Raw genomic sequence first — 72,089 nt, forward strand, 5'->3', positions numbered from 1 at the left:
TGATTAGGGAGTCTCTAATCCTCAAAAAGTTCAACCCCTAATAATGAGCTTTGGGCCTCCTTGTATAGGCAAAGGGGTCACCAACAGTGTGCTCACGGGATGCAGAGTGAACAGTGTTCACCGGTCTACTTCTTCGGCAGTGTTAGTGGCAGTAAATGCCTTGTCTGACCCCTGACCTACCACAAGATGGTTGCGACACGTACCCAGGTAAATCGACACCTGGGCCTTGCGACGGCACACGAGGGATGTGCTGGAGCGGTCGGATTGTGCTAGAAACTGGTGGGGACACTTGGCGAGCGAACATGGACCTGTTGGCCTTGTGTCTCCATCGGGTGACTTGGTCACCTTCCCGGCAAGGAAGGCTTGCGGGGGGGCTTCAATACTTTCCCCGCAAGGAGGGCTTGCTGGAGGCCTCGCCAGTCTGTGCGAGCCTTCCCGGGAAGGGAAACTTGTCGGGGTCTTGGTATTCTTCGGGTCGTCTTCCCGGCCAAGCGGGCTTGCTGGGGCCTTGGGAATCTTCCCGGCAAGGGGGGGCTTGCCGGGGCCTTGCGTCTGGAGCCTTTGTATTCCAAGCCCCTGGAGAAGGGGAAGGACGTCGTCTTGCACTGCCTTGGATTTCTTTCCAGCTGCTCTTCCCGACACACTGCAGTCGGGGGTGTTGCCGATGCCCGTGCACAATTTTGGGGCACAAGGGACCCTAGTCTCTAGTGCACCGACAGGAGCCCCCGGACCTGGGCCACGCACGCGCACGGGGCGTTGTTGGGCCAGGACCAAAGTAGTGCACGGGCATCCTTAGCAGGGAACTATGTAGCCTTGGAGCCGTTGCAGGCGGCCCTTCCCCACGTCGTGCATCAAACGCGCGAGATGGAGAAGTGTGCGCACAGTAGCCTCCCGACCTCCCGACTCGTTACTGCCACGCGTGAAGCATGCGTAGTAAAGGTAAGGCAAGTGGCATTCGTGGCCATAATGGCCGCAGTCATGGCAGGACCCGCCCCCGCATGCATTGGTGCAGCAGGGCGGTTCCCTGTTCGCCTGTGATCATGAGTGATTGGGCGAAAGGAGTGTCCGTTTTTGGAGTGACGGGAGCTAGCCCCCCTGTGCCTCGCCCTATAAATGAAGGAGTTTGCGAGGGGGTTTTTCTCATCCATAAGCTCCTGGAACATCCACCACCCCTAGCTTGCATCTGTAGAATCCTTTCTAGCTCCAGGTGGCACTCGCCCCTAACCATGGCTAGGGGACGAGGGAGGCCACCATCGGCCGCCAGGGCGGCAAGGGGATCCCACTCTGCTCATGCCACAGCTTCAGGGGGTGCAGCTGTGGAGGGCGGCAGGAGCGTCTGCGGTGGCGGAGGGGCGAGAGGCCGCAGTTGCCGTGGAGGCCCTGGCCGGGGGAGGCGGAGTGCTACTCTAGTACCTCCGTCTTCTCCCGTGCTTGGCGGGCACTCGGACAGGACGGCGCTGGAGTTCGTGGTCGAGCTGTACGGCATCCCCCGGGGCCATTTGCATCTCCCTCGCGCTTTTGCTAGAGCGATGGAGGTCTTTAAGCCCCATGTCTTGTGTTTGCGGGCGTACGGTTGCTCCCGCGGCGCTATGCAAGTGCACGTGGAGTACCCGAAGCGTCGCTCCATGTTGCTCACGAGGGGCTGGAAAGCCTTCACCCGGGCCCACAGTCTCGAGGATGGGCATATCCTACGCTTCAAGCTAGCGGAGGATAATATGTTGTCCGTCAAGTTTTGTGGGCGCTCAGGTATGCGTCTCGGCTGCTGCGAAGAGAGCTCGAGCGGCGCCGAATGTCCCTCCTCAAGCGATAGCGACAAGGATGACAACGACGGCAGTGGCGCTCTTGGCAGGTCAGGATCTCGGAGGGTCAGGTCGGAGTACGACTCCCCGAGCTCCCACTGACTGCTAGCCCTGTTGTCGAGGCCCGCTCATGCCTCTCCCCCGCCCGACGGGGTTATCATGTCGGAGCTGGCGTCGGTGCTTCATGTTCGAGGAGGAGGCACCTCTGCAACCACTAACTTCTCCAGCCCCCCTGCTTCGGCCACCTCACTGGAGCGGGTGAGGAGGCGCGCTCGCGGGCTCCTGATCCTTCGCCCCTTCCTATGCCCTACCCTCTGGTATCAAGCAAGAAAGGGTCGGGCGGTGCTTTCCGGGGCTAGTCCGGTTCTCGTCGGCACAGTGCTGGTCCCGGGTGAGCCATCCCTGACCAAGCTCCGTCTTTTTGTCTTCTTGAACATCTGTCTCGCAAGCATTTCCCTTGCCAAAAGACAGTGCAACAGGTTAGAGTAGAAAAAAATCATTCATGTAATATGTGTGAGTTTGTTTCACACAAATGAATGAAATGTTGTTTCCCTTGCGTCAGATCCTTCTCCTTGAATGATACGCCTTTTGCATTTTTCGGAAGCTTGCCGGTGCGACTGGTCCTGCTGCTAGTGCTTTGAGGAACGGGTCCTTAGCAGTTCGCTTGAGGGGTCGTTACCGGCAAGGCTCCTTGCCGCACTCAGTGCAACCATTAGATTGTCGATCGTGGCTCGAGGCGAAATAAGGTGCTATGTAGCCACTTAGACTGTTGAATAGGTTCGAAACAGTGGGAAGGTGCTCTATGGCCGTTCAGGTCGTGGAACTAGTTCGAAACAGAACTAAGACGCACTGATCCTAACAAGGTTCCATCTACGCGCAGGTTTCTCAAACAAGGTTTGGGATATTCCAAAAAGGGAACAACCTATCTACTCTGAAATCTCATCTGGAATATTTATCACTAATCTGTCATGCCGCGGCACTTCTCCTTGCGGAGCTTGGGTCCTTTGCCGGGGCTTCAGATCCTAGGCAAGCAGGAGACTGTACTCTTCCGGCAACTTCCCCTCCGGCAAGGTATTTGCCCACAGTTCTCGACTGTCGTATAGAAGGGGGGTTGACGGAGTATATCTCATTTTCCTGTTTTGCCTGGCCGTGTTGACGGAGCCCCCGAGCGCACCTTTGGCGAAGACATGATGCTTCCGAGGGGGAAGCGTTCGGCTGGAGTGCGTGGCTGGGTTCCGGGGCCCGTAGGCGCATTCCGACAGCTATGCACCTCTCCGTGGAGGTGCGTCGGCCGGAGTATGCGCCGGAGGTCTCGCCGAAGCCCCCAGGCACACTCTCGGCAACAGCGCACTATCCCGGAGCGGTGAGTTAGCCTGTTGCCTTTGAGCTCGAGGTCTCCACCCCCCTAGCTTGCGCTCGCGCAGGCGTCAGGGGGGCGTGGCGAAGTAGAGCGACCACCGTTGCGCCATGCTTCGAGGGTCCCAAGTGGTGCGCTCAACCTCCCAAGATGTGACGCGGAACTTGCTTGAATCCACGAAGAAGCTCTCCACCATCGCTCCCCCTACCTGGCGCGCCAAACATGTCGGGGAAAACCAACAAATATAGGAAACTCGAGGAGTCCCTTGATCATTTGGAGGGGAGAGAGAGGTATGGCGTCGAGAGTGGAACTAGCGACCAACACCGGCAAGGTCCTCTTTACCCAGGTTCAGGCCGCTTGGCGCGTAAAACCCTATGCCTGCTTAGTTTGTATTGTGGGCTTACTTTAGGATGGTTTTGCTATAGTAAGTTAGTAGGTGATTAGGGACTCTGTGATCCCCAAAAAGTCCAACCCCTAAGAATGAGATTTGGGCCTTCTTTTATAGGCAAAGGGGTCACCAACAGTGTGTTCACGGGATGCACAGCGAACAGTGTTCACCGCTCTACTTCTTCGGTGGTGTCAGGGACAGTAAATGCCTTGTCGGAGGGCTTGCCGGAGGCATTGCCAGTCTGTGTGAGCCTTCCCGGCAAGGGAAACTTTTCGGGGTCTTGCTATTCTTCGGGTCGTCTTCCCGGCGAAGCAGGCTTGCCGGGGCCTTGGGAATCTTCCCGACAAGGGGGGCTTGCCAGGGCCTTGCGTCTGGAGCCTTTGTATTCCACACCCCTGGAGAAGAAGGAAGGGTGTGGTCTTGGACTGCCTTGGATTGCTTTCCTGCTGCTCTTCCCGGCACACTAATGTCGGGGGCGTTGCCGATGCCCGTGCACAAGTCTAGGGCACAAGGGACCCCAGTCTCTAGTGCACCGACAGCGAGGCTAAAGATTGGTTTCTTTCTATTGCTCCTGGTTGTGTGCATGGCCCTCAGGATATGCTTCATTACTTCTCTGGAAAAAAAAATGCTCACAAGAAACAAGCTCCTTTACAGGAAATATTTCACTTTGTGCAAACTAAAGAAGAGAATCTCCCTCAAGCTTGGGGGAGGCTTGTCCAGTTACTTAGAGCTTGTCCTGATCATCATCTTAAGAAAAACGAAATACGTGATATATTTTATAATGGACTAACTGATGCTTCTTGGGATTTCCTAGATAGTTGTGCTTGTTGTGTTTTCAGGGAAAGAACTGTTGGGCAAGCTGAAGAATTGTTGAATAACATATTGCGAAATGCTCATAATTGGACACTTCCGTGAAACGCCACCGGAACACATTCCAAAGAAGAGAGGTATTCTATTCCTCAGCCATGAAGATATGCAAGAAGCTAAGAAATCCATGAAGGAGAAAGGTATTAAAACTAAAGATGTCCAGAAATTACCACCTATTGAAGAAATACATGGACTTGACACCCCGACACAGGTAGTCAAGGTAAACTATCTTCGTACCTTTAATAAAAGTGATATACCTTATACTAAGACTCCTAGTCAATGCATGCATGAATTTGATAATTATGTTGTTAAGCAAGAGCATTTCAATAATTATGTCCAAGATCATTTAAGACATAATGCTATGATGATAGATCGCTTGAGTGACTTGATGTTTAGAATTGCTAATGATGTTAAGGTCTAGGTAAACATGCTTCTATGGTTCACACACAATTAGACCAGGTTGCTAAGTCACAAAATGATTTTCTTGCTAAAATAAACAACAATATGAATGATCATGGTGTTAGAGTAATTACTAGGGGAGGACAAACGACTCTTGAACCTCTCTTTCCTGAAGGTCATCCTAAGAGAATTGAACAAGACTCTCAAATAATTAATAACGATGCACCTAGTCCACCTAATAAGAAAAAGAAGAAGAAAAAGAATAGGACTTTGCATGCTTCTGATGAACCTGTCACTGAAAAACCCGCTGAAAAACAAAATGATGTTTCTATTTCTGACGCTAAGACACAGTCTAGTAGTGATCATGAACCTAGTGATAATGAAAATGATGATAATTATAAGGAGGATACTCATGTAGATGCTCAACTAGACAATATAGAACAAGATAACGATGTGGAAATATAACCTGCTGAAGATCTTCATAACCCACATCCTAAAAATAAGCATTATGTAAAGAAAGACTTTGCTGCTAGGAAACATGGCAAGGAAAGAGAACCATGGGTTTAGAAACGCATGTCATTCCCTTGTAAGCCTTCCAAGAGTAAGGACGAGGAGGATTTTGAGCACTTTGATGATATGATTAGGCCTGTCACTTTGCGCACTCGCTTGATTGATATTGAAAATTCCTCTATATGCTAAGTATATGAAGGATATTATTACCAACAAAAGAAATATACCTGAAACTGAAATTGCTACTATGCTTGCTAATTATTCTTTTGATGGAGGAGTGCCTCATAAATTGGGAGATCCGGTATACCCACAATACCTTGCTCCATTAAACGAAACTATGTTAAAATTGCTTTATGTGATTTAGGAACTGGTGTTAGTGTTATGTCTTTCTCCCTATATAAAAGACTCGAATTGAACAAGCTTACACCTACTGAGATATCTTTGCAAATGGCTGATAATTCCACTGCTTTACCTATTGGAATTTCTGAGGATGTTCCTGTTGTGGTTGAAAATGTTACTATCCTAACAAACTTTGTTATTCTTGGTATGCCTGAGGGTGACAACATGTCAATTATCCTTGGTAGACCCTTTTTAAACACTACAGGGGCTGTTGCTGATTGCAACAAAAGCAAAGTCACATTTCGTGTGGAAAACAACATACCGTGCATTTCTCGAGGAAGCAAATTATGGTTAATAATGTTAATGTCATTGAGCCTAGTGCTATGGTTATCATTGGAAGCTTTGCATTACCTCTTCCTATTGTCATGCAAAATTATTATAATCTTATTGTTGGGGAGATGCAAATCCCCATTGAGGTAACTTAGTGTGATACATGAATTCTTTGTTTTCATGTCAATCGAAAACGGTTATTAATAAGGCTTGATCAACCTTATTAACAAATCCTTTTTGAAAGACATGAGGATGATGAATTTAGTAAGCACCTTTCTGTGTATAATTAGTTTACTTTCTTTTTTCTTAGTACAATAAAATAAAATACCATGATTATCCTATTTTCTCATTTTACCGCGCATTAGAAAATAGCCCAAAAATAAAAAGTCCCAGAACGCCACAAAATTTTAACATTATTTTTTCTCGAATATTTGAGAATTTTTGGCATAACAATTATAGCACGCAGGTGCACCTGTGGGCCACAAGCCAACAGGGCACGACCTAGGCCCAAGCTGCGCCCTGATGGCTTGTGGGGCCCACAGGGCCCCCCTGCCTTATCTCTTTAGCCCACTTCGTCTTTTACCTCCAGCAAAAATTCCCTAGCTCTTTGTTTCCCATGTTCTTCCGCGAGAAACTAAAATTTCCGATCTCTTTGCTTGAAACTCCGTTTCTGAAACTGTTTTGAGGAATTGTTCCTTGGTATGTAACTCCTCCACTCCTCCAATTAGTTTTTGTTTTATTGGTTTATATTATGCATATTTTGTTGCACTTGGTGCTACATAAAATGATCTTGCGTGTTGAATTCTTTGAGTTCCAAGTAGTATGAATGCTTGATATGCACTCTAGGCATCCCTAAGAGTAGTTGCTATCAATCTTACAAAGTTTCATTGACATAAAGTTTTGGCTCCAAAAAAATTCAGAAAATTTTTCTTAGGAAAATGAACTTTCTGAGGAATGGTTTTTCAACCCGGAGTCCTAAGGGAGTTGCTAGGAGGACTCGGGATAACGACGTCAACCTCCCTCGCAACACTGAGTTATCAAGCCAGGAGTGGATTCAGGATAATGCCAGAGGATATCACTACTTATCGGAACGAGCTGGCTGCTGTGGAGGCCGAGGCCCAGGCATGGGACGCTTGAGTACCCCAGTAGAAACATTTTCCCAGACCAGACGACTACTACCAGTGGTGATTACCAAGCTAGGAAAAAGCCTAAGCATGGGGGAGTACATATTTCTCATCGACATTACATTCATGTTTGCACCTTTCACATCAATTGTCAGTGTTCATCCTGTTTCATTGTATATCCATGCTAGTTTTATTTTTCTACTTTCTTCTTGCGTGTTTGAAAAACTTTGAAAACTCCAAAAATATTACTCACTTCTTTTCAGTTTTTCTTTCCCGTTTGATTAACTACAATATTAATAGAAAAACCAAAAAGATTTCCTTTGCATGTTGGGAGCTTTCCCGTGTAAATAGTTTTTCTCGTTTTTGTTTTTCCTTTGTTTCTTTATTCCCTTCTGGAAAAATCAATAACTCCAAAAGTATTTTAGTGTGTTTCTCTGAACTTCTTTTCTTTTCCTTGAGTCGTTGAAGGAACAAGACCAATGAAAATGTTGAGTGGCTCTCTTATGCATAAATGTGAATCTAACAAAAAGAGCCATAATTACCTTGTCTTCTCCTTTGTTTAAATTGTCTCGCAGATTCCAGCTTAGTCCACGATGCACTATCACTATTATTATTATCATATCATTCGATCGTGCAAGTGAAAGGCAATAATGATGATATTTGATGAAGTGGTCGTGGCAAAGGAAGCTGGTATGGACTTTTCTTGTTTCTCGTTTTTGTAAATATGTTTAGCTCATTCGATCTTGATTCAGTATATTATGAGTGAACATGTTTATGATGACAATTAGAGATTATAGATTCTAATGCCATGCTTAAATAGCTAGGAGTGGATACGGATTTATCTTATGAGTCAACATGCATTAAAATGGTTATGATGTGGTATGGTGATATGGCATTTCCCTCTAAGTAATTCGAGCAGCTTGACTTGGATCATGTGCAAACATGTCCTTGATTCAAAACCAATGCATCCTTCATGATGTCTAAATTCAGAGTGTTCATATCTTACCCATACTAATGTCCAATGTTAATTATTCACAATGCATGATTATGACCATTTTCACTCTCTAGCTGGTCGCTTCTCAATCTATTGCTAGCATTCACATGTACCAAGCGGGAATTCTGCTTGTGCATCCAAACTCCTAAAATCAAGTTGTTCCACATGAGTCCACCATACCTACCCATATGAGTTATTACCCTGTCGTTCCAAGTAAATTTGCATGTGCCATCTCTAATATTCAAATAAATATATGTTTTGTATGCTCGTACCGCTCATGGAGCGATGGGGCGGTCATTATCTTCCATGCTAAGCGGGTTATTATCAAAGATGAGTGTTTATTTACTTGTCATTACACGAAAGAGGCTGGTAAAAGGATGCCCAGTCCTGCATAATACAAAAATAAGTAAACAAGAACTTCCCCTAGAAAGTTGACTGTTTGGATGGTATCCGTGGATTCAGCTAGCCATGGAGTATGTTTGAACGGTGGAGGGGGAGTAAAATTTCATTTTTGTTTGGGAACCGCCAATAATGTGATTAGCATGGAAGATATTGAAAAATCCATCGTAACGTTGACACGAAATGCACACCACCCCAAAAATACAATTCCATCCCTGTTTTGAACCTTGAGCTCTGGCACCTCTGCAGATCAATGCTTCCCTTTGTGAAGGGCCTATCCATTTACTTTTATGCTGATTCATCACCTTCTTACTTACCACACCAGACCGGAGAGCACTATTGTCATTCTTATGCATTGAGTCTAGTTAATTTTCCATTTGAGCATGACTAGATCTTTCCTACTCTGAATTATAATATTTAGTCGACGCTTGAACCTCGGAGGTGCTCTGTATTTACGTTTTGCGGTCTCAGAAAGGGCTAGCGAAATACCATGTCACCATATTATATCATGATTGTTTTGATAAATTGTTGGCATATGAGATATCTTATTATTGCTCACTAGTTGATTATGTATTGCCATGTGAGCATATGATGTTTAATTGTTATCATGAATATGGTTACTTATGATTTATGTTGAAAACTTGAACACTAGCTAAGCATATATACAACAACAAGAACAAAAGAGTTTGTAAAAGCTTTCTTTATCACTTTCAGTTTATCAACTAAATTGCTTGAGGACAAGCAATGAGTTAAGCTTGGGGGAGTTGATACTTCTCCAAGGTATCTACTTTTCCAAACACTTTTTCTCTTATTTTGGACTCTAATTTGCATGATTTGAATGAAACTAACCTGGACTGACGTTGTTTTCAGCACAACTACTTTGGTGTTATTTTGTGCAGAAATAAAAGTTCTCGGAATTGGACAAAACTTTTTGTGAATTTTTTCTAGGAATTATAATGAATTATGGAGCGAAGACCTGCTGGAGGGGGTGTGCAAGGGGGCACAATCCAGCAGGGCGCGACCCAGGCCCTGGTCGCGCCATGATGGCTTGTGGGGCCCCCGTGGCTCCTCCGACCCTATTTCCACTCCTATAAATTCCTATTCGCAGAGAAAAAAAGAGAGAACATTTCATCGTGTTTCACGAGACGGTTCAGCCGCCATTTCCTATTCTTCCTTCGGAGGGCTGATTTGGAGTCCGCTTTGGGCTCCGGAGAGGGGGATTCATCGTCGTCGTCATCACCAACCCTTCTGCATCAACACTACCATGATGCTCACCACCGGGAGTGAGTAATTCCTTTGTAGGCTTGTTGGACGGTGGTGAGATTAGATGAGATTTATCATGTAATCGAGTTAAGTTTGATAAGGCTTGATCCCTAGTGTCCACTATGTTCGGAGATTGATGTTGCTATGACTTTGCTATGCTTAATGCTTGTCACTAGGGCCCGAGTGCCATGATTTAAGATCTGAACCTATTATGTTTTCATGAATATAAGAGTGTTTTGAATCCTTTCTTGCAAGTCGTAGTCACCTATTACGTGTCATGATCCGCATCCCCCAAGGTGACAGAAATTGGGACTCTTTCCGGTGATTGTCGTAGTTTGAGGAGTTCCTGTATTCACCATGTGTTAATGTTTTGTTCCGGTTCTCTATTAAAAGGAGGCCTTAATATCCCTTAGTTTCCAATAGGACCCCGCTGCCATGCGAGGGTAGGACAAAAGATGTCATGCAAGTTCTTATCGCGAGCACATATGACTATATACGGAACACATGCCTACATTATATTTATGAACTGGAGCTAGTTTTGTGTTGCCCTAGTGTGTAACTGTTACATGGCCAATGTCATCTAAATCATTATCCATCACTGATCCACGTGCCTATGTTTTTCTTATACTGAATCTTGCTAAGTTACTACTGTTACTGCTACTGTCACACTTGCTACTAAATTGCTAGTGTTACTTTTGCTACTAAACTGCTAGTGTCACTACTACTATTTGCCTTGCTACTAAATCATTGCTACAGAGAGATATCCGAGGTGCGGTCGAGTTGACCACTCAACTGTCAAGGCCAATAAATACTCTTTGGCTCCCCTTGTGTCGAACCAATAAATTAGGGTAAAATACTACCTGTGACAACATTCGCGATCCCCTACACTTCTGGGTTATCAACAACCCATTAAAGCACACAAGTTTTGCATAGTATCCTCTCAAGTATTGATTTCCACCATAGTAGATTTAGCATAGTTGACTTTGGGTCCAGTGTATGCAACATAATGCAGTAGAAGGTTTTTCGCATGCATCAACTGTGATGGATCAGTAGGCAGGACCATGATTGTATCATCAGCATACTGAATAATAGGAAAGTCCATGCAATTGGCATGTTGAATTGGGGACTAAATCAGATTATTATGCATAGCTTCATCCATCATGGTTTGAAGAAGATCTGCTGCCAGAACAAATATGAGAGGTGACAAAGGATCACTTTGTATCACACCTTGCTTGCATGAGAATTGCTTTCTTGGGACAACATTTAACAGGACACCAAAGTATCCAGTCTTGTAAATTTACTTGATCGTGATTAAGCATGTCAAAGGCTTTCTCAAAATCAACTTTTAAGAGCACAATATCTTTTCTCGAGTGATGACATTGGTGGAGATATTCATAGGACCATGCAAGGCAATCTTGTATGCATCTTTTATTGAGCAATCCATATTGATTCTTATGAATGATCTTGAGGATTATTTTTTGGTGTGTGTTGGCTAGCAGTTTAGTGGTAATCTTGAGGGTGCAGCTGAGAAGAGAAATGGGTCTGAAATCACGAGGGTATAGAGCTGCATATTTCTTTGGAATCAATGTAATGAAGGAGTAGTTGATACTATGAAGGTTTACCTTGCCATCATAGAAATCCTCAATCAGTTTATAAAAGGCTCGAGCCACAATATCCCAACAAGATTTTAAGAAATCATCATTAAAACCATCTTGGCCTGGAGTTTTGTCATAGGGTAGTTGTTTGACCACCTCATCAATTTCCTCCTTGGAAAAAGGAACTTCCAGATCAAGAAGGAACTTATTATTATGAAGAAGGGGATGCAGTAATAGAGGATTCTCATTAGGTTGTGATTGACCCATTCTTTGTTTGAATGCTCTGAGTAAGATAGTTGTTTGACCCAGTCTAACTTTTCCAGTAAACGAGCTTATTGCATGTTACTCCATGTGAAATTTCTTCCTTTAAGAGGGATCTCCACTAGTGCCAGTTTACTAATTGCTTCATTAAATAGAAACATGTCTAGGATATTACCACCTTCTCTATTTCTGTTGTTTGGATGTCTCACATAATTGAAATCACCAAGTACTAACCAGTTATCTGCATCATCCATTAGTAAGTTCTCAACCAGTTAAGGAAAATGATCCTCTTATATGTTTGACACGGGCCATAAATGTTGGTTAAAATCCACTGCTCTCATGTGTGCTTAGAGGTGAATTCAGTGGTGATGGAGAAATCATTCTTGGTGGTTGTTCTGCCAGTGAAAAGCTGATCATTCCAAACAGTGAGTATCCCTCCTGATGCCCCGATGGAGGGGAGGTAGTCAAATATGTTAAGTTTTCAAGTACAAAAATTCTTTAAGTAGGAGCTGTCAAAAATTTCTCTTTTGGTCTCTTGCAGCGTGAGAATCACACAATCAGATTCAACAATTTTATTAGATAGGGCAAGCCATTTTCTATAATCATTCAATCCTCTAGTATTCCAATTCAGAATGTTCCAGGAGCAATTCATTTAGTAGGAAAGGCAATACATCCAGTTCTTTTAAGTATAGAAACAGAATCCAGAATATGATCGAATACCAACCAGAGTGAAGGGATGGAATTGTTCCACATCATTACATAGGAGGTGGTAAAAGTAGTGTTAAAGAGTTGTGCCATTGGCTGTAACTAGTACTCTTGGCTTTGCTTCTAGCAGTGGGAGCTATGACAGAGCTCCTCTCCTTCTTGTTGCCACTTTTAGGATGTGTTGGCCTTTCATCCTGGTTGAAAACCTTTCAAAAGTAAGAATTCAGATTCTTAATGATTTTTTCAGTTATAGCTCCTGGAATAGGATGACAAGATACACAATTTCTGTCTAGGCACATTTTTTTCCTATATCCTTTCTGAATAGCTTGAAGTCCGCAACTCCTGCTTACCTTAGTTTCTACTAAAGGAGTTTTCTCTTTTCTCTTTTTGTTGCCTTGAGGTGCTGAGGTGGAGGAGGCAGAGTGATCCTCTCTAATACCATTGGATCCTCCTGAGCCCTCGTTTGGTTAAGGGGGATTGGGGAGGTTTTGAGAGGAAAATCCCCGGAAGGGCCAGAAACCCCACAGATCCTCGGGCGCCCATTTGGTAGGAGGGGTTTGCTTAGCCCAATCCCCTCCATTCCCCTTCAATCCCTTCCTATCCATGTGTTTCAAAACCCTCCTCGGGGGACTAGTGGAAGCAAAACTCCCGGGATTTGAGAGGATTGGGTGGAACAAAGGGATTCACCCAATCCCCTGAAATCCCTCCCTCTCAAAACCTCCCCAATCCCCCTTAACCAAACGAGGCCTGAAGGGGTGGCACACCTGTTCTCCTGATCATGGGCTGGTAGATTGGCCTGGCAAATGAATATTGGATCTGAGAGACAGACTTCAGGAATAGAAAAAAGTTTAGTTCTATTAGGAATTGTCGAGCCAAAGAATGTCCAATCCATCTATCATCCTAGAACAGAAAACAATGATCAATTACAACAGTGCAAGTCGCCACCTCCTTATAGGGTAGGATTAATTTCAAATGGGATTTCCACCAGAATGAGCCTGCAAGTTTTCAATGAGGTGTGGCAGTAGGATAGTGAGTTTCTCAAAAAAGGGCTTTAGCGTATTTTGACAAAAAAGACTGTAATGCTTTGTTTCATTAACACAATACTCTCACCGGTCCTTTTTACTCTGCATATAAGAACCATCTGAAATCAAACTTCATAAAATTTGACCATACTTGCATGAAAAAATATCAACATATGTAATACTAAAATTTAAAAATATGAAAACTAAATTTAATGATGTTTATTTCATATTGTGAAGGTTGGTATTTTTTTTCTCTCCGTAAAGTTGGTCAAACTTTATGGGACTTCACACAAATCTTATATGTGAAGTATAAAGGATCGGAAGGAGTACAAGTTGTTGATTCTTGAAGAAAAAAAACATTCTCAATCGATGGTTGTGCAAAGTTTGTGAATCAAAATTTAGGGTTTAAGGAATTCTGTTGTGTTCTACATTTGTTGAGGGTTGCAGTTGTTGTGTGTTGGGAGAGTCGTATGTGCGGTTAAGGAATTTCGTGCTTTGTGGGTAGATCAGTTATGTGTTGTTTGTATCTTTTTTGCTTGGTTTTCCCTAAATTAACTACCAACTCTTTTTTTAATTAATTAGTGAGAAAAATGTTTTTCTTTCGTTTCAAAAAAAATTGCGGTCCGAAGATGTTTGACTTCCATAACTTGTACTACTCTTTTCTATCGTCGGAGATGATTTCTTTTCTGAACACAGTATATATGCAAACGTCCATATATGTTAGAGTTGTGTCGAATATTGTGTACAAGTTAGGTTACAGTTGGACTTGTAGTTGTATTATGTTTAGATAGGATATGGAGTCGTGTCCAAGCACGACACTTGTATCCTAGGCCTTTCATATATAGCGGGGCTAGACACACGATGTAACATATGCTAACATAATAGCACGGGCACGCAAGGGAGCCGGCGGCGTGTGCCGGTGCCCAAGACGGTCAGGGTGCGGTATTGTGATGGTGTCACGGGGAGGAGCGCCCGTAGTCATGCCCCGGGAATGTAGCCATATCGGTGAACCTCGTTAACAAATCTCGGTGTCGTGCTCGTGTGATTGCATGGTCCTCGGATGATCGACGGTGTGTCTCGGATTTATTTTAACAATATACACACGCATACACTTATCCCTATGAACGCACACACCCACATCATACCCATGTGAGCACATTCGAAAGACTGATCCGACGTATCATCTTGAAATAAATCCAGAAATAATGTAAGCACCAGGACTTAAATCCTGATGAGATGGGGATGCCACTATCTTTATAATCATTCAATCATAGCTTGGTTTGCATCGTCATAGATGATCAATATGTATTGTACTACACTTGTACTGCTCTTTTCTATCGTTGAAGATGATTTCTTTTCTGAACACAGTATAGATGCAAGCGCTCATATACACACGCATACACTTATCTCTATAAACGCACACATGCACATCTTCACTTATCCTTATAAACGCACATACGCACATCCTACCCATGTGAGCACATTCGAGAGACTGATCCGACGTATCATCTTGAAATAAATCCAGAAATAATGTAAGCACCAGGACTTGAATCTTGATGAGATGGGGATGCCACTATCTTTATAATCATCCAATCACAGCTTGGTTTGCATCGTCGGAGATGATTGATATGCATTGTACTACACTTTCTGTTTCTAAGTATAAGACGTCTTACATTTTAAAAACAGAGGTAACGCTTGCTACGTAGCAAGTCGGTATACACATTCTCATCTGATGGATGTACAAAGTTTGTGAATCAAAATTATGAGCCAGCACTGCAAACATGTCAAGCATGCGAGAAACTACATACACAAGGTAATGTATTTTTAACCTCAAAAAGAACGTGGACATTCATAATGCCCCTCTCCTCTTGTAATTAATTAAGCTCACTCTCTATCTGAAACAGAGCTAATATACAGACAACCCTGTGTGTGTGTGCGCGCGCGCCCAATGCTAGCTTTCCGCCGTTCTCCACGATCCCGCGTCAACCGTGGGTGAGCTGACCCTTTCCTGCCCGTGCGAGCTGCTGTCGCTAACAGGGACGGTGGCGCGTGCCTGGTCGTAGGCGATGCCGAGGTTTCTGAGCCGGTTGAGCTCCGGCAGTACGACGGTGCCGAGGTCCGGTCGGTCCCTCCGCCGCATCTCCGTGCACTTGAGCGAGAGCTTGGCGAACCCCAGCGCGTCCTCGACGGGCCAGTCCTTGATGGTGACGTCGAGCATCTGTGCGAAGGTTCCGGACTCGATGGCCTTCTCGACATGATGCGTCAGCCCCATGGGCGGCCGCGCGGTGATCACCTGCAGCAGCAGCACGCCGAGAGAATAGATGTCCGACTTGACGCCTAGCTTGCCCGTTTGCTGGTACTCCGGGTCAATGTAGCAGAAGGTGCCCGCCGTCGCCGTGAGCCGGTACTGCGTCACGCTGTCCGCCACCGCCGGTGGCACGAGGCGCGCCAGCCCGACGTCGCTGATCTTGCTCACGTAGTTGCGGTCCAGCAGGATGTTGGCCGGCTTGAGGTCTCGGTGCACCAGCGGCTCCGGCTTGGTCTGGTGAAGGAAGAGCAGAGCCGTCGCGATCTCAGCCGAGATCCTGAACCGCTGACTCCAGGGGAGCGTCGGCGTGCCGCCACGACGGAACAGGCGGTCCTCGAGGCTGCCATTCTCCATGTACTCGTAGACGAGGCAGCCGTACTCGGGACAGGCACCGAGGAGTAAGACCATGTTGGGGTGGCGGATGCAGCTGAGCACCTCCACCTCCTGCTGGAACTGCTTACGCCCTTGCTGGGCGTCCGGGCGGAGCACCTTGATGGCAACCGGAGTGTGGTCGAGGCTGGCGCTGTAGACGGGGCCGTAGCCGCCCTCCCCGATCTTGAGACTCTCGGAGAAGCGTTCGGTGGCGATCTCGATCTCGTCGATGTTGTACTTACGGTAGCGGAAGTCGTGGTTGGCGATGGCGTCCAGGGCGCGCACCTTCTCGTCGGCCTCCCGGCGCGCGCGCACCTCAGCGTTGCGGCGTCGCTGTGCCTCCAGGTCGGCCAGGCGCTGCGCGGCCTCGGCAGCCTCCATGGCGGCCCGGCACTTGACCTTCTCCATCTCGGCCAGCGCCAATGCGGCTTCCTCCGCCTGACGGGCCTCCTCTAGGCGCCGCGCCTCCTCCATCTTGAGCAGGTGCATCTCCTTGGCCCTCTGCTTGGCGCTGATGGCCTCTTTGCATGCTGCGTTGTACATGTCCATGGTCTGCTTCAGCTCCAGCTTGAGCCGCCTCATCTCCGCCTCCACCTCGCGCTGGGCCTTGTACATGTACATGACCAGTACCACCGCCGCGCGCGTAAGCAGGCAAGGCATCGATCGGAAGTACTCCTACGTAGTTAAACAGCAAGCAGGACGGGGACGGGGGGAACTCACGGCGGAGAGAGGCGAGCCGGATTCCCGGGGGCTGAGGGAGAGCGCGTCGAGGTTCTCGCCAAAGTCCATGGAGGAGAAATGAATGGCCTGTGCGAAGTCGGGGTCGAGGTTGGACGGGTCGTGGGAGTTGGTCCGCAGCGTGGAGCGGTAGGAGCCGTCGGTGCTGTCCATCCTTCCGGACAGAAGGAGGGGCTTGGTGGTCGCAGACGCCGCCAGGGGGCGCTCGCGGAACGGCGGGCGCGTGGTGAGCTCGGGCCTGTCGATGGAGCGCCTGCTGCAGGAGATCATAGACTCCGGCATGACCGGCGGCAGCTGGCTCCTGGAGCTCCTCCTGGAGTAGGTGGCGAGGACGAAGTCGCTGTCGTCGGCCGGCACGCCGCACTTGGCGAGCCTGACGTTGACGGGCTTGCCCTTGGCAACGACGTAGATGTTGCAGTAGTCGGGCGCGCCCTTCATGAGGCTGGAGGGCACGTCGGGGTTCTTCCACTTCTTGGTGAAGGCGTTCCTGTTGGATGCGCCGAGCGCGATGCTCTGAATCTTGTTAGCACTGATGTAGTCTATGATGGCCTTGGAGATGTCTGCCTCTTCCAGTATCACCTCGGATTCTAGCACCTGCAGTGAGTCTCTGTTTGGATTATTCTTTCCGCATAAACCTGTAAAAAATACTTCCTCCATATCACAATACTTACTTGTTGTTGAACCTAGTTCCCGTCAACAACAACAGAGGGGAGTGCAGTGACTACGTGCATGCATGCCATGACTACGTCTACGTGCTTGATCAGTGAGACTGCAGGATGCATGCATGGCTTACCCCATTCCTAGAACAGAATCCTCTGAAGGGGACAAAGATCTCCTTCATTTCAGCCTCCAGCGCGTCCTGCGTCGTCTCAGCCATGGCAAATCCATCTACGCAACATCATTTGGGTACGTTGTTGCACTAGCTTTATGGGAGAAAATTAACAAGAGCCGATGTGGCCAAAGTTTTTTTTTCTTTTTTTTCTTTTTGAGGGGGCCAAAGTTAGGACGTACGGTTGGCTGCAGGATGGTGGGCCGCCACGTGGAGGAGGATGATATGGGAGGCGCCGGAGAGGAGGTGGTCGACCACCCATTTCATGGCCAGTTGGCTGTTCCGGTCCCGGTCGATGGCAACGACGATGGTCGACGCCGGCTGGTGCAGGCTCGGCGGCGAGGTCAGCCGGTGCTCCTCGGGGCTCAGGGGGCTTCCTTGCATCATCGTACTCTGGCCGGCCGGTTCCACAGGGAATGGATGCCGGCAATCAGTTGGATGGATGGATGGATGTCAATCAAATGTTACAATAGCAAGGAGAGGCAGAGAGGTTGAGGGAGCGACGGAAGCTCCTCTTCCTCCTGCTCCCTTCCTTGCCTACAAAGATCCTCCCCGTGCATGCCGCCGTTAAATTACCTAGGGGGGAGGGGGTACCAGATTAGACTAGCACCTTTGGCTATTCTTGCACGCCCCCCACTTTTGGCTCCCAGAGCAAGCCTAAAGTTAAACCAGGGGAGAGTAAAAAAAATGGCCACTTCAACTATACAAGATCCACACTTTACTCCACTACTAGGCATAGGCAGGCAACACATGGCAGGCCAACATCTCTAACTATGTTATGTACAACTACAAAACTGTACACTCTCTAGATTTCGCGCAGACTAGTAAAATGAATGGTTTTACAAGGTCAGGTAGGTCCTGATCATTGCTGAACCAGTGGGGTCCGAGAGGAGGTGTCTGACGAGGTTCATTCGCAAATTGTTTGGCGCAATTGCAAACATGTAGAGTGCAAACAGCATGAGATCCACTGACGACAGCGTCGAACCAAGGAATCCTCGCCACATCCTGTTCAAAAGATCGATCCATCAAATGTCACGCGAAAGGAAATACGTACTACTTGGTCAAAATTATATTTTACCAATGGAAAGATACACGTCCTTGCCCTTGCGTACTCACGAAAAAGGAAATACAGTACTATTTAGTCCGGGACCTGAAAACAAGCAATACATGCGTAGAGCGGGTATAATTACCATTTGGGTAACCGGAAAAAGGTTTCGAAGAACGTTTGGATGCCTTCGTTATCCAGTTGAATTATCAAGGCCAATCCAAAGAGGAAGAATGAGCGTTGACGTTTCCGTTCTTGAGGCCATAGTGTTCCCCATGCTGAAATATCAGACAGTGGTTAGCAGCAGACACTTGTCCTCATTTCTCCTATTCCGCACAACATCTTGAAGTGATTTTATTCTATCTGTTGAACACAGTAAACAAGGGAAGAAATCTGTACCAAGCATTGATGGACTGGACATTTCAGAACTTCCAGGCAAATATTGTCCAGAATAGACACGATTTCCTAAGATATCAGATATCACAGAAGCATATCTTGGAGCTTCAGACAAAGATCTGACCACCGAGTATCCTACGAATTTTCTACAATATTGTGAATATGCATGTCAAATAATAAGGAATGACGAGTTTAAATTGAGGATTTGTACGTACCAGTTGCAGGGTGGACCATACTCGCTGCAGCACCAAATGCAAGATTTTTCTGGTCTGTGTTAGGTAAGGATCCTCCAACAGGAATATAAGACCACTCCTGAAATCAAGACTCAACCGAAATTCAGCACACCTGTGCAAGATAAACCAGTATGGATATCAACTTCAAATTCGTTACCTCCTCGTATACTTTTAGGATACGGACTCCCATCGCATCCAACCGAGACATCAACCTCTTCTTAAGGAGATCAAAGGGCATTGCATCTTTTGAAGCTAAGCATGTTTCCTGTGGCAAATTACCTTGGTCAGTGACCTGTCGTTGTGGAAACGTGTCCATTACAGAAATACAGTGCTAAAAAAATCGATATAGACCTCAAAGAAAACTCGTGTGGATGACATGGCCATGGCATAAAGAAATGTTGGATTGGCTTCCTCAGGGTGTGAGAACTTCTCTTTGAAACAATCTCTGTAGTCCATGAAGACCATTAAGCTGGGATCATACGGATATCTTTCAACCTGAAAATTTGAGATCATTCTGAAAAATTGAACTGGGGCACAAACAACGTATGAATTTCTCAGTTCGAATGGCATGAATGAAGTGAAATATGCTAATCATGAAGCAAACCACGAATCACAAGGAGCACTTTGTGCAGGGTTGCTGTGTACCTCGACTTCTACACCGTACGCAGTCTGCACACAAACACGTGGTCCTCCAACCTCATACTCTAGAAGCTTACCAGATGCTGCTCCAGATGCAACAATGGCAAGCCTGCAAAGTATCTTGCGGTCCCTTCCACAATATACTACTCGATGTCCATCTGGAGATTCTATTATCTGTTCAACCTTTGAGTTGAGGTATGTAACACCAACTTCATGGCATCTGCCAATAATTTAATTATCGTCACTAGGAATAATCATATATATCATGCTGCCTGATGTGACCAAATTTCAAGATCATTATGATAGAATGTACCTTCTCAGCAACTCCTCGTGCAGCAAGTCTCGGTCCACCCGGCCATATGCTCGGCCAATCATTATCGGCTTGTTACGGTCTAGGTATACGACAGTATCCTTCCAGACATGCTCAATGCAGCTCTCCAGGCCGAGATCTGAGAAATAAAAAGATAAAAACGTCTTATTTTAAAATAATGCTGGTAAAGATGTTATCCAAGCATGCCGCTGCATTTCACAGAAGCAAATAATGTTCTACCATTGAATTCGTCCTCCCATACACCGTAATTGTTTGTGAATGGAAGATCAGGGCCAATGAGACCAACAGTGAGTCCTTTCTTTGCAGATTCTGCAGCCAGAGATAGGCCGGCTGGACCACAGCCAATAATAACCAAATCAAGTACTGAAGTTTCATCAGCTATAGGCAACAGCTGCAAGGAAAGATTCAGAAGACATAATCAACTATTTGAGGGATGGTACAAGACACAAACTGTTTACACAATGATGATGAACTTTGAAACTTCACTAATTAACCTTGAAGAAAAAGAACTGAACAGAATATCAGTAAAAGAAGGACTGAAACATTCTTAGTAAAAATGAAAGAATGGTAAAGTAACTGGTCCCACCAAAATTTTGCATTGGTCCCATTGTTATGTGTAATTTCCCGTAATTTTATTTTTGTCACTCCTCGTAACTCCTATTTTTTCACCGTCGGATTAGTGTGGATAGACGGCATGTAAACTCGCGAATCACCGTAACACTTGTAACACGGTGTATTTATTTTTCAGTCATTTTTTTAGAACCAGGCTGAGAGCTTTGTTTCCTCGTAATAAACACAGGCAACAAATTCAAACCACCATATAGGTAAAATTAGGACATTAAGCCACTAAGATCCAGGTCTTGCTACGTAGGAATTATCGAATTATATATTAGTGAAAGGGCAATTTACCTTCACCAACAAGCATATCAAATTTGTTTGGTAATTGGTTGGGAGGTATTAACCATAATCTGATGGGTCAAATCCGCGTGGGAATTTGTGCCATTCTTTGGGCAATTTGGAATTGCCAGAATGATTGTGCTTTTAACCGATCATCTATTCCAAAAAAATTGCAGGTTATCTTCAGAGCTATGGCGCCAATCCATATGTGGTCATCACTGCAACATGTGGACGTGCAGGGGCCTATGGCCTTTCGGTGCTGCCGTCTGGAAACGGTTGCACGGGCTTTGTTCAACCAACTTGGTTGCCATGCCAGTAGCGATTATGTGTATTGAGTATATTTCGCATGTATCTTGTATACCTAGCCAACCTCCTACTTCCTTGTATAGTTGAGGTTGTGGCCCATCTTATACATATATACGTGCGTTTGCACCCGATCAATACATCGAGAGCTGCATCCTATTCCTCTACATGGTATCAGCCTAAAGCCGATCCTACCCTAGCCGCCGTCGCGCCTACCCTAGCCGCCGCCTTGCCGCGCCTCCTCGCAGCCGCCGCTACTCCCCGCGTTGCCACCCCCACCGGCGGCTTCGCGTCTCTTCCCACCCGCGTAGCCGCCACCTCTCGGTCGTGCCGCTCTAAACCCTAACCCTACCCGCGCCGCCGCTCCACCCTAGCCACCGCCGCCATGTCTTCCTCCGGTCGCAGCAACAATCCCTTCGGCTCCTCCTTCTCCTCTGACTCCGAGGTTCCCAACGCCACCCACATCCGCAACGTTCCTCTCTCCGATCACGTTCCCGTCAAGCTCTCCTACAAGGAGGCTAACTACTACGCCTGGAAGACCTACTTCAACCTCCTCTTCCGGGAGTACAACCTCGGTGATCACATCGACGGCACCGCCAACCTCCTCGCTATGGGCCGCGACGCCAACTGGATGGCCATTGACGCCGCCCTCATCCGGTGGTTCTTCCTCACCGTCTCGCCGGACATCTTCCACACCGTAGTTCGCGATGGGGACCGACAGGGACGATGCCTACACGGTGTGGACCAAGATCAACGGCCTCTTCACCGACAACAAGTTGCAACGTGTTCTGTTCTTATAGCAGGAGTTCTTTGGGTGTCATCAAAACGACCTCTCCATCGACGCCTATTGTCTTCGGCTCAAGATCCTCTCCGATGAACTCAACGACATCGACTTTAAGATTGGAGATGAGGCGCTCCTCTCCACTCTTACCGCCGGTCTCAACGAGGACTTCGACAACGCCGCCTCCAACCTCACCCTCGTGGTGGATCCCACCTTCGAGCGCGCTATGGCCTATCTCCGACTTGAGGAATGGCAGATGAAGCACACGTGCACCCGCACCGTCCACACCGCCCTCACCGTCGGCCTCTCCCGCGGTAGACCCACGCCCCCCGCGCCGGTTCCGCAGCCGCGCCCTCCGGCCCCGCGGCCAGCTCCTCCGGCCCAGTTCCCGTCGTTCCCACCATAGCCGCTGCAGCTGCAACAGCAGCAGCAGTGCACGGGCGGCAACGGTGGCAATGGCAACCATCGTCGGGCCCGCGGCAGCAACCACAACGGTGGCGGTTTGGGCAATGGCGGTGGCGGCGGCTAGCCGCGCTTCTCCAACACGAGGGCTCCGCCGCCTTGGGGTGGTGGCTATAACCCCTGGACTGGGTCGTGCACGCCCACACCCGGCTCATCAGGTCATGCTTGCCATGCCGCAGTCCGGCTACGGTGCACCTGCGCCGCTCGGCCATGCCGGCCTCCTGGGTCCACCGCCCGCCACCCCCTATGGTTCTTACGGTGGTCCTCACGGGTATCCTGCGATGGACCCATCGCTCCTTGCTGCTCTTCAGCAGCCTCCCGTCACGCCCTACACCGGCGAGGGTGATTGGTTCATCGACACCGGGGCTTCCGCCCACATGGCAGCACATCCGGGTAATCTCTCCATTGCCTTTCCCACGACTACTTCTACCCGCATCATCGTCAGGAATGGTGTTGGCCTCCCCATCTCCCATGTTGGTTCCACTAGTTTCCGCTCATCATCTATGCCACTGTCTCTTCAAGATGTCATTGTTTCTCCTGAGCTTATTCACAACCTAGTTTGTGTTCGTAAACTTTCCAATGATAATTCTGTAACTGTAGAATTTGACGAAGTTGGTTTTTCTGTTAAGGACGCCCGCACCAGGATGGTTCTGCACCGATGTGACAGTCCTGGTGACCTCTATCCAGTTCAGCCGCCATCCTCCACATCCGCCGCTCCCCGAGCTCTTTCCGTTGGTGTTGATCTCTGGCACGCGCGTCTTGGACACCCTAACTCCGCTTCGCTTCGTAAAATAATGAGGAGTTTTTCTTTTACATGTAATAAAACGGATGCTCACTCCTGTGAAGCATGTCGTCTCGACGAACATGTTCGCCTTCCTTTTAGTTCCTCCTCCACAGTTGGGTCTTTTCCATTTGAGCGACTACATTGCGTTGTATGGACATCTCCTGTTTCTAGTCACACTGGTTTCCTTTATTATCTTGTTATTCTAGATGATTACTCTCACTTTGTGTGGACATTTCCTCTTCGTAGGTAGGAAATCTGACGTTCCCGCTACGCTCCGCACCTTCTACTCCTACGTCTCCACACAATTTGGCCGCTCCATACTCGCTCTTCAAACTGACAATGGAAAAGAGTTTCACAATCTCACTGTTCGCACTCTTCTCTCAACACACGACACCATCTTCCGCCGCCTCACTTGCCCTTACACATCCCAACAAAATGGCCGCGTTGAACGCATTCTTTGCACTCTTAACGAGTGTGTTCACACTCTTCTTTTTCATGCCTACATACCTCCACGGTTCTGGCCTGATGCCCTCTCCACCGCCACACTTCTCGTTAACCTTCACCCATGTCGCTCGCGTTGGCATTACTCCCCTCATCATCTTCTTTATGGCACTCCACCCTCCTACGACAGTCTTCGTATTTTCGGTTGTCTTTGCTATCCTACCATTGCGTCTACGACTCCTTACAAACTTGCTCCCCACTCCGTTCCTTGTGTCTTCCTCGATTACCCGGCTAACACCAAAGGTTACCGCTGCTATGACCTTGTGTCCCATCGCGTCATCACCTTCCGGCACGCGTCATCACCTACTTTACACAAACACATGTGGAATCATCTCCGGTGATGGGTGCCCCGCGTCGCCGCCTCGCGCCCGCGCCCTCGGCTGCTGCGTTGTCGGCTGCCTCGTCGCTGGCTACTATGTCGCCGGCTGCCCCGTCTTCATCGGCTAATGCATTGCCGGCTGCTGCGTCAACGGCTGCTACGTCGACGACTGCACTGTCTTCGCCGGCTGCAGGTCCTTCATCACCGCCACCCACAGCCACTCCGGCGCTGACTCCTGTTGGCCCCATTACCCGTGCTCATGCGGGGGTCTTTCGTCCAAGCACTCGTTATGCTTCGGACGAGTATGCATGCACGGCTTCTACCTCGGCGTTGTCACCTCTACCGACATCCGCCCGTGCGGCGCTCCGTGACCCTCTCTGGCTTGCCGCAATGCGGGAGGAGTTCGATGCCTTGCAACGGAACCGGACCTAGCAGCTTGTTCCCCATCCTCGGCACGCTAACGTGATCACCATGAAGTTGGTCTTCAAGCACAAGTTGCGCCCGGATGGCACTCTGGATAGCTACATGGCGTGTTGGGTTGTCCGTGGTTTTCGATAACGTGCTGGCATCGACTTCACCGATACCTTCGCCCCGGTTGTCAAACCCGGGACGGTCCGAACTGCTCTCCAGCTTGCGGTCTCTCGTGCATGGCCAGTGCATCAAATGGATGTCTCCAACGCCTTCCTTCATGGTCATCTTGACGAGCAGGTCTTCTGTCAGCAGCCCACGGGATTCTTAGATCCAAACCTCCCGGATCATGTGTGTCTTCTTTCGCGCTCATTATATGGGCTCAAGCAAGCTCCCCGTGCTTGGTACCAGCGCATTGTGATGTTTCTTCATCGACTTGGCTTTCGCTTCACACGCTCCGATGCTTCGTTGTTCGTGTACCACGAGGGCACTGACACGGCATATCTGCTCCTCTATGTCTACGACATCATCCTGATAGCCTGCACGCTTGGCCTCCTTCGTCGGCTCACTGATCATCTTCGCGCTGAGTTTGCCATCCTGGACCTCGGTCCTTTGCACTACTTCCTTAATGTTGAGCTGGTGCGCCGCGGCGATGGCTTCTTTCTTCATTAGCGGAAGTATGCCCATGAGCTCCTCGACCGCACCGGCATGCTTAATTGCAAACCTGCGCCTACGCCGGTCGATACAAAGGTCAAGCTCTCTGCAACTGACGGTCCGCCTGCTCCCGATGTACCTCTTTACCGGTCCATTGTTGGTGCTCTTCAGTACCTTACTCTCACTCGCCCATTGCTGCAATATGCAGTCCAGCAGGTGTGCCTTCATATGCATGCTCCCCGGGATGCTCACTGGACTGTAGTGAAGCGAATTCTTCGGTACATTCGGGGGTCTATGGACCTTGGCATCACGTTGCATGCCTCCACCGCCACCGACATCACTGCTTACTCAAATGCCGACTGGGCTGGCTGCCCGGACACTCGCCGCTCCACCTCGGGTTATTGTGTCTTCCTTGGACCATCACTCATCTATTGATCGTCCAAGCGATAGCCTACAGTCTCCCATTCCAGTACGAAGGTTGAGTATCGCGTTGTGGCCAACGTCGTCGCCGAGTATTTGTGGCTTCGCTAGTTACTTCTTGAGCTATCATGTCATGTTGATAAGGCCACGATGGTCTAGTGCGGCAACGTGTCGGCCGTCTACCTCTCCGCCAACCTCGTTCACCATCGTCGGACCAAGCATATTGAGCTGGATATTCATTTTGTTCGGGAACAGGCGGCTCTTGGCCATGTCCGTGTCTTACATGTACCTACTTCCCAACAGTTTGCAGATATCATGACCAAGGGCTTGCCCACGACGTCGTTTGAAGACTTCCGGTCCAGTCTTTGCGTCAGCACTGGTGACGCTTCGACTGCGGGGGTGTTTAGTATATTTCGCATATATCTTGTATATCTGGGCCACCTCCTACTTCCTTGTGTAGCTGAGGTTGTGGCCCACCTTGTACATCATATATACGTGCGCTTGCACCTGATCAATACGTCGAGAGTTGCATCATATTCCTCTACAATGTGGATGAGCTATGTATCTTGTTTCTGACTGAGACGGTCGTGTTTTGGTGTAAACCTTTTGGTACTCGATCACTTCGATGTAATTTATGTTTAATAAAATGGTTGTGTGCATCATATGATGCAGATGTACGCCAGAGTTATCCCCTTTTTGAAAAAATATTAGTGAAAGGGTGTTTCCGAAGAAAGCAAGTAAAAGGCATGACACCGGGGTAATAGAATGGGCACCCGAATCAACAAATTCAACATCACGGACCATATACATGTTACTTCCTCCGTCATAGTTTAGAAGGTACAGTTAAATTTACGTGTGTTTTTACAATAGAAAATGTTTAGGCCTGTGCCAATGCAAGTCTCTTAGCGCGGTTTCATAGGCATTTTGCTTATGTGGCACTGTATTTAATGAAGAAAGACAGTGAGGTTGTATCTTAACTAACATACAACCTTGGCATGTGACCATAGGCAAAAAAGAGGTGCTAACCCAATCACATGCATGCACGAGCCACAAATTATTAAATTTAGGTACAATGCATTGTACTAGTTGTTTCTTATGTTTTTATTAAGCATATGCTTACATGCTAAGAGACGATTCATTCACACAGATCTTAGGACGCATTGCATTTACTCCTAGTAGCTAATTAGTACTATTATATACTACTCCCTCCGTCTCAAAATAAGTGTCTCAAGCTTAATACAATTTTATACTAGAGCTAATACAAAGTTGAGACACTTATTCACACAGATCTTAGGACGCATTGCATTTACTCCTAGTAGCTAATTAGTACTATTATATACTACTCCCTCCGTTCCAAAATAAGTGTCCCAAGCTTAATACAATTTTATACTAGAGCTAATACAAAGTTGAGACACTTATTTTGGGACGGAGGGAGTACTTCTATATACATGCGTAGTGTGAATGCTCCGTTGTTCATGCGCCCAAAAGAAAATAGAGCCAATCATGAACCACCTTGGTCCCAGCGCTATGTAAAATACCCCTGTAAACTACTATGGAGGGAGTATCATTTTCCTAAGGTGTAATTAATCAACCGCACGACCCAAGGCATTTCCCGAAGGAGCAATTAATTAACGCAAGACCAAATACATTGTGTACTACTCTTCTCCTGCCAGGAAGGAAGGAATGACAAGCATGGGCAACCCAAGACTATTCGTGCTTTGATTTGTCAAAAATCAGCAACGCCGTGGTAGTACTAGTAGACGTGCATTTGAATGCCACCTGCGTTCTACAGTATAGTATGCAGAAGAGACGCTGCAATAGTGAGATTGATTGCTTTGGCATATTATAGATTTATTTAAAGAACGAACTTTAGTACCATGACTGATTTTTGCGGCTGGTGTTTATGGGAACCCTTTCATTACATCTTTCTAACAGTACAATGTTACATCGCAAGAAAGAAACAGACTAACGTTAGAGATTTTGTTCGCGCTAATTGGGGAAAGAATCTCTCAAGTAGTACTAGTAGTAGTATATTCAAGATCATCAAAGCATGCATAGAAATCAGCAAATAAATAAGGGAAGAAAACAAAGAACAAGATACTACTGGTAGTAGCAGTAGCAGTACATAAAAGGATAGTGGGAGAGACTGAGAGAGTACCTTGGAGGCGATTTTGGACTGGCTTTCCATGGCCTTGGTGGCCTGCATTTGCACGTAGAGCAGCTCACCGCCGCCGCCCTTGACGTAGTCCTCCTCGTCGGCGAAGTCCACCCCCAGCCCCGGCGCCGCCTTCTCGTCGGGTTTCTCCGTGGCCACGCAGCTCGCCTTCAAGCTCCTCCACTGCTCCGCCCCGGGGCCTGGACTCACCCGCCTTCTCCTGGCATCGGCCGCCCGGAGAGGCCGCTGCCCGGCCCAGCGCAACGCGCGGCAGCCGAACGGCGCCGAGATGGCGGCGCCGGTGGACTCCATTGCCCCCGCGGCAGCGCCGGTTGCGGGAATTGCGAGCTGGCTGGCCGGAAGGGGAGGGAGGCGGAGAGGCTAGCGGCCTAGGGAAGAGCGGAGGAGGAGGAGGCTGCTGCTGCTGCTGCTGCTGCTGCGTTCTGGAGCGAGAGGTTTTGGAGAGGGTATCCGGGATATGGCACGTGGCAGACGGCGATTAGGGGCGGCCACATGGAACACGGATATGGTTTCGCTTTGCTTTTGGGAGGGAGGTGCCGAGGGCGTGAGAGGCGAGAGCCTCGCCTCCGTGCCTGCCTCCTCGTCTCACACACTCACACTGTGTGTGTGTAGGCCAGATGCTTCTGGGCTGGGCTGGGCTGGGCCGGGCTGCGGAAGAAATGAGCTTTTTGATCTTTGGCCGAAAAGTTGATCTCGATATGTCTTGCCGTGCATTCTGTTTGGAGCATTCCGAGCAATACGAACGGCACCTCCACCTCTCAAAGCGTCCCCGATATATATGCTCCAAATGCCGGTCTGTAACCAAGTACGTAGTAGATCCATCGCAAAAAAAAAAAAAGTACGTAGTAGATCAGCGCCACGTAACTGAGCAGTTGTCCGCAAGACACTCACGGCAGGCGCAATATACACGCAGTGAAACATTCAGCTTTACAAATAAAGCTCACAACTGTCCAACAGTTCAAACACCGGTTATCACGGCACCGTCCAGCAAACTGTTCGTAAATCGTTCGGACCACAAACAAAACTGACCACGGTTTTAGTGAGTCTCGATAGCCGTAACGTAAGACTCTAATACATTGGACCCACATAAATCCTTTTTTCGAGTCGTTTTCTTCAACTCCGTCTCTACCTTACTTACTTTGTATATGTATCCATAAAAAGGTTGCCGCTGCTACACTATTTTGGTTGTCGTTTAGTTCTTGATGGACCAACACTGTTCCACCAGCCACCTTGTGCTAGAATTTGATCTATATATGGATCAGCCCAATATCATTTTTAGAATTTCTAATAACTTCTAGAGACCCACTTAACTCATCCATGAAAAGGCAATAGCTGAAATAAAAGTTTGATTCCATATTGCTAGTTTGGTAGGAGTTGGACCTTCTTATAAGGGAGGTTATTTCCTTCGCATGTATGAGTATGAGAAAAAAAAATATTTACGCGCGTTCCTCCTTGGTCGGTCGCTTTGGGATTCCGGGATTAAGGGCGTCTTCGGACCACTTATGTGACGTCCTCGATTTGATCGTACGCTAATCATATACACAAATACGTACGACCAAGCTTAAGGACTCACGGGAAGATATCACAACACAACTCTAGACACAAATAAAAACATACGAATTTCATATTACAAGCCAGGGGCCTCGAGGGCTAGAATACAAAAGCTCGATAAACACATGAGTCAGCGGAAGCAACAAATATCTGAGTACATACATGAAACATGAGGTGCCTTAGAAATGGCTAGCACAAAGATACATCGATTGAACGAGGCGAGGGCTCCTGCCTGGGAACCTCCTAACTACTCCTGGTGGTATAGGCGAGGGTCCCGATCTTTCGATGAGATGGTGGCTATCGATTTGGTGGAGATGACTTTGACGATCCGACTACAAACGTGCACGATGTTGCAATCGCTAAACCAACTTCAAGAGGTTATTGACCACGCCGGAGCACGATCATCCTGACTACGAAGGTCTATTCCTGCAAGCAATCGAAGAACAAGCAAGAATATGATATTGCAATATGAATATTGCGAATATAGATGAAGTATTGATAATGGTGGGGATCCGAAAGCGGTCTTAGTTTGGTCGTTGGACACAAACGAAGTACACGAAGTTGCAATGGCTAACTTCTAACTAAACAAATCCCAAGCAAAAAGCTACTAGGTTGATCTACTTATATATGAGCAAAGGGTGGCGGCCAAGGAGGTGGGAGGACATCCCAAGGCACCCTAAAAGTAACCCTATGCCGTACAAGTCATATGGGCCCAAGTGGAGGTGATGCAACACCTATGGACTTGTTGTTTGACTTGGATTCTGGTGCAACATCATATTGTTTGGTTGATATCTCCATGCTCCGTACGAATTTGAAGGTGACTCCAATTGGGCTGGAAAGCACATAAAATCTACTTTGCGGCCCAAAAAGAATCACCCAATTCATAGTCCGGATGTAAAAGTTGTTGGCATTTTGGTACCGGTTATCACGCCATCGTCCAGCAAACTGTCCGTAAATCGTTAGGACCACAAACAAAACTGACCATGGTTTTAGGGAGTCTCGGTAGTCGTCATGTAAGACTCTAACACATTCGACCCACATAAAACACTTTTTCCGAGTCACTTTTCTTCCACTCCGTCTCTGCCTTACTTACTTTGTATATGTATCCATAAAAAATGTTGCCGCTGCTACACTATTTTGGTTGTCATTTAGTTCTTGATGAACCAACACTACTCCACCCAGGCACCTTGTGCTAGAATTTGATCTATATATGGATCAGCCCAATATCATTTTTAGAATTTCTAATAACATCTAGAGACCCATTTAACTCATTCATGAAAGGCAAGAGGTGAGACAAAAGTTTGATCCCATATTGCTAGTTTGGTAGGAGTTGAAACTTCTTATAAGGGCGGTTGTTTCCTCCACATGTATGAGCATGAGAACAAAAGAAACATCCACGCACGCTCCTCCTTGGTCGCTCGCTGGGGGAGTCCAGGATTAAAGGCGTCTTCGGACCACTTATTTGTTCTTGTCGGTCGAACTCCTGGGTCGTCCAACCGTCATTGAAGACACTAAGATCAAGGTGGACTCTTGCGAAGACTTGGCATTCAATCCAAGACAACGTATTAATCTACATATTTATTTACTTAATGTAACCATCGTTGTGTAAATCATAGCGCCCCCTGGTATCTATATAAACCAGAGGTTGTAGTTCATATGGGACTTATGCTCATTACGATTAGGGTTTTAGACCACAACACCCGATCTCGAGATAGATCAACTATGTACTCTACACTACTTCATTTTAATACAACAAGAGTAGGGTTTAGGGTTTTACCTCCATCAAGAGGGCCTGAACCTGGGTAAAACAACATCTCCTTCGTCCCTTGTTACCCATCGATCCAAGATCCATAGTTCGGACCCCCTACTTGAGATCAGCCGGTTTTGACACCAACATTGGTGCTTTCATTGAGAGCCCGATGTGGAACTATTGAAGGATCAACATCCCATCTCATTATCAGCGATGACATCCGCGTTGAGGACATTTTTGTCCCTAGACAAATCTTCGGGTTCGGCAACATTGTGCTACATGTCAATCCAACCGGTCGCTTAGACCGGATCGGAAGCCTTGCCCCCGATCACGAGATCAAGTTTGGGAACTTAGAGTTCGTCGGCGATTCCCGGGGAGACCTTATTTTTACAACACCTTTCACCCTCGATGACTCGACATCGGAGGGGGCGGATCTCGTCCTCGAGGTGACTCTCGACCATGCTCCGACCTCGAGGCCCGAGCCCGATACCTTATGCAGATCACCTTCGGGTGAACGCTGCTCTCGCACGACTCCTAATGTTCGGATGACAACGCCACCTCGGGTTAGCCCCGCGGACTCACATAACATGGAGGCCATGAGTGTTACAGAATAAAACAAGCCACTCGGTCGAATTCAGGCCATGGGAGTATCCCACCACCAACCATCGATCTACGACGAGATCGGGATCAGACCCGATGACAGGAGAATTCACTTCCCACCTATCACTCACTTGATTGCCACCATTGAGAAACCGATGGAAGGTTCTCCCTCCCGATCATCAGAACTCAGAACTGTTTATATCCTGGTATCTAATAACACGAATTCTCCAGGTGGTCCGGCAATCGAGTTACGCCCCAAACTCAATTCGGGGCGCGAGCAGTCATGTCCGGTCGATCATCCGGGCTCTGAACCCGGCGCTCCAGACTCCTCAATAGTGTCGGTCACAATTGGCGACACCAAAGACGTGTGTTCCATTGAAATGCCAAAACAATTCCCGCCCACCTCCCAATCTAGGCGCCATTTGAGCATCAAAGAAAAGCCTAGCATGCGGGACCTCCACCGCGTCCGGCAAAAGACAGGGGAAACAGTCCAACACTTTTGGGCTAGATTTCTACCGACCACAAACCAGATACCGAACGGTAGCATCCACGATATTATAGACATATTCCGACATAACTGCCACGAGGAGGGTATCCTAAATGCCCTGGTGCGCCGCCGCATACAAAGCCTTACCGAGCTTTCTACATTGATACGTAAATAATTTGCCATGGAAAGCACCTGGCAGTCTAATGAACTGCAAGTGGAATCAATCCATATAGAGCGGCCAGAGAAGCTCGAAGGAACCGCGTGCCCCAATAACGACTGATCGATTGCGTGCCTTCGGGGAAGAAGAACAAACCCCTTGACGGATCCCAAACCGTACTTGATAAACTATTATACATCCCATGTCCTATACATTCCGCATTACTCAACACTGGCTCGACTTGCATGCTTCGAGCTTGTTGGGTCGCGAGGGACGTGGCCAAAAGTGGAGAGGCTATCCTCGGGACCCAACCACTTCAAGGGCATTCATCCAAGATGCCACATAACAGTGCCAATGTACTCACAATTTATGAGACTTTCTCCTCAAATAATCAATGGAAAAGAGCTCTTCGAGAAACCGACCAAGTATTCCTCGTGGCAGCAACAAATTCTTGGACAAACATGCCTATAATCTTCATGGAGGAAGACCGCCATGGAATATGTTCTAACCGAACACCTACCGCACTAGTCCTCAATCCCATTATAGATGGTTTTAAACTATCCAAAGTACTAATGGATGGCAGCACTGGCTTAAACCTCATTTATGAGGATACCTTGAACAAAATGCAGTTCGACAGATGCCGCGTCGTACGGAGCAACACAACCTTTCGAGGAATTATCCCTGAAAGAGAAGCGCGATGCACATGCCGAGTCTCCCTCGATGTAGTATTCGGCACCTACGAGAATTATAGGTCTGAAGAACTCATCTTTCATATCATACCCTTCAAAAGCGGCTGTCACGCTCTTTTGCGACAAGAGGCCTTCACCAGATTTCAGGCCAAAGCGCATTATGGGTACATGAAACTCAAAATGCTCGAGCCTAACGGTGTCATTACCCTCACAAGCGACCCTGATAGGGCTCTGCGGTCTGAGAATTAAACCAGAACGCTCACCCTCAAGGCACTTTCAGAGGCCCCTGCGGCCGAAGAACTCACCAAACTTAGATCAATGGTTGACAGGGATGATGCAACTCTTAGCAAGAGACCCAAGTCTACATCCTTCAAGCCCGCTGACGAAATAGTCAAATTTCAAGTGCACCCGACATACCCCAATAAAACAGCATCAACCGGAGCACAACTTGACCCTGCGGTCGATGAAGCAGTGCGCACATTCTTGCGAGAAAATTGGGATATATTCATGTAGCACCCTTCAGGCATGCCAGGAATCCGACGAAGACTAGACGAGCATCGCTTGAACATAATCGACGGCTTCAAACCCGTCAAACACATGTTACGTCACTTGTCTGATCCCAAGCATCAAGCCATGAGTACCGAGCTAGCAAAATTGCTCGAAGCCGGATTTATTAAAGACATCAAACACATCGAGTGGTTGGCATATTTGGTCATGGTCCCAAAGAAGGAAATATCCTCGCGGCTATGCGTCGATTTAAAATACCTCAATAAAGCCTTCCCTAAGGATCCATCTCCTTTTCCTCGCATAGATAAAATCATCAATGCCACCGCCGGCCATGACTCAATATGTGACAGCCCGAGACCAACGCTCCAGAAGATTTCCATTTTATTCCGTTGCCGTCGTGTGATTTATTTGGTAGTTGCACTCATCATAGCATCACGTGCATTGCATCGGCACTTCGTTGCCGCCAATTTTCAAAGATGCATCCGTTATTAGTTGTCGATTCTCTCCGTGTTCGTCGTTGTCCGTTTTGAGACCAACCACATACGCACGCGCCCGCGGTATCGATAATATATTGTTTTTAAAAGTGTCCAAAAAATATTCTCAGATTGGGTTGAAACTTGGTGTGCGGTCTTATTTTAATGTAGGTAGGCCGCCTGACAATTTTCGCCGCAATCGCAGTCCGTTTGATACCCGAACGGTTAACCATAGCGGCACCGTCATCGGTTATCGTCACACGTTTTCGGTGTTATAAAAACTCGTGTCACAGGCCGCTAACATTCCCTCTCTTCCCCACCTAGACTCTCTAGCATGGCCCGACTAGCCCATCTAAGCTAACCCTAACCCACCTCTCCGATCGGACAGTCCGATCGCGATCGGATGGTCGAAAAAAACCCAAAACCCCCAAACCCTAGATCCCTGCTGAAAGTGCGTTATATCGACTAGAGGGGCGTGAATAGGAGATTTTTGTAATTTCATCACTGAGGAAATTCCTAGTGAGGAAAGTCCTCAATCATGAACTGAGTGCAGCAGAAATAGTACAGGATCAGGTGTGCAAAAATGTTTTGAGCAAAGTACTCGATGAGATATCAGGGATTCGGTTTGCACAGTTTGCAAGTACAGAGTAAGTGTGAAGATTAAATCAATTGAAGAATTTGAGGTTGAGGAAATTCTGCGGAAGTCTTCAGATAAATTCTTCAAACAACACAGATGAAAGTCTTCAACATACAATTGATGAAATGAGAAGGTTGAAGAAATAGAACCCGTAGCTTGATGAAGACAGTTGTTGATGACCCAGTTCCAACTGATGTGACAGTTGTACATCTGGTTCGGAGTGGCTTGGTATTGAAACCAAAGGGCACATAGTCCAGGGACACACGGTCCCTACCGTATTCTCATTGAGCTAAGGACACACAGTCCTTGCCCAACACTCGTGGTAAGTCTTCAGGGCAGACTTCCAAACCCTCACAAACTCGGTCACCTTGCGATCCACAATTGGCTGCTCGATGCTATAGACCATGATGCCTAACCGTCTGGAGGATACATAGTCCTCAAAGGTAACAAATGTCAGTTCCACACAGGAACAACGTCTTTTGTGATGCTCAATCACTTGGGTTTTTGGTTTGGGTTTGGTGTTTGGGGTATTTCCTCACTTGATGATTTTCTCTCAAAGACTCTAAAGAATTTGGAATGCTCTAAATGACAAGTGTCAGTTTCTCTCGGAGCAGCCAACCAGCTAGTGGTTGTGGGGGCAGCTATTTATATCCTGGGAGCATCCCGACATGATTTGACACAAATGTTGGGTGGATAAGATCAGTGAGGTGGCACGTGGCGTGGCAATGGTCAGAACTTTCAACTATGAAAGTCCTCATGTCTCTCATATTCCTCACTTTGAGGCTTTGGTAGATTTAGGCTTGGGTTGAGCATCATAGTTTTACCTCGACCCCCTTTAACAGTACGGTGCTCCTATGACTCAAGTGTAAAGAAAATGAAACAGAAAGAGTAAATCTTCACACTTCAAAGTCTTTAGAGTGTTTTCGTTAGGACACACCGAATTCCTCATCTTCAATATCTTCATGAGGAATATCAACTTCATCGCAATTTCTTCATGATCAAAGTCTTCACCAGAAGACATACATTTTAGGGGTCGATATTCATCGGATAACTCAAACTCCTCAGTGACTTATAGAGCCTGTGTTCACTCACTAACATATTAGTCTCTTAACCTATAAGTCCTCAAACCACCAAAATCACTAAGGGGCACTAGATGCACTTACAGTCTCCCCCTTTTTGGTGGTTGATGACAATTAGGTTAAGTTTTCAACGGGGATAATAATATGGAATGTAAGTACAAAGTTTGAGGAATTTGAATTCAAGATACAGAGAAACTCCCCGTGAAGATGTGCATATTTTGAGGAATTAGCTTTGTACTGCATATGCACATTGATGATTTATATCATGGAGATCTCCCCATGTATCTTGCAAATTATGCATGCATTTGACATATAGTATGAGGAAATAAATGCATGATGAAAAATGTTGTATGGCGAATTTCAGCATGCCTGCATTAATAAACTGTGAGGAATAAGCATGCGATGAAAAATGTTCAAAAGAGTTAGAACACCATCGGGCTTAAGTTACAACTCGTTGCATCAAAAAACTTCAGAAGAACCAAGAGTTTGTAACTTAATAAAATATATAAGCCCATAAAGAATCCTGCTTGAAGACTAACCCTCAGATTTCTCCTCCTTTGTCATCAAGTAAACGAAAAGGGACAAAACTGAGGACTAACGCCCTTGAAGAATTTCACTTCTGTGTTGATGTAGAGGCATGAGCATCCTTGGAGGCAGACTTCTTTCTTGGTTCAGTTGCAGTTCCTCTGGTTCTTCATCTGATTCTGCGGTGCGAAATGAAGAAAATGAACTGCCCTCCAAGTCAGGAACTGGAATAGGCTTGAATTTCTTCATTGGAGGCCACGACCAGTCAAAGTCTTGAGTAAATTCCATTTCTTCAAGTTCCTCGGGAGTCTTCGGATGAGCCAATGTGTCCCAAGTGCGATGAAATACCTCATGAAGATAATAGTGATTTTTCTTCACTACATTTTGAGTTTCGTTGAGGGTTTTCACAATGGCGCCAAACTGGCGTTTCACCCACTTGTGATTGCGATCGACTTTCTGGTGAAGACTGAGGAGAAGCTCTCTGTTAGTCATCACCCTTGGGGCAGTTGGGCTTGAAGGGTTTTGAGTGGCAGTGTCATCATATGAGGAATAAGAGTCAGCATTGCAAAATTGACCATCGAGAGGCCGATTTCCTTCATCAATCACAGACTTGCCTTTGCCTTCAACTCGCTCAAATGATTCTTTGATGACTTTGATAGGCGGCAGATAGCCGAGGTGATTCTGAAAGTCAGCTTGGTAGTTGATGCCAGATCTGTTCTTGATAAATCTCATGATCCAAGATGCATAAATCTTCAGCTCATATGGTGACAAAGCATTGTCAGCCAAAGTCCTCAAGAAGAAATCATGAAGGTTCATAGGGATGCCATGAATGACGTTGAACAAGATATTCTTCATGATGCCTACGACATCTTGTTCATTGTAATGCCCTTTGATAAGTGCGAAGGAATATGACAATATCCTATAGACAGTTCTGGGCTCATACTTCAGATCCTTCACCAGGAATCTAGTCCTTGGAGGTTGGCCCTGAGCCAAAGGCTTCATGAGGACTTCCATGAGCTTGTTTGGCAGTTCTCTTTCATCATACATTCTGACTGCATCTTCTGAAGGAATTAATATTGGAAGAGCTCGAAGCAATTCTGTGGTTGGAGCTTTATAATGAGTGTGCTGAGTCATCCAGTCCAAGACCCATGTGTTGACGTCTCCGGGCTCTCCTGAGATATGTAGTGTGGCATAGAATTGAAGAATTATGTCAGTATTCCAGTGACCAATATCTGTACAGAATGGCAGTAGCCCTGCTTCGTGAAGAACATTGAGGACTAGGGTGAAGCAAGGTATTTCCTCCATGTCACAATGAGGAATGTGAGTGTGATGAAATATCTTCTTTCTTCCACAGAGCACAGAAGCATAGTAGTTGAGTCGAGTTCTGGTCCAGAACTTTCTATGCCTGATGTGAAGCCTATCATAGGGATTTTCTCCTGTGAAGTAATGACGTTCATCATAGAATGCTTCCTTATGAAACTTCGGCCTCTTGGAGAAGGGATGATGAGGTTTTGGTTGAAGATTATGCTCTTGAGGAGTTGTGGCCACCACAATTGCAGTTTCAGCGTTTTGGGCAGAAACATTTTCTTCAGCTTGAGGAATTTGTTGATCCGAGGAAGCAGTTGCAGTTTTTGGTGCTGCATTTTCTTCAGCTGATGCAGTTGATTCTCGGTCTTGTGCTAATTACTCATGTGAGCTCTTTTCATCAGAGCCAGTCAAAATCGACACGGCTGCAAGAGTTTGAGGAATTGGGGCTGTTCTTGGTGAGTTTTGGTGAGCCTCTTTCGAGAACTCATCATGGATAACACGTGTGCTGCATCCAATTTCTTCATCACCCTCCTTTTCTTCAGTAGTCATTGGAGGTGTTGTGACTTGAGGAATATCATCTACTTGTATTTCCTCATCCATCGGTGTGGATGCACCAGATCGATTGTCTTCCATTTCTTCATCCTCTTCTGGAATGACGTATTCTTCACCGAATGGAACAATCATATACGATGGTGCTACATTAAGAGGAGTAGCATCTACTGGGGCTGATAAAGACTCTCACGTCATAGTTTTTAGACGCTTTGCCTCTGAAGACTCTGAAGTAATTGAAGCTTTTCTCTTCTTAGCTTCTTTTTCAGCAGCTTTGGTTTTCTTCACGTCTGCTGCAGACGGGGTAGTCACTTTCTTCACCTTTGAAGATCTAGGTGAAGGTGCAGATTCATGAGGCACTGCTTTATCAGTGTCTGGCCTGGCAGATTCTTCAGATGAAATATTTTGAGGAATTTCTTTTGCAGTTGATTCTACATTTTCATCATTCTCAGTCAGTTGCACAGTATAGCTTGGCTGAGGGTTTGTCTGCTTCTTTGGAGCAACAATTCTGCTATTGTATTCATCAATTGCAGCAGTTGCTGCTTTGAAGAATTGCACTTTGACACCCTTACGATCAGCATGAAGACTGGTGTACCTGTCCATGAGGGTTTTCAGTTCTTCCTGAGTAGACACAAGTTTCTCAGGCGACAGGTTGAGGAGGTTGTGCTTCAGGAATTTCTCCTTTTTTAACTTTTGCAGCCCTGGCTTGTTTGGCTTGTTGTTCCTTCCATTTTGCTTCATTGATGAATGTGGCAACCATATGGCTTACACCAGGAGGAAGCTTCAAATCATCAATTGGAGTGTTTGGATCCTCACACTAGAGGTCTATGAAGTTTAGCAGTACCTTCAGATCCAGTGCGAGGGGAATGGAGCTACGAGTGGTTTGTGCAACTCTTTCTTGCTTGTTTCTGATGTTGTCTAGAAGTGTTTCATCATCATATTCTTCACTTCCTTTCGATGCAGAATGAACGTTGACGACTTTGCTTGGACTTGGTCTGGTACCTCTACCAGCAGTCATCTTAGTCTTCAACAGACTCGGTGAAAATTTTGAGACTGAGCCTCAGGAAGACGGCACAAAGGAACTTGTGTGTTTCTTATTGAAACTTACTCAGCTGTTTCTGCACAGGAGGTGAAGACTTTGCAAATATTGCAACTTTCTGATGAATTTGCTCCTTTGAAACTGCATATGAGGCTTTTGGTTTGAGACTTTGCTTCTTCAACAGAGCCTTCTTCTGAGGTTTTTCTGTGGCACAAGCCTCAGCAGCAGTAGCTCTAGCATCAGAGTCCTCATTGAATTTTGTGACAGCAGCTTCAGCCTTTTTCTGCAACTTAGACAAATATTTGTCTATTTCATCAGGGTAGTCCTCAATTGTGGCTACACTTGAGGGATCTGCTGCTTGTTGATCTCCCTGTGGCAACCTTTTCATGGAGGTTTGAGGGCAAACTTCTTGGCATATTTTGGAGTGACATATCTGTACTCCTTCTACTCCTTCACCCATAGGCGTTCAATCTTCTGAAGTCTTATCTTGCGTTTAGCCATAGTTTCTTTGCCATAGATTTCTTCATCTAGCTTGCAGTACTCAACATAGATCTCCTCAGGGATCTCAAAGGCAGTGTTCTGTTCCAGCTTCTTGCCACCTTTTTGTTTCCGGTCTTCCTCCATTTTCTTCAGCTGCGGTTTTTGCTCAGGAATTTGAATTCTTGATGATTTTGAGGACACATGTAATGTTTCTTCTAGAAATGCTGCAAATGAGTTAAGTTGATGAGAACCTAGTGATTCATCAGTTGGAATTTTGTACCCGTGAACAGAGTATAGGTGCGAGGAATTTGGAGAGGTCATATGCATTCTCAGATTTGAGGAAATTGAAAAATTACTAAAGTTGAGGAATTTGACTAAGCATTCTGATCTTGGGTTCCAGAGTTGTGCACATTCGAAAATTTACACAATTGAGGAATCTCGTGAAGAATTTTAGTGACTTAGTGAAATTCATCAAGTGTTCTAGACATGGGTGTGCACAGCTCAGAGAATTTATGAGGAAAAACTGATTTCGCGAATCTAAAGAGAACAAAGAGATGAAAAGGGGCAGTAAAATAGGATTTTAATTACCATGTGCGAAGAACATGATGAACTAAAGCAATAAAAGAGGAAGTTCTTCGGTCTAGATCTTCAGTGCCCTAACGTGGCAACTGAAGACAGCTATGGCGGTGGAGGAGGAAGATGTTCCGCAGTCGGCGTGAGTCCGGCGACAGCGACGACGAGGCAGTGAAGCTTTTCCTCACCGACGACGAAGATGCTAGCGGCGACACTAGGGTTTGAGCTCGAGCGAAGAAGTCGATACGAAGAGAAGAGTTTTGACCGAGGGGGGTAAGGGGCTATTTATAGCTCAGGTGAAAATGGTCCCGGCCGAAACTTTTGGACCGAACTGCCCTTGCCCCGTCTTCTTCGCATGACACGTGCTACCCACGATCGAAGCGGTGGAGATCGTGGTTATCCGAACGTGAGTAGTGGGAGTGGTTATTGTGGTAACGTTAGAAGTAAATTTTGAATTTTGAGGATTTTGTTGCAAAGTCCTCAGCTGACAAGGACTCAGTGAGGATTTTGAATAAGTGTCAAACAGAACGCATATGAAGAACTAAGAATAGACTAGGTTGAGCTTAGCATAGAAGGGAGTCAGGTCCGATCACATTCACTTAGAAGAAATTCCAAATTGAGAGTGAGCAATAAGTGAATGATGTTGAGGACATTGAAAGCTCAATATAGTATATATATAGTCAAATGGAGATCATCACAAAAAGTTTTGAATAATTTGAAAATTTTAAATACTTTGAAAGTTTTGAGGATTTTGTGATAAAGTCTAACTTTGAAGAATTTCAACTTTGAAGAATGTCCAACTTGAAGAATTTCAAAGTTGGGTGGTGGCGTGACCCACCGTATAAGAATGATGATTCCACGTGTCGCGTACAATTGTCGTAGGGCCGTGAGAACCAAATTCTTCATTGATTTCTTCACACTTAGAGTGATATTATTCATTGATTGAAGAAAATCGTTACTTTGTGTGTTGCACATCTAAGCCAGTAATTTTGCATAAGTGTCAGGATGTGTGCATGTTTACAAGACATTCGACGATTCTAGGATATTTAGCTCACACCGCAACTTGCAAAACCTTCTCTCATGCAAGGACTTTGTGAAGATATCTGCTAGTTGATCGTCAGTATTCACATGGTCGATGATGATATTGCCCTTGAGGACATGGTCACGAAGAAAATTATGACGAATCTGGATGTGCTTGGTCTTTGAGTGTTGTACTGGGTTGTAGGCGATCTTGATTGCACTCTCATTGTCATAGTAGAGGGGCACATTCTCTGAGGGTTTGCTTTATCCATAGCAGTTGAGCACATCAGGATCCAGCACCAATGTATTCAGCATCGGCAATGGAGAGTAATACACAGTTCTGCTTCTTTGAGGACCAGCACACTAATGATCTTCCGAGGAAATGGCATGTGCCTGATGTTGACTTGCGATCCACACGGTCACCAACATAATCAGAATCAGAATATCCAACGAGGTGAAGATTTGAGCCCTTAGGGTACCATAATCCTAGTGTTGGTGTGTGAGCTAGATATCGAAGAATATGTTTCATAGCCTTATGGTGTGATTCCTTCGGTTTTGCTTGAAAACGGGCACACATGCAAACACTAAGCATATTATCTGGCCTAGATGCACATACATACAATAATGAGCCAATCATAGAACGATATATCTGCTGATCGAAATCTTTACCATTTTCATCAGTGCTGAGGTGGCCGTTGGTAGGCATAGGAATCTTGAGGCCTTTGCATTCATGCATGCCAAATTTCCTCAGAACGTCCTTGAGGTATTTCTCCTGAGATATGAAGATGCCATTGCGTTGTTGACGAATTTGCACACCTAAGAAGAATTTCAGCTCCCCATCATAGACGGTTGATATTCTTCACCCATCACGTAGGCAAATTCATCACTTTAACGTCTGTTAGTACAACCAAAAATAATGTCGTTGGCATATATTTGGCACACAAATAGTTCATTATCATAGGATTTTGTGAAAAGAGTAGGATCAAGTGAGCCGGGTTTGAAGCCTTCCTTCATGAGGAATTCCTTCAATGTATCATACCACGCCCGAGGGTCTTGCTTGAGGCCATAGAGTGCCTTTTTGAGTGTGAAGACTTTGTCACGATGCTTTGGATCTTCAAAACCTGGAAGCTCAGCAACATATACTTCTTCCTCAAGCTTACCATTCAGGAATGTACTTTTCACATCCATTTGATATAGAGTAATATTGTGATGGTTGATGACCCACAAGTATAGGGGATCAATCGTAGTCCTTTCGATAAGTAAGAGTGTCGAACCCAACGAGGAGCAGAAGGCTCTGGTAAACAGTTTTCAGCAAGGTAATAAGTGCAAGCACTGAAAGTAGCGGTAACAAGTGATGGTGTAGTGAGGTGAAACGTAGCAAGCGAAAAGTAACAAGTAACAAGTAGTAGCAACGGTGCAGCAAGTGGCCCAATCCCTTTTGTAGCAAGGGACAAGCCTGAACAAAGTCTTATAGGAGGAAAAACGCTCCCGAGGACACACGGGAATTTCTGTCATGCTAGTTTCATCATGTTCATATGATTCGCGTTTGTTACTTTGATAGTTTGATATGTGGGTGGACCGGCGCTTGGGTACTTCCCTTAATTGGACAAGCATCCCACTTATGATTAACCCCTCTCGCAAGCATCCGCAACTACGAAAGAAGAATTAAGACAACGTCTAACCATAGCATTAAACTAGTGGATCCAAATCAGCCCCTTATGAAGCAATGCATAGACTGGGGTTTAAGCTTCTGTCACTCCAGCAACCCATCATCTACTTACTACCCCCCAATGCCTTCCTCTAGGCCCAAGTATGGTGAAGTGTTATGTAGTCGACGTTCACATAACACCACTAGAGGAAAAGACAACATACAACATATCAAAACACCGAACGGATATCAAATTCACATGACTATTATCAGCATGACTTATCCCATGTCCTCAGGAACAAAAGTAACTACTCACAAAGCATAATCATAATCATGATCAGAGGTGTAATGAATAGCATCAAGGATCTGAACATAAACTCTTCCACCAAGTAATCCAACTTAGCATCAACAACAAAGAGTAATCAACACTACTAGTAACCTTACAAGTACCAATCGGAGTCGTGAGATGGAGATTGGTTACAAGAGATGAACTAGGGATTGGAGAGGAGATGGTGCTGATGAAGATGTTGATGAAGATGCCTCCCCTCCGACGAGAGGAGTGTTGGTGATGACGATGGCGATGATTTCCCCCTCCGGGATGGAAATTTCCCCGGCAGGATCGTCCTGCCGGAGCTCTAGATTGGATCTGCTCAAGTTCCGCCTCGTGGAGGCGGAGAAACCACGAAAAATCTCCCGATTGATTTTTTCTGGAACGAAACCCTTCATATAGCAAAAGAGGGGGGCCAGTGGGCCGTTAGGGAGCCCACAAGCTTGCTAGCCGCCACCAGGGGGGTGGCGGCTACCAGGCTTGTGGCGCCCTGGTAGCTCCCCTCTGGTACTTCTTTCGCCCAGTTTTCAGGGCATTTGGAGTTGTGCAGAATAGTGGACTAAGATTTGCTCCTTTTCTAGTCCAGAATTCCAGCTGCCTGAATTCTCCCTCTTCAAATAAACCTTGCAAAATAAGAGAGAAAAGGCATAAATATGGTACCACAAAGTAATATAACAGCCCATAAAGCAATAAATATCAACATGGAAGCATGATGCAAAATGGACGTATCAATGGTTAGCATAAGCAAGTAATATTCGAATAGCTTCAACCTGTGTGTAGCCTTGGGCTACAAGCCGTGCCTTGTTCCTCACCACCTGACCATCCTCATCTTGCTTGTTTTGGTAGATCAACTTGGTGTCGATGATATTTTGCTTGTGAGGATATGGTCTTTTGACGAGTTCCCATACGTCATTTAGCTTGAACTAAAGGAGTTCATCATGCATGGCTTGTATGCACTCAGGTTCCATGAAGGCTTCAACAACTTTTGAGGGTTCTATGATAGACACAAACAAGGAATGCCCACAAAAGTTAACTAAATGTGAAGCTTTTGAGCGAGTGAAAGGACCTGGTGCGTTGATGTCATCGAGGATTTTGTCAAGTTCCACTTCATTTGCAATCCTTGGATGAGCTCGTTGAAGACTTTGGTTGGGTTGAGGAATTTGATCTGTAGCATTTTCCTCAGGTGCACCTGCTTGAATTTCCTCAATGTTTGGTACGACTTCTTCAACAAGGGGTTGTTCCTCAGTAGGAATGATATCTTCAGTAGCTTTGAGCTTGATTGCTTCCTCAGGAGGTAATTTATCTCGCACAAGAGGTAGTTGCTCTCTTTGCAAGCCGTTAGTTTCATCGAACCGCACATCTACAGTTTCAAAAACCTTGTTGTGATAGGTGTTGACGACTCTGTAGGTGTGCGAGTCCTTTTTGTTACCAAGCATAAAACCCTCATGTGCTTTAGGTGCAAACTTAGAGCTATGGTGAGGATCTCTAATCCAGCATCTTGCATCGAAGACTTTGAAATAACTTACATTGGGTTTCTTGTCAGTGAGGAGTTCATATAAGGTTTTCTTGAGGAATTTGTGAAGATATACCCGGTTGATGATGTGGCAAGCAGTGTTGATTGCTTCAGGCCAAAAGAGACGAGGAGTATGATATTCTTCAAGCATAGTCCGTGCCATTTCAACCAGAGTCCTGTTCTTGTGTTCAACGATGCCATTCTGTTGAGGAGTATAACGAGCAGACAATTTGTGAGAAATACCAAGTTCATCAAGATAATCATCAATACTAGTATTTTTGAATTCTGTCCCATTATCTCTCCTTATGTGTTTGATCTTGACGCCAAATTTCGTCGAGTCCCTTGAGGAAAATCGTTTGAAGACTTCCTGCACTTCAGTTTTATACAGAATGATGTGTACCCAAGTATAGCGAGAATAGTCATCAACGATGACAAAGCCATATAAAGATGTTGCATTTGTTAGAGTAGCATAATGAGTAGGTCCAGACAGATCCATGTGAATAAATTCAAATGGACAAGTAGTAGTCATGATAGTCTTCAAGGGGTGTTTGGATCTAGTTAATTTTTCAGACTAACAAGCACCGCAGAGATGGTCCTTGAGGAATTTCACGGATTCGATGCTAATGACATGCTTCTTCTTCGCCAGTGTGTGCAAATTCCTCATGCCTGCATGACCATGTCGTCGATGCCATAGCCAGCCTTGTGAGGTTTTTGCTAGTAAGCATGTGGCTGATTGAGGACGTGTGGAAAAATCAATAATATACAAATCTCCTCTCCTAAAGCCTTTGAAGTCTTTGGATCTGCCAGATTCCGTGATGACTACACATCTATATTTTCCAAAGATGACAATCATATCAAGATCACAAAGCATTGAGACTGACATGAGGTTAAACCCAAGGGATTCGACAAGCATGACTTTGTCCATGTGCCGGTCCGTGGAGATAGCCACTTTACCAAGTCTCAATACCTCTTTTACCTTTATCAGCGTAACTGATTTGCTTCAGTGGTGATGGAGTCAGTGGCACATTCATCAACAAGATTTTATCACCAGTTATGTGATTTGTGAAACCAGTGTCAAGAACCCACTCTGTATTCTTGGATTTGTCATCCTACAGATGAATTACTACACCTTACCATCTTATATGCTTCAGACTTGAAGAATATGATATCAATTTCATCAGGTAAGAATTTCATCATAAACAGTAAATTTGAGGACATGTGAAATGTTATCATTTCATCATTTTTAGCTTGCGTCCAATCAAGCAATTTCCTCAGGTCTCCAGCAAATTCTTGACATGATGACTTTCATCTGGAGACATGATCTGCCAAAGTGATTAGTTCAAATTCTTCACCACCCACATCTGAAGGGGTGGCAAAGAGTTCATCATCCTGCGAGCACCATATGAGAATGGAGGCATTGAAGCTAATGCACTTCTTTTCACAGTAGGGGGGTTAGAGTACTCAAATGAATAGGCAGAGAAATTCTTTGAGGTCTTATGAACATAATGATTTGAGCAATATCGCTCATATTCATGTCCCTTGTAGTTTCCCTGCATATCAGAAGCATTAGCGCGAGTACGAGCATAATATTGACCATTTGAGGAATTTGATCCTCGTGAAGACTTTGGTCCACCTGAGGAATTTGATCTGGGGTTCTGGTTCTTCACAGGTGGTGTCATGAGGACATTCACTTGAAGATTTTCCAAGCAACTTTTGGGGACCTAGATTTTCCTCACGGGTGGTCCATTTCTGCAGTTAGTTCCAACATATCGAGCAAATACTTCACCAGATTGATTTTTGAACAGTTGGAGTCAAATGACTCATCAGAGGAATAGGATATTTTGCATGCAAATCCTGTTAGAGTGGATGGATCGACGAGAGGGCCTTTAACAACAACCCATGAGGTTTTGGGGTACTGCTCAGGTTTCCAGTATGACCCATCGGCATTCAATTTCCTCTCAAAGGCAATGCCTTCTTTCCTCGGATTCCTGTTCAGAATCTTCTATTTGAGCACATCGCAAAGGGTTTGATGCCCTTTGAGACTTTTGTATATGCCTGTCACATACAACTCCTTCAGCCCTGCAGTTTCATGAGTAGCATTTGTGGTTTTCTCAAGTGAAGAATTTGATATCACAGGGTCAGTTGAAGAATTTGTAACGATAGAAGCATTTGATGATTCTGGGGAAGAATTAGCAGTTTCACGCTCGATGCATTTCACACATGGTGGAATGAATTCAACCTGAGCAGTACTAATCTGTTGAGCAAGCAATGAATCATTTTCCATTCGAAGATCATCATGAGACATTCTCAACTTCTCAAGATCAAGCTTCCTTTGAAGAAATTCATAGGAAATTTTGTCATGATCAGCCAAGACTGTGCCATAACGATCTTGAAGACTGTCAAATCTAGACTGAAGACTTTTGACATCTTCAGTGAGGACTTGAGTACAATTCATTTCATCGTTCAACAGATCATCACTTCTGTCTTGCAGTTTCTAAAGCTTTTTCAATGGCACTTTGTTGATTAGTGGCAACGTTGGCAAGTTTATAGTAACTGGGTTTTTGATAATCATCGGGTTCACAATCACTAGAATCAGAGGAGGAAGTATGGTTTGGTACCGTTGAACCTTTTTCCATGAAGCAATAGGTTGGATCAAAGTCATCAGCATATTCATTAGTGTAGATAGCATTGTCATTTTGTTCAAGGTTGAAGATTGACTTGTTGACGAATGTGGTAGCCAGTGCAAGACTTGCCACAGCAGACTCTGACTCCACTTCAGAACCTTCCTCCTCATCACATTCCTCAGATTCTTCTTCAGAATCCATTTCCTTGCCAATGAGTGCCCGAGCCTTTTTGATACTGGTCTTCTTGTGCGATGAGGACTTTGAAGATGAGGATTTTGAAGATTTCTTCTTCTTCTTCGAGTCATCAGAACTTTCATCCTTGTATTTCTTCTTCCTTGATTCTTTCACCCAGCGAGGACAATTAGAAATATAGTGACCAGATTTCTTGCATTTGTGGCAGCTTCTTTTCTTGTAGTCCTCAGATGAAGATTCTGATTTCTTCATATCTCTTCTTGAAGATTTTCCGAACTGGCCACGCTTTGTGAACTTCTGGAATTTCCTCACGAGCATTGCAAGTTCTTGTCCAAGTTCTTCACGGTCACCATTACTGCAATCCGAGTCTTCTTCTTCAGATGAGGAAATAGCCTTAGCCTTCAGCGCAGGAGGTCTTGAGTACCCTGGTCCATACAGATCTCTCTTTTCTTCTTGTTGGAATTCATGAGTATAGAGTCTCTCAAGTATATCAACAGGATCAGGCATTTTGTAGTCTCTTCGTTCTTGAATAATCAGAACCAATGTGTCAAATGATGGATCAAGAGATCTTAGAAGTTTCTTCACAACTTCATGGTTAGTGATGTCTCTAGCTCCCAGTGCTTGCAGTTCATTTGAGATGCGAGTGAGGCGATCAAAGGTATCTTGGCAGCTTTCATTGGCAAGCCTCTTGAAGCGATTGAGGAGATTGCGAATAACATCGACACGAGAGTCACTCTGCCATACTAACCTTTGCTGAGATGGCCATATATGACATTCTTTGCTTGCGAGTCAAGTTGCTTGAACTTCTTCACATGAGCGAGAAAGATAGTAGCAGTGATGGAGGGAATACCCTTTTCCACAATATACCAGAGATCATTGTCAATAGCTTGAAGATGCATTTGCATCTTAGTCTTCCAGTAGGGGAAGTCCTTTCCTTTGAAGGTAGGACATCCTGCAGTAACTTTGATCATACGTGCGGTCGACATAACTAGAACTCCAGGCGGTTAAACCAAAATCACATAGAACAAGGGAGTACCTTGCTCTGATACCAATTGAAAGTGCGTTATATTGATTAGAGGAGGGGTGAATAGGAGATTTTTATAATTTCAACACTTAGGAAATTCCTAGTGAGGAAAGTCCTCAGTCGTGAACTGAGTGGAGCGGAAATAGTACCAGATCTGGTGTGCAAAAGCGTTTTCAGCAAACTACTTGATGAGATATCAGGGATTTAGTTTGGACAGTTTGCAAGTATAGAGTAAGTGTGAAGATTAACTCAAGTGAAGAATTTGACATTGACGAAATTCAGCGAAAGTCTTCAGACAAATTCTTCAAACAACAAAGATGAAAGTATTCAACATACAATATATGAAATGAGAATGTTGAAGAAATAGAACCCGTAGCTTGATGAAGACAGTTGTTGATGACCCAGTTCCAACTGCTGTGACAGTTGTACGTCTGCTTCAGAGCGGCTTGGTATTGAAACCAAAGGACACATAGTGCCGGGACACAGGACACATAGTGCCGGGACACACAGTCCCTACCGTATTCTCCTTGAGCTAAGGACACACAGTCCTCGCCCAACACTCGTGGTAAGCCTCCAGGGTAGACTTCTAAACCCTCACAAACTAGGTCACCCGTCGATCTACAATTGACTGTTGGATTCTCTAGACCATGTCGCCTAACCGTCTGGAGGATACACAGTCCTGAAAGGTAACAAGCATTGGTTCCACATATGACCAACTTCTTCAGTGATGCTCAATCACTTGGGTTTTTGGTTTGGGTTTGGTGTTTGGGGTATTTCCTCACTTGATGATTTTCTCTCGAAGACTCTCAGGAATTTGGGTTACTCTGAATGAAAAGTGTCAGTTTCTCTCGGAGCAGCCAACCAGCTAGTGGTTGTGGGGGGCGGCTATTTATAGCATGGGAGCATCCCGACATGATTTGACATAAATGCCCTTTAATAATATGACCGTTGGGTGGATAAGATCAGTGAGGTGGCGCGTGGCGCGGCAACAGTCAGAACTTTCAACAGTGAAAGTCCTCATGTCTCTCATATTCCTCACTTTGAGGCTTTGGTAGATTTAGGCTTGGGTTGAGCATCATGAGGAAAATCATTCCGTAGTTTTACCTCGACCCCCTTTAATTGTATGGTGCTCCTATGACTCAAGTTTAAAGAAAATGAAACAAAAAGAGTAAATGTTCACGCTTCAAAGTCTTCAGAGTGTTTTAGTCACGACACACTGAATTCCTCATCTTCAATATCTTCATGAGGAATATCAACTTCATCGCAATTTCTTCGCGATCAAAGTCTTTAAGGAAAGACCAAAGTCTTCACCTGAAGACATACATTTTTAGGGGTCAATATTCATGGGATAACTCAAACTCCTCAGCAACTTATAGAGCTTGGGTACACTCACAAACATATCAGTCTCTTAACCGATAAGTCTTCAAACCACCAAAATCACTAAGGGGCACTGGATGGACTTACACCTGCCTATATAAGGAAGGCCACCCCTTCCAAATCTAGCTCCTCCCCCTCTCTGCCTCGTTTTCCGAGCCGGCCAGCCCCGCCGCCGCCACTTGTCGCCTCTAGCACCATCCAGCGCCGCCGCAGCCGCGATCCGCGACCAATAGGAGGCCACCACCTTGCCCACGCCTCCACCTCCTCCCCATGGCCCGTGAAGCCCAAAGCCGGTCCGCCCCAAGCCGTGCGAGGCCCAAGGGAAGCAGCACCCTGTGCCATGCTGCCTGACCTCGCCCCGAATCTGGATCAAGCCCTGCCTGCCCTGCCTCCGGTGGCCGTCCACCGCATTACCCGCCGGAGAGCCTCGCCGCCCTCGCCGGAGATGAGTATAGAGCCGCCCCTGCTCCTTCTCCTTTCCTCTTCTCTTCGCTAACTGTTGGAAATATGCCCTAGAGGCAATAATAAAATAGTTATTATTATATTTCTTGTTTCAAGACAATCGTTTATTATCATGCTATAATTGTATTGAATGGAAACATAAATGCATGTGTGGATATATAGACAAAACAATGTCCCTAGTGAGCCTCTAGTTGACTAGCCTGTTGGTCAAGGATGGTTAATGTTTCCTAGCCATAGACATGTGTTGTCACTCGATGATGGGATCTCATCATTAGGAGAATGACGTGATGGACAAGACCTAAACTATAAACGTAGCATATGATCGTGTCATTTTGTTGCTATTTTTTTCTACATGTCAAGTATACATTCCTATGACCATGAGATCTTGTAACTCACTGACACCGGAGGAATGCCTTGTGTGTATCAAACGTCGCAATGTTACTGGGTGACTATAAAGGTACTCTACAGGCATCTTCGAAGGTGTCCGTTGAGTTAGCATGGATCAAGACTGGGATTTGTCACTCCGTGTGACGGAGAGGTATCTCGGGGCCCACTCGATAATACAACATCACAAACAAGCCTTGCAAGCAATGTGACTAAAGAGTTAGCCACATGATCTTGTATTACGGAACGAGTAAAGAGACTTGCGGGTAACAAGACAAAAATAGGTATGGCGATACCGACGAACGAATCTCGGGCAAGTAACATACCGAAGGACAAAGGGAATGATATACGGGATTGTGTGAATCCTTGACATAGAGGTTCAACCGATAATATCTTCGTAGAATATGTAGGATCCAATATGGACGTCCAGGTCCCGCTATTGGATATTGGCCGGAGAGTGTCTCGGTCATGTCTACATAGTTCTCGAACCCGCAGGGTCTGCAAACTTAAGGTTCGGTGATGTTTTCCGTATAGTTGAATTATTGATGTTGGTAACCGAATGTTATTTGGAGTCCCGGATGAGATCCCGGACATCACGAGTGTCTCCGGAATGGTCCAGAAACAAAGATTGATATATCAGATTATTGCATTTGGCTTCCGAAAAGATTTCAGGCATTACCGGTAAAGTAAGGGGAGTGACGAATGGGTTCCGGGGTTTTACCGGGAGGGGCCACCCACCCGGGAGAGGACCTAATAGGCCCATGTGGAAGGTTTAGATGTAGTCAGCAGAAAGTTTTACCTTACACAGAAACTGTAAGGTTTATCGAACCAAGAGGACTCCTAGGCTCAACAAGTAGGTGTCTCCCACCTAGCGCTAGCAGAAGACGTGGACCTGCACACACAACTAATAACTATGCTCCCAACGAGTACAGAGAGGTTGTCAATCTCTCTGGCCTTGTAGTTTGCAAAGGATCAAAACACAAGCGGGAAACTAATAGTGATAGCAACGGAAAAGTAAATGAAAACGGTAAATGATGGAGGTGTAAAAAATGATGGTGATATGGACCGGAGTCACATGATGTTCACTAGTGATGTCTCTCTCCCAAAAGACGATAAACAACTATGCTTGGGTAAACAAATTACAGTTGGGCAATTGACAGAATTATGAACGCACCACAATGCTAATTATGCTACTTGATAGTTAGAGGCTCAATAGTAATGGGGAGTACGCCAAGCCAAGTAGAGCGTTTGTTCATCAGGATCTACTTACTAATCATCCACCTTGATATATCTATGCAGAACATCTCTCCTGTATTAAGTTGCGAGCCCCACCCAAAGTGTAAACTCAAAGCAACAGACAACTGCATTAACGAACTATGCATGGGGTAAACAAGCCTTGCAACCGCAGTCACAAGCACCATTGTTTTCTCCCTGGTGGCAACAACACATCCCCTAGTCTCATGTTTCCGTCACTCAAGCTAGATATCGAGGGACATGAACCCACAATCATGCATAACGCTCCCTCTTGGAGTTACAATATACTAGTCGGCCAAAGCAATAAATAGCAATGGAGAACATGCATGAATCACTAAGGAACATAATAAAAGGATAATCAAATATATAACTCATAACAATCTGAACATAATCTCATGATCCATCGGATCCCAATAAACCGAGCATAGCAATAGCAAGAGAATTACATAGATGCCTTGATCATGTAGGGCAGTTCACAAGGACTAACCATTGAAGCACAAGATTGGAGGGAAGACATCACATAGCTACTCGTCCTGGACCCATGGTCCAAGGAGGACTACTCACGGCAGGTCCGGGAAGCGTCCATGGCGGTGGAGAACCTCCCGGAGGTCAATCCTCCTCCGGGGTGCCGGGAAGAGGTCTCCTGACGCTACCGATATCGGAAGCACTACGACGACGGAACGATGGAGAAATTCACGATTCTGGATCCTCTCGAAGGGTTTTCTCTCGGAGGAGTAAATATAGGCGAAAGGAGGGCACCAGAGGAGGTGGGACCCACCCAGGCGGCCTCTTGGCACGGCCAGGGGGTAGGTCGCGCCCATAGGTCGCCTGGGCGGCCCTTCGCCCCCTCTGGCCCATCTTCGGTGATCTGGAAGCTTCCAGTACGCTGATTTTTATATATTTTCTTGGATTTTTCGGGCTTCGGAAAATTGGGTAAAAGCCCCCGCAAAATAGACATCAACAAACAGAAATTGGCACTTGGTGCACTGAGTTAGTAGGTTAGTCCAAATATGTGTAAAATGATATAAAAGTGTAGCAAAACGTATAACAATGTCACCCAAAAGATCATGGAACAAGCAGAAATTATAGATACGTTTGGGACGTATCAACATCCCCAAGCTTAATTTCTGCTTGTCCTCGTTTAGATAAATGATAACACAGAAATTGACATGCTAACGCACATATAAGAACTTCAAAGTAAAGCAAGTACGATATGAAATTCAAGTCAAGACAATAACAAGCAAGAGTTTATATCTAGTATTGAATTTAGCAAAGTAAGAACATAAAGGTGCAAGAGCTCTCACTGTCCGTGACTCGAATGTCTCCAAATGGTGTTTGCATGCAAGAAGTGGGAGATGGGTTGAGATTATAAAATATATTTTTTAATTGAGAACTCAATCTACTAAACCCCACACTTGGTCTCCTTCGGAATCTTATTTTGACTCATTCCGAGACCACTAGTCAGGCACAAGTCAAAATGATCCTCTCCCTTTCGACTTTGAGCACTCATGCAATGGATGAGAGTAAGCAAGATATGTTAGCACTTAGGATGGCAAATAGAATAATGATGGGGAAGGAAGACAAAAAGGTGTGAAAGGCTCACATCAATGAGGACAACCATAGACGAGAGAAAGCCAAATGATATATATGATGTGAGGAGTAGTGATCGCCATGTAATGGATGCACATATGAGCTAAGGTAACCTCTCCAATGGAAGTAGTGGGGGTGCATCCAACTTGTTTTCTCATGAAGACCTAGAGCTCATTTGAGGAGGCTCATCATTGGAATATGGAAACCAAGTTCTATAGTGTAAGGGTCCCCACATAGTTATGCATGAATGATAATCTCTATGTAGTACAAATATAGAAATGGAGTATGAGTGTGGATCTTTCAAATGAAATAGTAGTGTTGCCCCCTTCTCTCTTTTTATTTCTTTTTCTCTTTTTTGTGTGTGGCCTCTTTGGCTCTTTCATTTTATCTCTCATTTGTCCTATTTGGGATCTTTTGTTTTGCCCTCTTTGGGATCTTTTCCTCACATAAGGGCAATGCTCTATGTTTTACATGAATGAAAATAAGATCATCACACTTTATAAGAAGTACTCAACATAATGACAAGTGAAAACTATCATGATGTATGCAAATGTATGCCTCTGCCAGTGTAGCAGGATATGCAATGATACTAGTGCGTCATCTAGCAACTATCATGCGGCTCTACGATCAAGCAAAAGCATGTATGACATGAAGATAAAATCATGATATGGTGGATGTTTCATGGCAATGTATCTCGGAAAGGCTATGGAAATGCCTTAATAGGTAGGTATGGTGGCTGTTTTGAGGAAAGATATAATGAGGCTTATGTATGATAGAGCGTATCATGTCATGGGTTTGGATGCACTAGCGAAGTTTGCACCAACTCTCAATGTGAGAAAGGGCAATGCACGGTACCGAAGAGGCTAGCAAAATATGCATGGTGGAAGTGACAACAATCGAATACTCACATTAGTCAGAAGAACTCATACACTTATTATCGGTAACTCTCTATCTAGTTAGGAAATTCACAAAGAGACAAGTACCCCGAGGAGGAGTGTTTGGGGGTTTGGTTATCCTTGCGCATCCTCGGCTCATGGTAACGTGAGGGTACTCTATATATTCCAACCCCTTCAGAGGTTAGCGATCAATTTAGTAGCTAGAGTTCTCAACTAATTTTTTAGTATTTGAAAAAACGCACGGATTTCCCAAAATGCGACACCTATCACTAATAGGCTCAAGCTCTTGGTACCAATAGTCCAAATGTTACTCAAATCAATACCTCAAAACTATTGCAGGTTACTACTATACTTAAATAGCAATCTCAATTACCTACTCATGCAAGACACACAACTCAGTGCAACAAGCCAACTCTCTAAAGAAGATAAGAATGATAACTCAATAGAGTTCCAAAAACAACCTAAATAAAAGCTCTTAAAAAGATAAGCATGAACTAAGAGCTAGACAGTAGCTATGTAAAGATGAAGAACACACAAAAAGATAAGCATGACAACCTATGTTGTGTTCAAGAGTGGAATGGAGTGTGTCTCTCTCCCAAACAAGGTAGGCTAGGTTCCGACTTGTTATGAACATCAAGCAAAACTAAAACAAACTAAAAAGCAAATAGTGGGACGCTCCAAGCATAGCACATAACATATGAAGTGATAAAAATATAGCATGGAGATGGACGAACTAATGATTGTTGATAGAGAAGGGGATGCACGAGGGCATCCCCAAGCTTAGACGCTTTAGTCTCCTTGAATATTTCTTAGGGTGCATGGGTAATCCCCAAGCTTGAGAGCTTGACACTCCTGTATCTTCTTTCATCATCTCCCATCGCATACTTGAAAATTCCCTTCATATGAAACTCATCATAGGCTGATTAGAGTGGTTAGTACCCTTAATAAAATAATTCATTACCTGCTGGAAATAAATATTTTCATGAATATCTACTGTTTCTCCTGATTTCCAAAAGGTTTTTGCAAATAAAAAGTAAGCTTAGGATTTGCAAAATGATGAAAACGCAAAACATGGCAGAATCTGCAAAAGACAGAACACCAGGTAGTAAATAATTTATTAGGGGCACTTCTGCAACTCAAATAAAAAAACTCAGAAAATATGCAAGAAAGGAAATTATATAGAGCATTCTGTCAAAACAATTCGGATCAAAAAGATGATCTCGTGATTTTTGGCGATTTTTTACGTCAGGCTGACAGAATCTGTTACTAGACAGCATGTCACAATTTTTGAACTTTCTTGCAACCGGAGGCTATAACTTGGCACTAAGCTTAAAAATAAAGATACAATGATGTTGCTACAGTAGTAACAAGCATCAAGACCACTAAAACTGAAAGTAAAAACAAATTGGGTTGCCTCCCAACAAGCGCTTTCTTTCATGCCTTTGAGCTAGGCATTGTGCAAGAAGATCAAGTGTTATCAACTCCATAAGAATAACTTGCCCGAGTAACAGACTCATAAGGTAACTTAATCTTCTTTCGATGGAAGTGTTCCATTCCCTTTTTAAGGGGGAATTGGAATTTAATGATCCCCTCTTTCATGTCAATGATAGCACCAATGGTGCCGAGAAAAGGACGTCGCAAAATAATTGGACATGAAGGATCACATTCAAGGTCCATAATAAGAAAATCAACGGGAACATAGTTATCATTGACAATAATAAGCACATTATCAATTCTCCCTAAAGGTTTGTTTATGGAAGAATCAACAAGAGGAACACCAAAAGAACATGGATCATAAGGTTTCCAATCAAGCATATCATACATTCTTTTGGGCATAACGGAGGCACTAGCTCCAACATCACATAAAGCAAAGCAAGAGATATTATTCAATTTAATCTTGACCATAGGATCCCAACCATCTTCTAGTTTTCTAGGAATAGAAGTATCTAGCTTAAGCTTATCCTCCCTAGCTTTGATAAGAGCATTGGTAATATGCTGGGTGAAGGCAATACTAAGTGTACTAGTGTGGGTGTCTTTAGCCATTCTTTACAAAAAGGTGATAACTTCAGCAAGACTACAATTGTCAAAATCAAGATTACTACCATTAATTAAAGTGGTAGTAATGTCGTCTAAGCTCATTCTTTTGGTAGTCTCTAAATTCAAATGACCTTCTTGTCCTATAGTTGAGGTATTAGCATCAGCATTAATAGGTCCATCGGGACTAGGAGTGCGATGGGTGCTAAAAGTTTTGAGATCCTCAACAACATGGATAGTATCAATGGTAGTGTGTGTAGGAAGGCTCCTAGTTCTCTCTTCATATTCATATCCTTAAGTTTGGCTAGCATTCTTACGTTCTCATTAATTTGGACTTGGATAGCATTCGTGGGTGTAGTGTTCCTTTCCACAAGTGGGGAAGTTCTAATTTTAAGCATCTCTACATCATGAGCTATGTTGTCCACCTTCAAAGAGAGACTATCTATTTTTTTCTAGTTTCTATTCTACATTCTTGTTGAAGGCTTTTTGAGAAGTGATAAAGTCTTGAAGCATGCTCTCTGATTCAGAAGTGGAGTTTTTGGTGCTAGGATAATTGTTGTTGTTTCCATAGTTGTTGGATGGGAACGGTCTAGGATTGCTACCCAAATTACTCCTATAAGCATTGTTATTAAAGTTGTTCCTAGAAATAAAATTAACATCAACTTGCTATCTTTCTTGAGCAACCAAATAATTTAAAGGAACACCATTAGGATCAATAGGAGCTTCCTTAGTAAGTAGAGTCATAATCATGTCAACCTTATCATTAAGGGAGGAGATCTCCACAGCAGAGTTTACCTTCCTACCTATTGGAGCTCTCTCGGTGTGCCATTGAGAATAATTTGTCATCATCTCATCCAATAGCTTTGTGGCAACACCAAGTGTAGTTGACATAAAGGTTCCTCCCGCGGCCGAGTCTAAAAGATTCCGCGAGGTAAAGTTCAATCCCGCATAGAAAGTTTGGATAACCATCCAAGTAGTCAAACCATGTGTAGGGAAATTCTTAACAAGAGATTTCATACGTTCCCAAGCTTGAGAAACATGCTCATTATCCAGTTGCCTAAAATTCATAATGTTACTTCTTAACTGGATAATCTTAGCAGGAGGGTAGTACTTCCCAATAAAAGCATATTTGCACTTATCCCAAGAATCTATGCTATTCCTAGGCAAAAATTGAAGCCACACTTTAGCTCCTCCTCTCAAGGAGAAAGGAAAAGGCTTAAGTTTAACAATATCACCATCTACTTATTTATATTTTTGCATGTCACAAAGCTCAACAAAATTGTTCAAGTGCAAAGCATCATCATCTCCAACACCGGAGAATTGATCTTTCATAACTAGGTTCAGTAAAGCAGGTTTGATCTCATAGGAGGTAGCCTCAGTGGCGGGAGCAGCAATAGGAGTGCAGATAAAGTCATTGTTGTTGTGACTAGTAAAGTCACACAACTTGGTGTTTTCAGGGGAACCCATAGCAACAACAACAAGCAAGAACAAATCAACTAATTTTTTTGTGGTTTTTGGTAGAAGACTCTAAAGCAAAAACGAAAAAGCAAATTAACAATACTAAAAAGCAAAAGTAAAGGATAGCGTGTGATGACCCACAAGTGTAGGGGATCTATCGTAGCCTTTTCGATAAGTAAGAGTGTGGAACCCAACGAGGAGCAGAAGGTATTGACAAGTGATCTTGAGCAAGGAGTAACTGCAAGTACTGAAAGGTAACTTTCTATGGGTTTTCTAGTAATAGCAACAAGGAAATAAATGCAAGGACAGTAAATGGTGCTGAGGTGCAGCAAGTGGCTCAATCCTTTTGAACACAAAGGATAAGCTGAGGGACTAAACTTATAAAGACTAAGGCGTTCCTGAGGACACACGGGAGAGATAGTCAAGTGCTTCCGCCATATTCCGTCTAGTACTATGTTTTGTATTGATAAGTGTTATGTGGGTGGATCTTAACTAGTGCACCGTCTAGGCTAATACAAGCACACTCTTATGATTAATCCCTCTTGCAAGCATCCGCAAATACAAGATAGAAATTAAGACAAAGCCTAACCATAGCAATAAACTTTAGGATTTAATACTCCCTCATGCAAAAGTATGCGAACTCGGGTTCAGGTTTCTGTCACTCCGACAACCCACCATAAGCATTCTTTATACACGATGCATTCCCCTTGGTCATTAAAAAGGCGAAGAGTTATGTAGTCGATGTTCACATAACACCACTAGAAAAATAACACCATAACTAAAATATCAATCAACACATATTACTTCAACATCATATGACTACTAGCATCTAGACTTTTCCCATGTCTTCAAGAACTAACAGAACTACTCACAAGACATAAAAGAGATCATGATCAGAGGTGATGAAAATATGATTAACAATATGGTCATAACAATAATTATCCAACAAAACTCAATTGCATTCACCATAAAAGAGTAATCCACACCGGTAGAGTAGAGGGGATGAATAGCAAGGTACAACTCCGATTGCAATGGTGAAGTAGATGGGATGAAGATGGAGATGGTGCTGGTGATGGTGATGATGGTGATGATGACCTCGATGATGCCCGTGACGATAGTGATGACGATGAGGACGATCTCCCCTTTCGGGAGGAGTTCTCCCCGATGGAATATGCCCGCCGGAAAGGTCTTTGCTTCCCTGTAGGTTTCCGTCGCGGAGTGGCGACGGAACTGCGAAAACTCTTCTATCCCTATAACTTTTAGATCAAGAGGGTGATATATGCCAAAGGAGAGCGCCGGAGGCGGGACCCACCACCCAGGCGGCCTCTGGGCCCGCGCCAGCAGGTCGCCTGGGTGACCCGTGGCCCCCCTCCGGCCCTCCTTCGGCTAGTCTTCGTGATCTGTTTGGAAACTTCTTCCCTCAAAATTTCAGCGCAATTCGAGATGTTCTAATATTGCAACTCTTCGTGCTATTTTCTCCACTGAATCCTGCGTTAGCTATTTCGGCACCGGAAAGTTGTAAACTTTGTAAAATAAGCCAAAACACTATAAGTACATCATCATAATGTGAAATATATCAATGAATAGAGACAAATTATGATACAAAACAGTGATGCATTTTGGACGTATCAACTCCCCCAAGTTTAGACCTCACTTGTCCCCAAGCGAATACTGAACTCGGTAAACCTGTCCACAAGTTTAGAGAGTGAAGTGTCGATAAATAAGAATACGGACAAGAAGAATCATAATTTATCTACTAGACTCTACCATCCTCAACAGCAATCTCAACTCATAAGGGTCATATGAAAGAGTCACATCAATCACAATCAAAAGTAGAGCTAAGAAAACTCATCAAACCATGGCAAACATGTCCTTGGTCAAAGAACAACTAGTAACTTTTAACTTTTTTTCTCTTCCTCTTTTATTTTGATGAGATCAATTGAAGCTTTTTCTAAGAACATGTTATTAGTCAAGAAGTGAAAATGCTAACACAAAGGAAGATGTTTGCTTTAGCTAGGCTTTAACAAACAACTTACTTATCTTAATGATAATATCAACAAAGGTGTGATATGGCTATTCTCAATGAAACAATATAAATGCATGCATCTTTGTCAACATAAGGTGTCTGCTCTTTTTAGGGTAGAAAGAAGTAGGTTTCACTGACTCAACATAAAAGTGAAAGATTGGCCCTTCGCAGAGGGAAGTAGGAAAAACTCATGTGCTAGAGCTTTTAGAGATTTTGAAACCAACAAGATTGTAAAACAAGCTTTTGAGAGGTGCATAATTTGCCAACGAATGCTAACAGATAGCCCAATACTTCTCATGTTGGACAAGTTTTGAGGAACGACTCCCAAAGTGGGGACGATCACATCCCCTTAGTCTCCTTTGTTTATCACCACCAAAGTTTTCGGATTTCTCATCAATAAAGAGTGAAGGAGGTTTTGTTTGTTGTTATTATCTTTTACGAGTTGGGCACGCTCATGCCAGTTCCTTCTTGTATTAGGGGTTTGTAGATTAGACATGCAAACCCAAGTTAAAACTTTTCCTGTATGAGAAGATCATGAACTATCTACTACTTCCTCATGAGCTAAAGCAGAGGCACAAAACAGGGAGTAATATTTGAAGGTTTAAAGATAGCACATGAGTAATATACTTTAGGAGTGGCGGTGAAATACCACTTATAGGGAAGGTATGGTGGACTCTTGGTAAGGTTGAGGTTTCAGGGTATAGATGCACAAGCAGTATTCCCGCTTAGTGCAAGGGTTGGCTAGCAAAGGCTTTTGAGAGCAGACAAATAATGTTGACTTGGATGCAAAGCAATATAAAGTTTAACATAAAGAATTGGCATAAAACATCAAGTTGTCTTCCTTGTCAGCATAACACTTCAAGCATAAGAACATAAAGGTTTTGGCTATGTCGCTACTAGAAAAACTCATGCTTGTTGTTATGACGAATGCTATGTTTGCCAAGATTAAATAAAGTTTTCAAAGCCATACCTGATATGTAAGATCAATACTCCTATAATAATGAACATATAAGATCGATCGCATGAAGAGAATACCAAGTGCAGCAAATAAACCAATATACTTCTCATTAATATTCCATCATAAACACTTCACTCTCACGGATACAAGACTCTCCACAAAGGAGTGATAGACCTCAATGCAAACACCTACTCCCTCCGTCCGAAAAAAATTGTCCTCTAGTTAGTTCATTTTTAGTTTTGCAAACCCCCCCCTTATTCTTTGAAATCTCTTGCTAATCGATCCGTCTTCCATCCCCGTTGCCCGCAGGCACCGTGCGCCCAAGCCAGTGTCTTCCACGTCGCCGCCGGGCACCGCGCGCCCCAACTACCATTTTGCTTAGTCTACGCCACTCCTGTCGCGTCGCCAACCTGTAGAACGGAGGCGAGCATGGAGACTACAACTGCTAATTGCGTCCCAGCTTACTCGCGCGCCCGAAGGCGAGCATTCCCGCCGCCCACTTGCAACTCTGCGGCGACAACTTGATGGCTGGTGGCGAGCGAGGGGAGCAGCGTCGCCTCCAATGCCGGCGCCGCCTCCATCATCGAGGAGCCCGACCCCTCCTCGGGTCGGTTGATCCTCTACAAGGTCCTGCTCCTGCTCCTACATAAAAGAAGGTCATGCGGCATCGAAGAATGTCCTGCTCCTGCTGTTGTTGATCCTCTGCAAGTTGCTGCTGCTCCGCCCGGAGCTCCCCTACTAGTGTTGCTGCCATTAAGAGAAGCATCCATCTGTAAATCTGCACCTCTGGCTGCTTCCCGCTCTGTTAACTGAGATGTAATGCATACCTCGCCAAATATGCACCTCTGCCTGCTCCTCTGTAAATCTGCACCAGTGTTAACAGTGATGTGATGCATCAATCTTATTAATGTTCACATAACTTTGATGAAGATCTATTGTTAATCTGTTGCAAGTCACATGTCTGCTGTCAATCTTTACGCAAGTCAATCTGAAAATTGCATGGTCACAGCTCTACTGTTGACTTTCAGAGATTGCATACCCCAATGGATCTGTTGGAGAGAGTTGTTTTGCAATGTGCACATAATTACTGAAAACTATTTTTAAAAAGCCTAAAGAAGTCATAGTTTTCAATCATTCCAGTTCATGCCAAAATTCGAACCTTTGGCATTGGGACATACAACAACCGCTCATGGGGTAGGACAAAATTCAGTGCTTGTGATACTCCAATTCCTGCTTGTGATACTCCAATTGAAACTGAAATTAGCCCGAGAGAGATTTGGGGGCAGCAGCAGAGCAGAGCAGAGAGAAGATAGGGATGTACCGAAGAGGAGAGGAGGCTGGTTCAAAGGTCGAACCTTGACGAGCAGGAGCACTTTGACTGTCGACACTTGGGACAGGAGGAGGAGGAGCTAGAAACTTCTGCAGCAGCCGGTCGGGGACTGGAGAGGAGGCGAGGAGCTGGTGGATGACGAGCTTCAGGACGAGGAGCACCTGCATCATGCCGTCGCCATGCCTCTAGATTGAACGCCAACTCGTCGTCATGCATCCCAATCGAGCGCTGCCTCATAGAAGAAGGGATTTTTAGGAGCGCAATGTTCGTGGAGAAGAGAGAGAGAGATGGACAGGGAAGTGGATCGGTGCGGCGGATGGGAGCGGTGCAGCGACGCGGCACGGCGGAGGTGAGCGGCACGGTACGGCGGAGGTGAGCGGCGCAGCGGAGGGGAGCGGCAGAGGTGAGCAGCGACTGGAAACTATGGGGAGACGAGTGACGACGCGACAGGAGTGCGGGTTGTGTCGTATAAACCTGAAGGGGGGTTGTGTAAAAACGCCACGGGGACAATTTTTTCTGGACGGAGGGAGTATTTCATAAGATAACTTCCCTAGACGTGATACGACACTAAATTTTGACCATAAAAGGTAAAGGATAAAAATAAAGATATCGGGCATTCCCCCAAGCTTGGAACAAGCTAAGGGAATGCCATTACCCATGAAGATTTCACTTTTCATCCTACTTGTTGTTCTTCAAGTCCGCTATTATGCACAGAAGGGTTTTGTTTTTAGCTTCCAATATGGCCACCTGTACTTTAAGCACACGGAAGTCTTAGCAGAATTGGTTAGTGATTCTGTAAGCTTTGGATATAGTAGATGACACAGGTGGAGCTCCCGGTGGAGGGACAGTTTCTGAAAGGTTCAAAGAAAGATCATGTTGAGGGTTAATAAACCCCCCGAGGATGGGGTTGTTGGAGCTGGATCCTCGTGATGAAGGATCTCCTTCTTGCTGGGTGGTGGCCATCTTGACTTCCTCTCTCACGAAGTGCTCCATCTCCGCTTGTCTTGCGGCTATCTCTTCATTAGTAGCCCATCCCGTGACCTTCCCTTGATTGATATCTTGGTGGACACGGTGAAGACGACGACCCGTGTAGTCTTCCCCACTTCAGTCGCAAGAAGACATATCGACCAATAGCTTCTTAGCCTAGCAGAAAAAATGATCGAAAAAGAGAACATACGGAATCGCAAGATACAAAGCCGGGACGATCCGGGAAAATATATAGCAAGAATTTCTACACCAAAAGGAAGTTAACAAGCCAAAGTTGAGTCGGAGACGGACTCCGGGTGATCCAGGCGGCCTCCTGGCACGGCCAGGGGCTAGCCCGCGCCACCAGGTCGCGCAGAGCACCTGGAGCTCCTCTCCGGCTCCGATTCGGCTCATAATTTTCCTAATTTTGCAAAAACACATAATACAGAACTTTTATTGATGTTCGTGAAGTTTCCTTACCGTATTTCATACCTATTCTTATTCTGCTTTTGCCGGTGTTTTATATAGTGTTGCAATATGTTCTTTGTGAGTGGCTACCTGTATCATATCCACTTCTAAATTGATGGGGTCTCCAGCCATGTAATGCTTGAGTCTTTGCCCATTCACAACATGTATTTTTGTGCCTTCAGAATTATTAATCTTGATTGTGCCGGAGCGGTAGACTTCTTCGATATGGTACAGTCCTTCCCACTTGGAAAGTAATTTACCTCGAGAAAACCTGAAATAGGATCTATACAACAAAACTTTATCACCAACATTAAATTCACATTTAAAAATTATTTTGTCATGCCACTTCTTTACCTTTTCTTTGAACATTTTTGCGCTCTCGTAAGCTTCACTTCTCCACTCATGTAGAGAAGTCTAGTTCATGAGACGCTTTTCACCAGCAAGCTTTGGATCAACATTAAGCTCTCTAACAGCCCAGAAAGCTTTGTGCTCTAACTCTAGAGGTAGATGGCATGCCTTGCCATAGACCATCTTATACGGAGACATCCCCATGGGATTTTTGTAAGTAGTTCTATACGCCCACAAGGCATCTCCTAGCTTATTGGACCAGTCCTTTCTAGAACTGTTCACTGTCTTTTGCAAGATCAGCTTGATCTCTCTATTTGTGAGCTCAACTTTCCCACTTGTTTGAGGGTGGTAAGGTGAAGCAATTCTATGATTAACATCAAATTTAGCTAGAGCTTTTCTAAAAGCACCGTGTGTAAAATGTGATCCCCCGTCGGTCATGAGGTACCTAGGTACACAAAACCTAGGGAAGACTACATCCTTGAGCATTTTCAAAGATGTCTTGTGATCAGCACTTTCAGTGGGGATTGCTTCAACCCACTTGGTCACATAATCAAGAGCTACTAAGATGTGAGTGTACTTGTGTGAAGGAGGGAAAGGACCCATAAAATCAAAACCACAGCAATCAAAAGGCTCAATGACTAGAGAATAATTCATAGGCATCTCATCCCTCCTACTAATATTACCAACTCTCTCGCACGTATCACAAGATAAGGCATAATTTCTAGCATCTTTAAAAAGAGTAGGCGAATAAAAACCTGATTGGAGAACCTTGTGAGCGGTCCTCTCACCGGCATGATGTCCTCCATAAGGACTGCTATGACATTGTCTCAAGATATCCTTCTGCTCATGCTCCGGTATGCATCTCCTCACAATTCCATCCACACCTTCTCTAAAAAGATGTGGCTCATCCCATAAGTAATACCTCAAGTCGTGGAAGAACTTTTTCTGTTGTTGGAATGTTAAACCCGGAGGAAAAAACTTTGCAACAATAAAGTTAGCATAATATGCATACCATGGATATGAATTAGATTTCACCTGCAAGATAGCTAGCTGTTCATCAGGAAAACTATCGTTGACTGGAATATGATCATGTGGTATGTCCTCCATTCTGGAAAGGTTGTCTGCTACAGGGTTATCTGCTCCTTTCCTTTCAACAATCTGCAAATCAAATTCTTGAAGAAGAAGGACCCATCTAATAAGTCTTGGTTTAGCATCCTTCCTTTTCATAAGATACTTAATAGCAACATGATCAGTATGAATGATAACTTTAGAATCAACAATGTAAGGTCTAAACTTATCACAAGCAAACACTACCGCTAAAAATTCTTTATCAGTAGTAGCGTAATTATTTTGAGCACTATCAAGGGTTTTGCTAGCATAATGTATAACATTGAATTTCTTATCAACCCTTTGTCCTAACACAACTCCAACAGCGAAATCACTAGCATCACACATGATTTCAAAAGGCAAATTCCAATCAGGTGATTGGACTATAGAGGTGGTTATCAAGACTTTCTTAAGAACTTCGAAGGCTTCCTTACAATCTTCATCAAACACAATAGGAATATCCTTCTGGAGAAGATTAGTGAGGGGTTTCGTAGTCTTAGAAAAGTATTTAATAAATCTTCTATGGAAACCAGCATGACCGAGGAAACTACGAATACCTCTGATGTCCTTTGGATAAGGCATTCTCTCGATTGCTTGAACCTTTGCCTTGTCCACCTCGATTCATTTTTTAGAAATCTTGTGGCCAAGAACAATTCCCTCATTGACCATGAAGTGGCACTTCTCCCAGTTGAGTACCAAGTTCGTCTCCTCACATCTCTGCAAAACTTTATTAAGGTTGTGGAGACAATGGTCAAAAGAGGTTCCATAGACGGAGAAATCGTCCATGAATACCTCCACAATTTCCTCACAAAAACCATGAAAGATAGCGGACATACACCTTTGAAAAGTAGCACGAGCATTGCATAAACCAAAAGGCATATGTCTATAAGCATAAGTACCAAAGGGACAAGTAAAAGTGGTCTTCTCTTGATTGGCCGTATTAACATGAATTTGGGAGAAGCCAGAGTACCCATCAAGATAACAAAAGTGAGTGTTTTTGGGTAACCTTTGAAGCATTTGGTCGGTGAACAACAGCGGGTAGTGGTCCTTCCTGGTTGCCTTGTTCAGCTTCCTGTAATCAATACACATTCTATATCCAATAATAATTCTTTGAGGTATTAGTTCATTCTTATCATTAGGAACCATAGTCGCACCTCCTTTGTTGGGAACACGATGTACTGGACTTACCCACTTACTATCAGCTATAGGGTAGATAATACAGGCGACTAGAAGCTTGAGGATTTCGGTTCTCACAACATCCTTCATCTTCGGGTTCAACCGTCGTTGATGATCAACAACCGGTTTAGCATCAGGCTCAAGACTGATAGTATGTTGACAAATAGATGGACTAATCCTCTTAAGATCATCAAGGGTATAACCAATAGCACCTCGGTGTTTACGAAGGACTTCCAATAATCGCTCTTCTTCATATCCTGAAAGGTTAGAATTTATAATAACAATATATACTTTCTTTTTATCTAAATAAGCATACTTGAGCATACTGGGAAGAGGTTTAAGATCAAACACCGGGTCTTCTTTTGGTTTCGATAAATTTCCCAAAGGTTCAACCGGAAGGTTGTGCTTCAGGATATCAGGTTGTCTCAAGAATATGTCATCTAGCTCATTCCTTTACTGCGTATGCATATCATTCTCGTAGTTTTCCATAAATTGTTTAAATGGATCGTTAGGAGGAATAGCTATAGAAGCAATCTCTTCAATAATTTTATCGTTACTAGGCAGATCAGTACCACGAGTTTGCTTTGAGAATTTAGAATAGTTAAATTCATATGGCTCACCATTAAAGTCAACAGATACTTTTCCTTTCCTGCAATATATAATAGCTCCACAAGTTTTGAGAAAAGGCCTACCAACGATAATAGGGCAAAAACTATCTTGCACTGAACCGAGTACTAGAAAATCGGTAGGATATTTTACCTTCCCACATAGAACTTCAACGTCTTACACAATTCCAATAGGAGAGATAGTTTCTTTGTTTGGAAGATGAATAGTAACATCGACTTCTTCAATTTCACATGGTAGAATCTCATTCATGATCTCTTGATAAAGTGAAAAAGGAATAGCACTAGCACTGGATCCCAAATCACATAGCCCATTATAATTATGATCTCCTATTTTAACAGATACAAGTGGAGTACCTGAAATTGGTCCTTTATTCTTGGCTGTATCAAGGTTAGTGGAAACATCACAAAAAATTATATTGGAATCCTCAATATTACTAGTAACAAGATCCTTGATTAATGCAACTTGAGGATCGACTTTAATCAGGTCCTCATGCTCATCAGTCATTCTTTCACTTTTATTCAAGATGTCCGTGACAAAAGAATGCTCCCTCATCCTTGCGGGAAAACGGGGCTTTTCATATTCAACTGCAGGCAATATAGGGTCAACAACATTAATATCGAAAGGTAATTCCTTAATAGTTTTATGGTGTTGATCCTCCTTCTTCTTAGAAGAGTCTATATGAGAGGCAAAGTCTTTGCAAAAATCAATTAGAAGCTGGGAATCAAGACCAATCTTAGCACAAAAGGTATTGAAGTAATCAGTTTTCACATAGCTCTCAATGTAATCACACTCATAATTTATAACGGGTTCAATACCTTTATCAATCTCCAGTCTTCAGTGTTCTTCTGGATCCTTTCAATAAGATCCCACTTAGCTTCAGTGAATTTGTTGGAGAATGCCCCACTAGAGGAAACATGAAGCATCTCTTTATCTTGACGAGAAAGCCTTGCATAAAAAATTGTAAGAATAATTTCTTTGGAGAGGTCATGATTGGGACATTTGAGCATTAAGGACTTCAATCTCCCCCAATCTTGAGCGATGGTTTCTCCATCACGAGACCACAAGTTATAAATATAACTCTTGTCTCGATGTATTTCATGAAGAGGATAAAACTTTGCATAAAAGAGAGGCATAAGATCTTGCCAATTTAGTAAATGAGAGTCATCAGGAAGCCTATACCAATCCAAAGACTTATCTTTAATGATAGAGAGAATAGCTTTCTCATTAAAAAATCCATCAATATACCTGCAAGCTTAAATAAATAGCATAGTTGTGAAATATGTAGCAGTGCTCACCTGGATGTCTATCTCCTGCATATCGATTAGCCAAAACACAATCAATAATACCAGTTAGTATTTTAAAGGGCACAATTTCAGTAGGTGTGGGAGGCTTCTCCACTACAATAGCGTCGAGGCGGTTCCCCACAAGCAACAAATCAAGAGCAGAGTTGTCCATAGGGACAAAAAGCGGAAACAGTAAAACAAAAACAACACGTACAACGTAAAGGTTTCCTTACCAATTTCACTTACCAATAGCGCTACACTCCCCGACAACGGTGCCATAAAATGGTCTTGATGACCCACAAGTGTAAAGGATCTATCATAGCCTTTTCGATAAGTAAGAGTGTCGAACCCAACGAGGAGCAGAAGGTATTGACAAGTGATCTTGAGCAAGGAATAACTTGAAGTACTGAAAGGTAACTTTTTATGGGTTTTCTAGTAATAGAAACAAGGAAATGAATGCAAGGAAAGTAAATGGTGCTGAGGTGCAGCAAGTGGCCCAATACTTTCGAACACAAAGGATAAGCCGAGGGACTAAACTTATAAAGACTAAGGCGTTCCTGAGGACACATCGGAGAGATAGTCAAGTGTTTCCTCCATGGTCCGTCTAGTACTATGTTTTGTATTGATAAGTGTTATGTGGGTGGATCTTAACTAGTGCATCGTCTAGGCTAAGACAAGCACACTCTTATGATTAATCCCTCTTGCAAGCATCCACAAATACAAGAGAGAAATTAAGGCAAAGCCTAACCATAGCAATAAAATTTAGGATCCAATACTCCCTCATGCAAAAGTATGCGAACCGTGGTTCAGGTTTCTGTCACTCCGGCAACCACCATAAGCATTCTTTATACACGATGCATTCCCCTAGGTCCTTAAAAAGGCGAATTGTTATGTAGTCGCCATTCACATAACACCACTAGAAGAATAACACCATAACTTAAATATCAATCAACACATATTACTTCAACATCATATGACTACTAGCATCTAGACTTTTCCCATGTCCTCAAGAACTAACGGAACTACTCACAAGACATAAAAGAGATCATGATCAGAGGTGATGAAAATATGATTAACAATATGGTCATAACAATAATTCTCCAACAAAACTCAATAGAATTCACCACAAAAGAGTAATGAACACCGGTAGAGTAGAGGGGATGAATAGAAAGGTATAACCCCGATTGCAATGGTGAAGTAGATGGGATGAAGATGGAGATGGTGCTGGTGATGGTGATGATGCTGATGATGATCTAGATGATGCCCGTGATGATGGTGATGATGATGAGGACGATCTCCCCTTCCGGGAGGAGTTATCCCCGGCGGAATTTGCCCGCCGGAAAGGTCTTATCTTCTCTGTAGGTTTCCGCCGTGGAGCGGAGGCGGAACTGCGAAAACTCTTCTGTCCCCATAACTTTTAGGTCAAGAGGATGATATAGGACAAAGGAGAACGCCAGAGGCGAGATCCACCACCCAAGCGGCCTCTGGGCGTGGCCTAGGGGTGGCCTATACCAGCACGTCGCCCGGGTGACCCGTGGCCCCCCTCCGGCCCTCCTTCGGCCAGTCTTCGTGATCTGTTCGGAAACTTCTCCCCTCAAAATTTCAGCGCAATTGGAAATGTTATGATGTTGCAACTCTTCGTGCTATTTTCTCCGTTGAATCCTGCGTCTGCTATTTCGGCACCGAAAAGTTGTAAACTGTATAAAATAAGCCAAAACACAATAAGTAGATCATCATAATGTGAAATATATCAATGAATAGAGACAAATTATGATACAAAATAGTGATGCATTTTGGATGTATCAGCGTGCAACTCCCCTATCTTGAAGACTGGAGTCCCCGGAAATGGCGCCAGAAAACTTTGCTTGATGACGGGATGATGTATATACTTCTCGCACCACGTTGGTTACCCCAAGTGGAAGGTTGAGATGTAGTCAGCAGCAAGTTTTCCCTTACACGGAAACTGTAAGGTTTATTGAACCAAGATGATTCCTAGGCTCAACAAGTAGGTGTCTTCCACCCCGACGCTAGCAGAAGACGTGGACCTGCACCCATAACAAATAACTTTGCTCCCAACGAGTACAGAGAGGTTGTAAATCTCTCCCGCCTTGTAGTTTCCAAAGGATCAAAACACAAGCGGGAAAGTAATAGTGATAGCAACTAAAAAGTAAATGAAACTGATAAATGATGGAGGTGTAAATAATGATGGTGATATGGACCGGAGTCACATGATGTTCACTAGTGATGTCTCTCTCCCAAAAGACGATAAACAACTATGCTTGGGTAAACAAATTACAGTTGGGCAATTGACATAATTATGAACGTACCGCAATGCTAATTATACTACTTGATAGTTAGAGGCTCAATAGTAATGGGCAGTACGCCAAGACAAGCAGACCGTTTATTCATCAACATCTACTTACTAATCATCCACCTTGAGATATCTATCCACAACATCTCTTCATTATTAAGTTGCGAGCCCCACCCAAAGTGTAAACTCAAAGCAACGGACAACTACATTAACGAACTATGCGTAAGGTAAACAATCCTTGCAACCATGGTCACAAGCACTGTTGTTTTCTCCCTGGTGGCAACATCACATCCCCTAGTCTCATGTTTCTATCACTCAAGCTAGACATCGAGGGGCATGAACCCATAATCATGCATAACGCTCCCTCTTGGAGTTACAATCTACTACTCGGCCAAAGCAATAAATAGCAACGGAGAACATGCATGAATCACTAAGGAACATAATATAAAAGGATAATCAAATATATAACTCATAACAATCTGAGCATAATCTCAAAATCCATCGGATCCCAACAAACCGAGCATAGAAATAGCAAGAGAATTACATAGATGCCTTGATCATGTAGGGCAGCTCACAAGGACTAACCGTTGATGCACGAGATTGGAGAGAATACATCACATAGCTACTGGTCATGGACCCATGGTCCAAGGAGGACTACTCACGGCAGGTCCGGGCAGCGTCCATGGCGGTGGAGAAGCTCCCGGAGGTCAATCCTCCCCCCGACAGGGTGCTGGGAAGAGGTTTCCTGACGCTCCCGATCTCAGAAGCGCTGCGGCGGTGGAACGATGGAGAAATTCGCGATTATGGATCCTCTCGAAGGGTTTTCTCTCGGAGGAGTAAATATAGGCGAAAGGAGGGCACCGGAGGAGGTGGGACCCTCCCAGGCGGTCTCTTGGCACGACCAGGGGGTAGGCCGCACCCATAGGTCGCCTGGGCGCCCCCTGGCCCCCCTCTGGCCCATCTTCGGTGATCTCAAAGCTTCCGGTATGCTGATTTTTATATATTTTTCTTGGGATTTTTCGGGCTTCAGAAAATTGGGTAAAAGACCCTGCAAAATAGACATCAACAGACAAAAACTAGCACTGGGTGCACTGAGTTAGTAGGTTAGTCCAAATATGTGTAAAATGATATAAAAGTGTAGCAAAACATGTAACAATGTCACCCAAAAGATCATGGAATAAGCATAAATTATAGATATGTTTGGGACGTATCAACATCCCCAAGCTTAATTTATGCTCGTCTTTGAGTAGATAAATGTAACACAGTAATTTCTATGGTGACATGCTAACACAATTTAAGAACCTCAAATTGAAGCAAGTAAGATGTGCAATTC

The 72,089-nt window shown here is 44.7% G+C and overlaps 2 protein-coding genes across 2 annotated transcripts; both read right to left on the bottom strand.

The window, feature by feature from the left end:
- Positions 1 to 15,036: 15,036 nt before the first annotated feature.
- Positions 15,037 to 18,182, bottom strand: LOC123443766 (U-box domain-containing protein 35-like). Its single transcript, XM_045120292.1, has 4 exons — positions 17,782 to 18,182; positions 17,564 to 17,658; positions 16,753 to 17,364; positions 15,037 to 16,638 (listed from the first exon to the last, which is right to left on the bottom strand). The coding sequence occupies exons 1-4, from the start codon at positions 17,984 to 17,986 to the stop codon at positions 15,304 to 15,306; spliced, it is 2,247 nt and encodes a 748-aa protein (XP_044976227.1). The 5' UTR covers positions 17,987 to 18,182; the 3' UTR covers positions 15,037 to 15,303.
- A 98-nt stretch (positions 18,183 to 18,280) lies between these two features.
- LOC123443767 (lycopene epsilon cyclase, chloroplastic) lies at positions 18,281 to 28,442 on the bottom strand. The gene is made up of 10 exons (XM_045120293.1): positions 27,931 to 28,442; positions 20,463 to 20,634; positions 20,226 to 20,361; positions 19,919 to 20,132; positions 19,625 to 19,768; positions 19,431 to 19,538; positions 19,256 to 19,352; positions 19,044 to 19,175; positions 18,790 to 18,922; positions 18,281 to 18,604 (listed from the first exon to the last, which is right to left on the bottom strand). Exons 1-10 carry the CDS (start codon positions 28,237 to 28,239, stop codon positions 18,439 to 18,441), a joined length of 1,611 nt encoding a protein of 536 aa, XP_044976228.1. The 5' UTR covers positions 28,240 to 28,442; the 3' UTR covers positions 18,281 to 18,438.
- Positions 28,443 to 72,089: the final 43,647 nt, after the last annotated feature.

This window comes from Hordeum vulgare, chromosome 3H, assembly GCF_904849725.1.
Source record: "Hordeum vulgare subsp. vulgare chromosome 3H, MorexV3_pseudomolecules_assembly, whole genome shotgun sequence".
Taxonomy (NCBI): domain Eukaryota; kingdom Viridiplantae; phylum Streptophyta; class Magnoliopsida; order Poales; family Poaceae; genus Hordeum; species Hordeum vulgare.

Bases quoted from the DNA above. Each gene is read 5' to 3' on its own strand.
- LOC123443767 (XM_045120293.1), bottom strand. From the start codon at position 28,239: ATGGAGTCCACCGGCGCCGCCATCTCGGCGCCGTTCGGCTGCCGCGCG. The intron at 19,539-19,624 runs GTCTATATCGAT...AATTTGCCACAG, and splicing joins CCACACGAGTTTTCTTTGAG to GAAACATGCTTAGCTTCAAA. The intron at 19,176-19,255 runs GTACGTACAAAT...GAAAATTCGTAG, and splicing joins TATGGTCCACCCTGCAACTG to GATACTCGGTGGTCAGATCT.
- LOC123443766 (XM_045120292.1), bottom strand. From the start codon at position 17,986: ATGATGCAAGGAAGCCCCCTGAGCCCCGAGGAGCACCGGCTGACCTCG. The intron at 17,659-17,781 runs GTACGTCCTAAC...GATGTTGCGTAG, and splicing joins CCACCATCCTGCAGCCAACC to ATGGATTTGCCATGGCTGAG. The intron at 17,365-17,563 runs GTAAGCCATGCA...GACTCACTGCAG, and splicing joins GATTCTGTTCTAGGAATGGG to GTGCTAGAATCCGAGGTGAT.